The sequence below is a fragment of the Silene latifolia genome, unplaced genomic scaffold (assembly GCF_048544455.1).
Source record: "Silene latifolia isolate original U9 population unplaced genomic scaffold, ASM4854445v1 scaffold_73, whole genome shotgun sequence".
Taxonomy (NCBI): Eukaryota; Viridiplantae; Streptophyta; class Magnoliopsida; order Caryophyllales; family Caryophyllaceae; genus Silene; species Silene latifolia.
Window position 1 is genome coordinate 4820199 of NW_027413640.1, and position 72089 is coordinate 4892287.

At 39.4% G+C, this 72089-nt stretch overlaps 2 protein-coding genes, 1 long non-coding RNA gene and 1 other non-coding gene across 4 annotated transcripts; 1 reads left to right on the plus strand and 3 right to left on the minus strand.

Moving 5' to 3' along the window:
• Positions 1-15530: 15530 nt before the first annotated feature.
• Positions 15531-15637, minus strand: LOC141640222 (small nucleolar RNA R71). Its single transcript, XR_012542911.1, has one exon. It is a non-coding gene; the product is annotated as a small nucleolar RNA R71 (small nucleolar RNA).
• A 9299-nt stretch (positions 15638-24936) lies between these two features.
• Positions 24937-25943, plus strand: LOC141640132 (uncharacterized). Its single transcript, XR_012542872.1, has 3 exons — positions 24937-25103; positions 25424-25489; positions 25577-25943. It is a non-coding gene; the product is annotated as an uncharacterized LOC141640132 (long non-coding RNA).
• Positions 25944-36579: 10636 nt separating this feature from the next.
• LOC141640158 (protein Iojap, chloroplastic-like) lies at positions 36580-46751 on the minus strand. Its single transcript, XM_074449044.1, has 5 exons — positions 46456-46751; positions 45519-45645; positions 41318-41456; positions 41118-41206; positions 36580-37095 (listed from the first exon to the last, which is right to left on the minus strand). The coding sequence occupies exons 1-5, from the start codon at positions 46642-46644 to the stop codon at positions 36974-36976; spliced, it is 666 nt and encodes a 221-aa protein (XP_074305145.1). The 5' UTR covers positions 46645-46751; the 3' UTR covers positions 36580-36973.
• A 3126-nt stretch (positions 46752-49877) lies between these two features.
• LOC141640145 (uncharacterized) lies at positions 49878-50370 on the minus strand. Its single transcript, XM_074449036.1, has 2 exons — positions 50212-50370; positions 49878-50117 (listed from the first exon to the last, which is right to left on the minus strand). Exons 1-2 carry the CDS (start codon positions 50368-50370, stop codon positions 49878-49880), a joined length of 399 nt encoding a protein of 132 aa, XP_074305137.1.
• Positions 50371-72089: the final 21719 nt, after the last annotated feature.

A 72089-nucleotide genomic window follows, 5' to 3' on the forward strand; every position in this document is an offset into this window, starting at 1 on the left:
TAAATATTAATTTGATCATACAACAATTATGTGACAAATTAATAAACATATATTCACTCAACTTATTGAGTAATATTTTATCATTATATCAATATATAATGGGTCCCATAATAGCTAGTTAGTTAAATTTACAACCTCTTGTAAATGTAAATAACTAATTACCTCTACCTCGAAATATTTGTAAAACCTCAACATAATTTAGTGAATTAACATATTAATCCACTAAATCGAATCTTATTTCATCACATTACAATAAGATACATATTTTCTATCATAAATATAAATTGTTCTTATTTAAGGAATTAATTAACTTGTATCAATATACAAATAATTAACTTTACTGATAAGGGCATCATCCTTTAGGTGTGACCTTAAGAGATCAACTGATCACCACCATCAACACGACAGTAACGTCAAACTCTATCACGCCAATCGTTACCGATTAATGTTGATCAGTTGACTATTTAATTTATCATCCCTTTCGTATTCTTAATATGAGATTTAATTATGATTTTAAATCATGTGATCGCACTATTGCTGAGGACACATACTCCAACAATATCATCAAATAAATTGAATTGCATTTCGTTAGGAGTACGTTAAGCACACGCTTATTTTTTTTCTAAGTTTATTACAAGCTCTTGCTTCAAACATTTATTCTTTTACATTTTTTCGAACTACGTATAAGGTTTGATTTCTATTTTTCTAATGAATACTTAGGCAATCCTTTACAGGATACAACCTATCATTTCAAGATATAAACAGAAGGACATTTGTATGTTGCATTCGAAATTCGACAAGAATAAATAAATAAAATTTATAAAAGTTTCTTAACTAATAAATCATTTATTCATTAATCCTTAAATAATAGTAATACTTCAAATACATATAAATTAAAAATGCTGAAATTTAAAATGCTAGGCTAGGATTCTAAAACCCCGCCATTTATTACAACTCAAATAATAAATAATACTACTATTAAAAATGACTAAGGCTACTCTTCCATTTTCCCCTTGCCTTTGTCGCCTTTGTCACATTTCTTGTCTCGACAACGAGCGGGACGCTCTTGCGTTATTTCCGACCTAATCACTAACGGTCGTTCTCGTGGTCTAGCTTTCCCATTTCGATCCACCACCATCTTCTCGGCAGGAGCATTCTTTGGTTTCTTCGACGGACGGACGACCCGATATCCGGCCTCTTCTTCCTCCTCAGTTAAGTACTTTTGGTTCTTTTTCGCCACTTCGCGGATCTTATAGTCTACGGGCTCGTGCTTCCTTAGATTTTCACGCTCCTCGGGAGTGCTAGCTTTCCTCCACTGCAGATATGAGTCAGATACCCATAACGAGCCAACCGGAACAGATATGAACCACATATTCCTTTGGGCCCATCGAATTGCCCACTCTCGACAAGACTCTGAAGTATGCGCCAAGGCAGTTTGAGGGACGGTGTCTAGCTTCGGGATTTTTTGTCTTAGGCCCACTTGCCTCATCAATCTCTCCAGAAAAGTATAGACCATGAATTCCAAGCCGGGAACGCGAATTGACCGTGTCGGATCCAAAGACGATACTCCAGTCACCGATCTAAGATGCCACCATAGCACGATCCACCTAATCAAGGGCCCCACCTTTACTCTTCAATTTATTTTCCCAATAATTGCATACTCGAGTGAAGTCCACCATGTATAGCCTCGTTCTCATCATAATTGATCGGGAGCGATATCCTGTCACGTCAACTGAGGGCTCGATCAACCGCAGCCTTTCCATTAGCCAGATCTGCAAAAAAGGGGACGGGAGTTAGTATCCAAAACCGGCCGAGGAAAAAAAAAAGAAAGAAAACGGTCGAATAGGACAGAAAACGGGTTCTTACCTGTAAAATAATAGGACTCCCAAGATAAGGATACTCGCGGTTCGCCTTCCTATTGTCCAATCCTAGAATGGTCTCCCCTAGAACTAAGCATGCTGGGCTCCTGCGCAGTTCCATTTGCTTCACTATGCCTAAAAGTCGAGGGTCGCCCCTCATCTCTTTGTCCACATGCCCTCGCAGGACATAGCAATGAAGAAGGCAAAATCCATAAGCTTTGTGCCTCGTCGCATAAGAGATAGTAGGGTCCTCCCTATTTATAAATCATACGGACACCTTTTGAGGTCACAAGACGGTCTACCTCAGCCTTGGTCAATCCAAGCAAATCCCTAAATATATTTTTATAGCCTTGACAGCTAGGGGGTATAGCCGGAACACTTTCTGCATCCCATCCTCCAATCGCAGCAATTTCTTCAGGAAAGGGACAAATTTCGCCTCCCGGAAAGGCAAATACATGAAAATTCGGGTCCCAATATTCAAGACAAGCATCCAAAAAGGACCTAATTACTTTCACTAGCTTAAAACTTATGATTAATCCTAAGTTAAAAGCACCCATGTCGTGTTTCTCCACATTTGTAAATTCATTCGTCCACTCCTTAATGCGATTTTCAAAGGCATCCATATTTTTTGGGTAAAATTTGAGAAGATATATGAGGTTTTATGTAATAGACGAAGTCAAGGAAGGGAGAATTGTGGGAATAGAAGCTCAACCGAAGCCTCTATTTATACTATTCGACATTTCCTAAATTCTGCCGAGAACCGACAAGCTGGAGAGAAGACACAGCAAAAGTTGCGCTTCTTCGAAGGATCGCAGCTCTTGCTGCGCCTCTTCCCCATGCTCTTTTCCTCGTTTGACAGTCGTGGGATCTTTCCTAATCTGTTTTAGTTAAAGTTTCCTATTCCTATAGGGACTTAATTCGGTAATTTCGATTAATTACCAAATTTATATTTCCTAATCTTTTACGGGTTCGCTTTTCGAGGCAAAATCGGCATTTTCGCCAAATACGCACACTTACTCGTTCTTATTTTTTCTTTTTTTTTTCGGGGAATCATTTCACTCCCTCTTTTGAAAAATGTTTATGACAGACTTAGACGTTTCTTTTAAATTCTTTTTTTAGGGGGTAGCCCTCCCTACCGTCCGGTCGCGTCATTTTGTCCATTTTCGGGCACTTTTCTTTTTTTTTTTCTTCGCACTAAATTTTTTTTTTCGCGCTAATTTAGGCCATCTTAATTCTTTTTGCTATATGTTTTGCTTATGATTTCCTACGTGAATTTCGGCAGCATGACGGCGCAAACCGTCACATGCCAAACCTATTTTTCAAAGCTAACCTGAAGATACAAAAAACACCCAGCAGCATAGGCACGCAGGCCGTCATATATACAACCAAAATGCAAAAATAAACATCAAAATACAGGCTCCTGCCCAAAATGACATCCAAAATGTACAAATGTACAAACATAAGTCAGCACAAACTAGTCCTGACGACCCCTCAGCTCAGCCACTGTCGCCTCAAGGGCAGCGCTCTCAGCATCTCTGGCCTCGAGCTCTCTCAGCAAATGGGCCGTCTCCTCCTGGGACTACGCCAGCTCACGCTCCAGGTCACGCTCCCTCTACACAGAAAATGGAGTGATACTTCACTTCACAAAATTGGAGGTAATAAAAATAAAGACGGGTATAAAAAGTTCATACCCGCCGCCCCGAACCATCGGAAAGGGCCTCAATGGTTGTAGCTCGCAGCCGGTTGGCCATCCTTCACGGCTCCACATGCCTGGACGGTGCCACCGTCATTCAAATACGGAGAAGGTTCAAGCAAATGCAATTCTATGTAATAAAGCATAAAATACTAAGGACAACCAAAGCTGGGGGCTTACCATCCTCACAATGTGCTGCCACTCATCCAAGCCAGCATCAGTCACCGCCTCGCTAAAAGACTGGATCTCCGAGATCACCGTCATGCCCGCCGAGTCAATGTACTCCAACGTCTCTGGAAAAGCTGGGGGCTCGACCCTGCCACCTCGATCTCCTACAAAACTCAAGTGGATCATTGTTCGCTAATCATTAATCATTTATCAGATCTATCAAAGACAAGTAACGGTAAATATGCTTACCACGATCGGCTAGTACGCTAGCCTCCGGTGAACAAACTCAGCGTACTCCTCACCAGGGAGAAAGGGGCATCACCACTCGCGTCAGCCAGGTCAGCTGCCCTCTCAGCCTCTAAAGGCTCCCTAAACATCATCCGTGGAGGGTCGATGGGAACCGTAACAGTGTCACAAGAGCACTGCCGAGTCAAACGCTCGCCCAAGTACCACACAGGCCCAATGGGTGTCATCAACAGCAACCTACTCGAACTCCGGGGACGGAGAACCTCAGCCACAAAGGCTGGAGCCCTAGAGTAGCTCTCCCAGGGCCTGATCACCCACTAAACCAAGAAAATGAGGGGTCATTCCATGATCATCTCTAAATAAACGAAAAATAAAATGAAGATCAAAGACACTTACGCTGTCTAACTTCAGGGCATTCACGCCCCTCCGAAAAACATCATAAGAAGATCGCTGGCTCTTCTGACGACACACTACCCCGTCCATCACGACGGGTTATGCTCTTGGTACGTCCTCCGCCCTCGTGGGTGCAAACCAAGGGAAGTAAGAGTACACCCACACCTGCAGGCAAAATAATAATCATTACAAATCGTTTTCTACAAAAATGATCTTTCATATTTTCAAGAAAGGTTCATACCTCCAAGAGGAGTCCAGGACCGAGTGGCAGGAGAAGTCCGCTTCTCCATCAGCTTCCGACGGGCCATGGTCCTCATATAGCGCGTAAGGATCGCAAAACTAGGAGTAACCCAATCCCAGGGACCTAGGCTACTCAAGTTAGAAAGAAACGGAAGAAGCTTCGTCGATAGCCTCTCCCCCTTATCTCCAAATTAAATCAAAGACAAGAACCGCCAGAACCACAAACAGGCCCGCTGCTCAGCAATACAAGGTGGTGGAGGCACCATGCGTCCATCCATCTTCACTCTCGTCGGAACCCTACCACCGAATAAGTCTTTGACGTAGGTACTCGGCACCAAACCAGGAACCTGGGGCGCACCCGCAGCCAGGTTCCTGCTAACCAGACTCCTCGCCTCGGCCGAGTCTACTCTCATGGCCGCCGACGGCCACACCATTGGCTCCTCTCCACACGGCAGACCCGAGATCATGCCGTAGTTCTCCAAGGTGACCCCGATCTCTCCAAAAGACATATGGAAAGTCGAGGTCATGTCCCAGAATCAATCAAGAAAGGCTCGAATCAGGCTGAGGTTAGCCCGAATCTTCCTCTCCTTGATCTTCCGCCGGCCTCGTACGAAGGCACCAAAGGCTCCCCGCTCGATGATAGCCTTGTCCTCCTCCGACAGCTTCCCGAAGGCATCTATCATCATCGTATAACCAGAGAAGGACCTCACATTCCCAGACTCCTGCGTCAATTCAAAAGAAAGCTTTCTTTAGCATAAAATGTGTAACAAATAAATAAATCATAAAATGTGTAAGAAATAAACAAATAAGGGAATGACAAGCTGAAGGCTTACCATGACACTCGCCGTCCTATATGACAGGTGGCTCTCCGCTGCCCAAATGAGATGTATACCATCCCATTTCTCGGCCCACATTCGCTCATGCGAGCTGACGGCCGCCTTGTCCTACATTGGCCCTCCGCGGGACCTCCTCCTCTATAGCCTCCTCCATCTCCTGGGTCGCTCCCGTATGCACTATGAGAACGGTAGAAAGGTCAAAGTCAGTGTCCATGGAGCCTCTCCCCGACGTAGAAAGAATATCCTCTGCAAAATCGAAATAAACAAAGCGATGTTAAACACATTTTCAAGCATTTTCAAGCGTTTCAAGCATTTAAAAACGGCCCTTTCTAGCCATCTTTGGCCATATTTTCCAAGCCCGACCACACATGTGGTAGGTTAAGTCAAGACGAGTCTAAATTCAAGCCTAGTTGTGGGTTTAACTCGAAAATTCGGCAGCATTTCGCTACAATAGCAATTATGCCATACAAAAGTATCCCGGAGAAACTGTCACAAATTCAAAATTTGGCGTAACATCAAGTTTACCTATTACTCAAGGGTTCCAAAACGTCAAGCTTCATCAAAAATGGACTAGATTAGGGCCATTTTCGAAGGGTTTCACGGTTTAGCAAGAAATCGTCACATTTCGCGCTCAAATCCTTAATACTTGAGGAAACTTTGAAAGAGATACATGGTTATGTTACTAACATGATCAATTACTCATTTCTAATATCAATTTCATGAGACAAATTCATTTGGGACGAAAGCCCCAAATTTTCGAACGAAAATGGGTATATACACTCTAATTTTTCGACCCAAATCAAAGCTCAAATGCAAAATAAAGCAAGTACAAACAGATACCTCGATTAGTCATGATTTATGGCAAGTTTTAATCAAGTTTTGACGGAATTTGGTTGGGATTTAGTTGAGTTTTGTAAAGAAAACAAAATAGGTTTGTGTTTTTGAAATAAAAACAAACACGGCATAAGTCGAGTTTTACCCACTAGTAGAAAAAACCCCTATCACGACGCGGTTATCGTGGCGGTTTTATTAAAAACGACGTGAAAAGCCCAATAAATTGGTGGGAACCCAATTTTTATACATATAGGAGATCTATTGTGGCGGTTTATGTAAGAACCGACGTGATAACTGAGACTTTTTATGGCGGTTCCAAATATAAAACGCTACCATAAGTCAATTTTGGCGGTTATATTAACGACCGACGTTAAAAATGACGCTAAAAGTTAATCCTATGTTACAATTTTTTGGGCTAAAAAACCGTCATAATATGTTTTTGTGTCGGTTTTTAATTAAAGCCGACTTTAATAGAGAAAAAAAACCCTCGAAAATTAAAAACCCAAAAGTTCTACTCGTATAATGTTCCTTCGTCTTCTTCGACCTTCTTCATTTTCACACAGCCAAAATTAATCCTCACAATCCCCTTAATTAAGCATCAACTCCAACCGTCATCTTCCTTTTCTCACGCCGCCATCGACAACCGTCAATCTCCTTGTTGTTTCCGGCTACACCGCACCTTTTTCTACTCAATTTAATCATCAATTCCGATTTCAACTTAGGTAACTCAATTTTTCAAACTCCTCTTTATACTACTGGTTGTTTCTGACTACACCGCACAAATAACAATACAAAGCCACCATTTTCGTTTTATTGTATTATTTATTATTCAATCATCACTTCCGATTTCAATTCAGGTAACCCCATTTTTCAACTCATCAAATTGATTGTTATTGTATTATTGAATTATACAAAGTAGCATCTGTATTAGTATAAATATCCTATTGTAAGTCACTACACTGTATGAATCTTTTAATCGTAATTTTAAATTTTGTGTTAAATTTATAAGTTTAATTAGGTTAGGGTTCCTTCTTTGGAGTACCGTCGCTAACGTCATGTACGCCTACCATCTCCATTTTTGCTGCTTCTATTGATGCTCCTGCCCTCGGTGCTTTGGCCATGGCTTCCACTTCGCCCAAATATATCGCTGGTATAACTCAAAACTGTAATTTATAACCCCCAAATTGAAAAACCCTAATTAATCTTGTTTTAATCTAATTCGATATTTTTCAGACAGTAGTTTGTTTATAGTGTTGCTCGAGTCTAAATCTTACTCCTAGTCACCAATTTTATCAGTTGTTCGATTAAACTTTGTTATTTGCAGGTGTTGATTTTAATCTAAATTCGGGTATGTTAAATTGTTAATTTTTTTTTAGTATTCTATTAATTTTTGTAATTTGCAGGTAATGTCATTTGTGAACTTGATTCCGTTGTTTTATTAGGTGAATTAAGCGGTGATTATTGTGATGGGTTATAACATTTATGGTTAATTCTAATGTGAGCTCCTTTGACTCTATATAATCATTATCATCAGCTCTTCGAGGAGCGGATGTCAATTATTTCTCCTAAAATACAACACCAATGCTTCTTTTTGTAATTTAATTTTGTTTTTTCATTTGATTTACAATGCTGGTGTGTTTGTTTTTGATTAACTTGTATTGATTATGTTGAGATTGTTATGGTACCTTTGTAGATTAGTGCTATAACTTGGTGAACTGGTTTACCATTTTAGTGAAAATTTATGTGTTACTCCATATTATGCTTTGGTATATGTGTAGGCTCCCTTTTCTGCAATTCATTTTACCTGTGGCATATTATGCGCTTGTACAACTTGTTGATTGTCCTCGTTCGTCTTACTTGAACACAAAACAAAATAGTTACAGCCTTAATTTTTCATAGCATGGCTTCTAATATTTTTCCTGTTTTACATATCATATGAATGGCCAAAAACACCCTTGAACGTTCCTTGTTCAAAATAGACTGATACATTTTACTCAGCAGCACTTCCAGTTTCCGTGTCAACTTGCAGCCCTCATAACTCTATGCTCCCTTGGAACTAGCATGCCCAAACTATGCCATTTTGTAGCTACAAGATTTAGCTACCATCTCCAAAAATAATTACTCCAAGATGTTGCCTAGTTTGAGAGATATGATCGCTTTAGTTATGACAGGTCAAGCTGAACCTCTGCTGTACAGTTCAGCATTCAGACCCGTTTTGCAGATCTTATAAATATTGCTTTAAGATGAGTTAGAATTTCCCATAGGTACCAAATAAAAGCTAAAAGAGTTAGCTTTCATTTTCAATTGGAATCACACGAAATAGGCTCCTGGATTGAGAGATATAGGACAAAGAGTAAGTTCAGGTCAGAACTGAATATTCAGCAGCATGCTATGTTTTAGCAGGGACTTTGAGGCTTCATATCTCTTTGCTCATGTTGAACCAATGTGAAAACCATACATGAAATAAAAGCTAATTGAGCTAGCTTTCATTTACAATTTGAATCACACGCAAACGATTCCTGGATTATGAGATATTGCCACTTCTTTAATGATAGGTCAAAACTAGCCTGCAGGGCATTCCTCATGCGCAGCCTATTTGTTTGGCTATAACTCAAGACACATAACTGATATGGGCATGATTCCAACTTTCAGTATTTCTTTGCGTGTTCTGTTCTTTACCTTTATATCTGAGTTTCTTTGAGTGTTCTGTTCTTTATAGGATTGAGTAAGATTTTGCATGATTGGATATGTTGGTTTGATTGTTATCATGGATTATTCACTTGCACAAAAAAATTTCTAAAAACCCTAAATGCATCGGCACCCACCTTTCGCCTTCAGGTTGCCTCTTGACGTTCTTCCTCAAGCCGCAATCGTTCAGGGACACCTTCTGCAGTTTATTACGAGACTCATTTCATGGTACATCTCCCTTCATCTTTCTTCTTATAACCATCCACTGATAGATCTTCAATATTGACTCTAAATCTGGATATATTGGACAAAAGTGTGTAATGACTTTTCCCATTTTTCGCTATTTGGGTGTCCATGTATTGATCTTTGATGAATTCAAAGTTATATTGTGTTAAAAAAAAACTATTTTATCAATAGTAGGACTACCTTCTCCTTTTTGTTGGTCATTCTAATTTTTGCATCTCTAAAAGGGAAATATAGTGAATACAAGTGAACCGAGTGACTAAATGAACTTCTCCTTTATTTGAAACTTAATTAGCCATTCTACTTTTCGTGAAGCTTTCAAGTTTCATCGGTTGATTTTGAAATTTTCAGATTGTAAGGGTGGAGAAGGAAAGGTACCTAAATGACATCAATGTGAGTTCATTACCTGCTCTTTTAAATCTAGCATTAGTTTCGTTCTCATTTTTTCGGGACTATGAGTCTATGACTATGTTATCAAGTAACATTCAATTGATGCAATTTTGGACGTCGTATTATTACGTGTCATCCAAAAGTTAAAGATAGTAAATGACCCAATTATGCACTAAAAAGAATAGGAACGAGGCTAATTCGGGGACTAAATATGCTTACATATGAGTCACATCACTCTTGCAACACTTGCTGCGCCTCTTCCAAGGGTCGCAGTTTTTGCTGCACCTCTTCCTCTGCGAGTTTCCAGCCGAGATTCGTTAAAATTCGTTATAAGTTCGTTATTTATGGGCTCGGGCTTCATGCGCCTCTTCCCCGACATCTTATTTTCAACATATGGCTCCTTTTTCGGCGTTCTCTTCGTCCGAATCGGTATTTTCTCTTCAACAGACTACAGACAACCATGACATTTTGTTCCCCAGCGAGAATTCATGATCACTAGATACAGTTCATGGGCTTCTCCTCTTTATCGGAATTTCGCTTGCGACGAACCGAGCGGATTTTCTCCTCAGCGGTGCCAAGGACGCGTCGTTGTCGATCAAACACCTTTATTTTCCTCAGCGATGCCAAGGATGCATCATTGTCGATCTATTATTTTCTCCTCAGCGGTGCCAAGGACGCGCCGTTGTCGACTCAACATATGATTCTTTCCCACGGAGTTTAAGATAAAATTCTCCGAAGAGTATTTGTACCTTCGAATCCTTCACCCAGGGGTGTCTCGGGTATGGTTTATTCTTATGGCTGGCGAGCTTCCTTACGTAGTCTAATGGACTTTAAACGACCCTCCCCGATAGTCGACAGACTTTAAAATGTTCCCGACGACAGGTCCTTGGTTCAGACCCCTTGAGCCGCCTTCTGTCACCATAGTCGTCAGGTTGTAATCTTCGATTGACCTTATGGCTCTACTTTGACTTTCGCCTTGTCCAAACCTCAGTCAAAGTGGAGGCTCTGTAGATACCTCATTTCTACACCTCCCGCCAACCACCCAGTGATGATTGGACCGCATGTTTGATACGCGGAACGATTGATGACAGTCCGTAAGTTCATCATCAAGTGATAGCTCAAACACTCGAGTCAACCCCTGGGTCATCATCTACGCACCGATACAGTCGTTTTGATAGTAATTAGAGTCCATTTGGAGTCCGGGTCAAAACCGCTTCATTTTCTAAAAAACCGTTTAAATGCCGAATCGGAATATTCCGGAATGTTCTAGAATTCTCTAGATATTTATTCCTAATTAAAATTAATATTTTAAGTAAATATCTACCGTAATATTGTGTTTCATGGAATAAGGAAGTGTAAATCTACCGAAATTCTATAATAAAACGCGAAAATCTTTCTTGCCGAGGAGGAAACCGCTGGAGAAAAGACGCAGCAAATGTTGCGCCTCTTCGAAGAAACGCGGTAGTTGCTGCGCCTCTTCTCCAGTCCTCTTTTCGCATTTTCCAGAATATTATCGAGATTTGTTTCTAAATCCGTGTCATTCCAAAACTCTTCCATATGTTTAGTATAAATAGAGGCCTTCGGCCTCCATATTTGGCACACAAGTGTCCCCCCCCCCCCCTCTCTCTCTCTCTCTCTCTCTCTCTCTCTCTCTCTCTCTCTCTCTCTCTCTATCTATCTCTCTCTCTCTCTCTTTGCATTCTAGACTATGCTATTGCCTTTCGACGCCTACATGCTTGATCAATTGGCCACGTAAGCTCAGATCATTCTGAGTCCCAGTCACGTTGCATAGACCGACCAACTTGACCAACTCCACCTTTAATCAACATAATCAATCTACTAAATCCTCTAACGAGGGAACTTTCCACACATATTCGAGTCGAGCAATCACTAAATGATAACTTTAGTCAATCTCGTTTTGTCAAACATGTAAGTCTGAGGGTGTAAATCCCATTTTATTATTGTACTTTTATTTTGTATCAATTAATGTAAATCTATATCAAGAGCACATTCGAAAACTGATTTAAAATCCACCTTATAAAGCCGTTTTTACGAAACAGCAGAGGTCAGACGTTGAGAAGAAATGCAGCTGTCGAGAAGAAATGCAGCAGCAGCTGCACCTTCAGGAAGGATCGCAGCAGCAGCTGCGCCTCTTCCAAAGGCTGCATGCTGCTCCTGCTCTTCTTCTTCCTCGACTTCCTGCAAATTTCCTCCTTTTCTTATTCTTTCATTTTCCTTCATTCTCTTTGTTATTTCAGTATATAAATCATATTTTAAAAACTCCCTTTTAATTACAATGTTTATTTCGTCCTTAATCCCGAGTAATTCAATACTTGCGGGTTTTCGCCGTTTTAATTCAAATCGATTCTTCGGGGTTTCGACTTGTTCATGTCGAGGTTCTGGAGTCCCAATTTGATACATAAGTTTTCTTCCGAATCTTATTTGTCCAGTTTCGTCTTAATCTAACCTCAAGTTTCGCCTTTTTTTATTTCCGACACGAATTCATCATATAATCATAATCATGTAAACCGCTGTAATTTCTCGTTTTAATTCGTTTTATGACTTGTCCAGATACATATGATCGGTTAAAACACTTCAATTCGAGTCTAATATCTATAATTCATCTTAAATCTACCAACGAACAATAACAGTGTTGCGATTCTGACTTTACAGCCAGAACCCTGCTCGAGAACAGACGCATGAAGTGTTGCGCCTCTTCCAGAGGACGCAACAGATGCTGCGCCTGTTCTGGGTTGGTTTCTACCTCTGAACTCTTTCTCGCTTTGACGTAGCTCCTAATTAAGGTTTAAATCAACTATTATTCATATTATCACCACTAATCTGACATATTTTCATATTTTAATTCTAATTTTATTTTCCTTTTATTTTCTTCTTCGAATTTCCGTCTTTGAGCGTGCTTTTGATGTAGATCAAATAAAGCTTGTAATTTTTGTAATTTTAATTATTGTAATTCATTTATCATAATTATTATTATATATGATTTAATTGTATGGCATTCACATGTATTGAATCCAACATTTACTTCGACCAAATTGTTTGCTAAAATACGTATTAACCGACATAGTCTAATTTCACAAGCTAAGATTAATCCATATTTGTTGCATTCCATGCATTACATCGACGACATATCAAATATGAACGACTTCCCTAATCATTAGTAGAGGCCGCTATCGAGGCGGGCGGGATTAGGTGTTCAAATCAAAGAACTTCCTGATACGTACCCTCACCCCTTCTCTGGACATCCGTATCCATTGGTATCTTGAGAGTCATTCTAGACATAGAATGCTAAGGGTAACGAGTCATTCTAAACACAATGTAAGATCCACAAACACAGATGAAAACATGATTGTTACATTCTACCCCCGTAAAAACAAGGTTACGTCCTCGTAACCGAACTCATATCTGAGCAACTAAACCCATCATACCACCACAAGGAAAACGTTGCAAGAGTGATGTGACTCATATTTAAGCATATTTAGTCCCCGAATTAGCCTCATTCCTATGCTTTTTAGTGCATAATTGGGTCATTTACTATCTTTAGTTTTCCGTTTTGCATATTCTTTGAGGTTTTGTTCCCTTGGTAGGAAAGGAGTGCAAACCTTGCATTTTCATGGCAAAATGGAGCTAAATTGATCAAATTCAATGACCAAGCATCAAAGGGAAGACGATACTAGAAGGCCTATGTAGATAATAAAGTAGATTGGGCAATGATGAAAGGATCCTTGCATCCCCAACAAGATCCCCGAGGATTGTTGAGGAAAGAAGAAAAGAAAAGTGCTGACCCAGGATCCGAGCGTCTCCCTGCCCAGGACAAGCGTCTCCCTGCCCACCAATCCGAGCGTCCCGATGCCAAGACGCTCGTCTTGAGGCCAACATATCCGATTGTCTCTCCCCTGATCCGCTCGGATTCCCTTGCAGAACTCACCGTGCTTACTGCCTAGACGCTCGGGACGAGCAGATTTCCTGGAGACCACCAAAACGGAAATGAGCATCTCCTTGGAGAGGAGCACTTCCTCAACTTTTCTTAAGGGTCTTAATAGTCATTTAAGCCCTTAGTAACCCTAATCCTTGTACCTAATCTCTAGTATAAATACCCCATTGTACTACCTAGATTAGCATGTCATCCTAGTAGGATCTTAATCTTATCTTAATCAAGTCTTAATACTCTCTTAATCTTGTAATCAACTCTTAATTTAGCATTAATACAAATCTCATTTCTTAATCTTTCCTTAATTTCTCTATTGTTCATCATTTATTTTGGGTAATTAGAAGATTATTTGGGTTTATTTGGAGGATTGACAACCTTCCATCAATCATCAAGTACTTCTATTATTCTTTGCTTTATTATTTGGAATCATCTTTATAGGTATAATTCTCTCTTAATCCCTTTTTAAATATTGTTAATCATCTTCATTTGTTAATCATGTTTTGCCTTGCTAGTATGATTGACAACCTTGTTAGCATGTTAAACTTGGTAATGAGTGAGTAGTTTCCTTAACTAGGGTTAATGGGGAATTAGGGGAAACCAACATGGGGATTGATTCATGCTTAATCTAATATGTTTTCATAATTAATTTGCTTGCTTGTTGTGATTCCAACTTATGCACATGTTATGTTTGATGAAATGCGAGCCTATGAATCCTTGCATTTATTACCCATCACTTACCTTTTCAATGAGACTTGTAAGACATAAACTAACTCGAGTCTCATTAGACCATGCATATAGTTGGATAGGGCGGATTAAGTCGACTTGTAGGTGTTGTACAATCTAATCGATTCGGCTCCGGGACCCAAACCTTCTTAGGGATTGTAAGACATAAACCAACTCGATCCCATCACAACAATAAGTGCTTCCATCTAGTAGAGAACATGTTTGTATGATCAAATCTCATGAATCCCCTATGAACCCATGACACCCTAGTGCTTTTAATCAATTGTTTACAACTCATTTTAATCATCTTGCTTGTTTTCATTACTTTATTTACATTGTTGATTAGTTTAGTTGATCTCCTACCTCAAACCAAATTGTGACACTCTTAGACACAACCATTTGCAATCGAAAATCCTACATCAATACCCGTCCCTTGGGATCCGACCTTTACTTACCTCTTTACTAAGAGTAGAGTAGTTTGTGAAGTTATAAATATTGTTTTGGTCTAGGTAACTTTTGACGACGAGTAACAAAACTGACGACACGACAAAAAAGGGCGCCGTTGCCGGGGACGGTGTTAACTTGATTTTATTTTCTTTGATTGTTTTTAGTTGTGTCTTTCTTTACCTTGGGGAAGTCAAACTCCTCAAGGTTTGTTCTAATTGTTTTCGAGTTGTTTGATATTTTGCATATCTAGGAGATCACAAGGTAACTTGTTACCCATTGATCTTAAAATTGAAAGAACTTTGACCAACAATAGAAGACTTGCTAGAAATACTTTGAGAGGTATTTGTGAGATTGTGGACATTCAACCAAATAATATTGAGTTTATCAACCCTTTTGCAAGAGAAGGAGAGGATAACCCAACACATAACCAACCACAAAATCAACCCACAATGCCTAAATTTTCATCACATTCCGTACCAACCGAGGATAACCTACCAAATGGTACTCCTACACCACAACATTTAACCGGTAATTTCATTGCAAAATCCGCATTTATACAATTGGTTGAGAGAAGTCAATTTGGGGGCATGCCTAGTGATGACCCTCATTCTCATATGGAGACTTTTTGTGACTATTGTGATGCGATTTCTCAAACCGGAGTTACTCAAGACCAAATTCGATGGGTCTTATTTCCTTTCTCTTTGATTGGTTCCGCGAAATAATGGTTGAAGAGCCTAAACAAGGCTACTCTTGGTATTGACTCTTGGAAGAAATTGGCACTTGCTTTCTACAAAAAAATTTATCCTCCGGAAAAGACTAACATGTTGAGAGCCCAAATCACCGGGCTCAAACAAAGGGATGAGAAATCTTTGTATGAAGCATCAGAGAGATTCAAGAATAATTGTCAATCTTGCCCACATCATGGACTTAGCGAGTGGTTCCTTGTACAACAATTTTGGAATGGTCTATATGAAGACTCCCGAAACATTCTCAATATGGGATCAAATGGTATGTTTACCGAAGTTGATGATAATCAAACATGGAACAAGATTGAGGAAATGGCGGTCCATAACTCATAATATAGTAGACCTCGGAAGGCTACTAGAGGAGGAAAGCATAAAGTGGACTCTATTACTCAATTGGGTGCTCAACTTAGTGCTCATATTGACACCATTAATTTGAAGTTTGAGAAGGCTATGGCTAAACTTGAAGAGGCCTCCAAATCACCTAAGCAACATGTTAATGTCATGGTGGCATCTTCATCAATTCCAAGTGGAGTATGTGAGAGTTGTGGAACTTTAGGACATGACCAAAGTTAATGTACGGGAACAAGTGAACAAGTGAATGCTTTCCAAGCATACAAGAGTTGTACCTTTTATTCCAACTATTACAATGAAAACACCAAATTCCATCCCAACCTCTCATACAAAAGCCAAAATGTTCAAAACCCTCAAACAACATACACCCCACCTCCAATGAGAAACCAAGCTCAAAGACCCTTTTACAATCAAAACCAAAGTTACCAAAATCAACCTCCATACAATCCAACGACTGACCAAGGTTTTGATGTTCAAAAAGCGGTCCTCCAAATGCAAAAGAACCAACAAGAATTTTTCACTCAAATGCAAAAGGATAGCCAAGCAAAAGACATCACCATTAACAACATACTAGCTCACACAAAGATGTTGGAGACCCAAATGTCTCAATTAGCATCTTCAAGTTCACAAAGACAAAAGGGGCAATTGCCACCTCAAGGTAATCCCCAAAGACAAGAGTCGGTGAGTGCCGTCCATTTAAGGAGTGGTACAAGGTATGAAGGGCCGAAGAGGCCCATTAATGAAGATGTTGTGAATGCTAGTGACAAGGAAAGAGTTGAAGACTCTAAGAAAGAAGAAGAACCCACCACCATTCAAGACATTTCAAAGGAGAATGAAGAGAAGGCTAAGGAGAAGGAGCCTATTCGGCTTCCATTTCCAAGTCGTCAAGCTAAGCCTAAGTTTGATGAACAACTTGGGATGTTTATGGAGATTGTGAAGAACTTGGAAGTCTCAATTTCATTTACGGAATTAATCAATCATGTTCCGGCCTATGCGAAATACATGAAAGATATTCTTACAAAGAAGAAATCCATCCGGAAACTTGAGACTATTGCTTACACTAAGGTGAGTAGTGCCATCCTACAAGGAAGTTCACCTCCAAAACTAAAGGATCCGGGAAGCTTCTCTATTCCATGAACCATTGGCGATACCACAATCAACAAAGCTCTATGTGACCTTGGGGCAAGTGTGAGTGTCATGCCATATTCGGTGTGCAAGAGGCTAGGAATGGGAGAGCTTAAGTGCACTAATATCACGCTTCAAATGGCGGATCGATCAACGAAGACACCTTTAGGGGTATGGGAAGATGTTCCGGTAAGAATTGGCAAATTCTTCATCCCGGTGGACATTTTCATTGTTGACATGGAAGAAGATTCCAACATTCCTATCATTTTAGGAAGACCTTTATTACACACTGCGGGAGCGATGATTGACGTGAAACATGGAGAGCTCACCCTTGAAGTGGGGGATGAAACAATCACTTTTAATCTTGATAAGACAATGAGAGCTCCCCGACTACATGAGCCATGTTTCATGATTGATCATTATAGCCGAGAAAGTGATAGGAAGAAGTTGGCATCTCAATGCAAAGAACAAGCTATGGGTAAAGAATCACCACCCATATAGGAGAAGAAAATGGGTAATCTCCAAGATGCTCCATACAAAGAGCAAGAACATTTCAACAAGAATGAGAGATTGAATAGCTCATCACCACTCATGACAAGAGAAGAAGAAGGCCTCATTGGCCATAATGACAAGAAGAAAGAGGAGTTGTTCTCATCAACTCATGATACTATTGGGGAACAAGTAGATGAAGTTTGCGGTCTTTGAAATGATGAGTTTGAAGGGTTATTCAATCCTTATTTTGGTAATGCTATGACCCAAGACCACAATGAAGAACAACATGTGTAAAGGTCTATTGAGGATCTTTATCATAACAATGAACAAGCATTCGACTACTTCTTCAAGGTGTTGAGCAACATCAACAACACCTTGGCTATGCCCCCTTGACATCTCATACATAGATGAGAGTTTGGTGGTGTCCTCCCTAAACCACCATTTGTATATATTATAACCCCTTAACTTGCATTTTACTTATTGTATTGCATTTTTGTCAATTTTGGGTTTGTATTTTTATGCCTTGATCAAGATTTTCATTTCGAGAGAAAGTGAGGGAGGGACTTATATGTTTATTGATGTGTAGTGTTTTGACATAGTGTGGGGATAGCAATTACCTAGGCTATCCAAGCCTTCGTAGTGCCCCCACAATGAAGACCAAAGGCATGAAGAGTAAATGACACGGGTTATGAAATACCCACGGATGGAACTGAATTCGTGAGGTAGAGGGACAATCCGAGTGGCCCGACAAGAATTCGCTCATCCTGACAGACAATCCGAGCGTCCTGGGAAGAAGACGCTCGTCTTGAGAGAGCTGGAAAGAAAAAATTTGGTCTGACTGAAGATCTGAGCGTCTCCATGTAGAATCCGCTCGTCTCAGTCAAGACGCTCGTCTAGACAAGGATCCGCTCGTCTTACTGCTGGTAAAATTTGGGATTTCCTCCTGACAAGGAATCTGAGCATCCTCAAGTAAATCCACTCGTCTCCTCATAAATACGCTCGTCTTCCTCAGAAGACGCTCATCTCGGCACGGTCTTATTTTCTGAAGCAAACTGAAGCAGAATCCGAGCATCCCGACCCAGAATCCGCTCGTCTCCCCCTGTGTAATTCAAATCCAACGGCATTAAAACCCCACCTTTCCCATTTCATTTTACTCATTCAAAACACAACCACCTCTCCAAAACCCTCAATCCCTCCATCCACAAAAATCAAATTTCTCAACCAAATTCACCCAAATTAATTCCAAACTCCCTCAAAACTTAAACAAATCACTCCTTTGTCAACAACAAGCAATTAAAACACCAAAATCTTCAAAGTTTGAATCGATTTTTAGGATACAAGGCAAAATTCAACTATCCTAAATCTATTTGGGTCTTATTGAAACTTGAAGAAATCAAGCATACCTTTGGTGTTACTACATACAAGGAGAAGATGGCTAGGACAAAAGGTGGAAACAAGACACCTCCAAAGAATAATCTCTCAAAAAGGCAACAAGCTCTACAAGATTTAAAGGCTTTGGTGGTTCAAAGTGCAAGTATGGAGATTCAAGAGACTACTCCTCCTATGGTGGAAACTACTACTTCTACTCCGGTTGTTGAACAACTACATAATTATCCGGAGGTAATGTTCACATCCGATGCCCATAGGAAGAAATTTTTATCTCTTGCTAAGAAATCTATTTTACCCACCAAGTTCATATGCCAAGAGACTTTGACCAAATTGGGTGTCTTAGAACAAACAAAGAATTTCTTCGAGTCCATGGGATTGCTTACTTTGTTTAATATGAAAGAGTTGACCTACTCATCCCTCACCTTTGAGTTTTTAAGCTCATTGCAAGTTACCAAGGTGGAGACTCGAACAAACATTGAATTCCGCCTTGAGAATGTTGATAGGAAAATGTCTTATGCCGAGTTTGGTAAAGCTTTTGGCCTTAGCAATGACTCGACCTATGTGAAGAATCCCCCAACAAAATATGATCCTGCTCCCTTATGGAAGGCTATTACCAGGAGAAATTTCACATCTTACCATGATTGTCGTGCCCTTTATGTCCATCATCTGGGCATAAGGGTGTGGCACAAGGTTGTTGGGCATACTTTGATTGTTAGAAAGGGAACAAACCACTTCACTGAGCTTGATTTTATTTATCTCGAGTCAACCTTGAATGTTGGTAGAGCGTTCACCAAGAGGTACAATATTCTTCGACTTTTGATCGAGAGGTGGCTCAATATCGACCAAGGAAAGGAAGGCACGACCTTTATTGTTAATGGGGGATTGGTAACTTATTTGGCAAAATACTTCAACCAGGACTTCAAAAAAGATGGAACTTATAAACCGGTTAAGGGAGGCCATATCATTGATCTAGCCACCATAGTTCAAAAATTCAAATGGGTCAAGAATGATACTCTTGACGACAAATTTGGGTGGTTAACAAAAGATGTCAAATCCTTCACTTTACCGAACAAAATTTGCCGATTAAATGTTCATAGGCCACACTACCTTCTCCCACTCTCCGAGGAAGCCGATTAAATTATACAACATCAAAGGGAGGACATTGCTGAGCCCTCCTCCTCTATTATCACTCTACCCTACCCATTCACCTACCATGAGTTTCAACCAGAAAATGTTACGGCGGGGAATGACTACTTGACTCTTTTGATGCAACAAATGCACAAGCAAGCCCATGAGGATAGAGTCGATGCTTATAGAGCACAATATCCGCCCCTCCTACATCTAGCTAGGCAAGGACTTCTTGACCCATCTTGTCCTTTGCCTAGTTAGGCAGATAGCGAAGTCTTCTTTCCTAGTGCTTCTAGGGATGCTAGCTTGGGTGAAGAGGAGGTTGTTGTTGTTGAGAGTGGTGAAAAAGAAGGCGAAGAAAATGAAGAAGAAAATGAAGAAGGTGAAGAAAAAGAGGGTAGTGAGGAAGAAGAAGGAAGTTCAAGTGCAAGTGATGATAACTCCGGATCTATGGAGGTTGATTCTAGTGAAGAGGTTGATGATGATGGAGATGATAGTGATGACGCCATGGGCGACGATTGAGGATTAGCAAGCTCTTGGGAGGATGCCACATTACTTTGTGAGTTTCCTACACCTCCTTTAAGTTTTTGTTTATTTCTCTTGTTTTTCATATAATTTTTATCTTGATCATGATTTTTGAGTCCTAGCATCATCTAGAGGACTCACACCTCGGTCCCATTGAGGTGTTTCTTTTATTGTTCCCACATTCAAAATCCAAAATGACAATTGTAGTTTAATGCATATCATCCTGATGCATGAACTCCCTCAATTTTTGACATTAGAAATAATGTCTATTTTGGTTTGGGGAAGTTTATGCATATGCATTGGGGGCTAATCTAAATTATGCTCTCCAACCAAAACAAAAAAATCATGTATCATATAGCATAGCTTAGTTTACATTCACTCTTGTTTATATGTCATATAGTTCGCATTTAGTTTAGAAATCATGCATTTTCATATAAATTGCATAATTTCCTATCGTATTGGCCATTGAGGACAATGCCCATACTAGTGCGGGGATGGGAAATTCTAACATGACTTTTTAAAACAAAAATGATAAAAATTGAAAATTTTGAAAAATACAAAAACATGTCTTTTCATTTCATAAATCATAAAAACCATAAAAATTTGAAAAATTCAAAAACCCAAAAACATGTTCATTTCCTTTGTAGTGTAATCTTGTATATATTGTATATATTGTGTTTGTTCATCCTTTTTCACATTTATCGACTACGCCACATCCGAGACATGAGGATATTGAAGACCGCATGATATGATCTTTCCAATCTCCTTTTTCCTCTCTATGTTAATGACTATGTGGCTTTATTTTGATTGATGCGGTATAAACAATGTGATTATAGTATTTCATTTAGCTTATATGGCATACTAGTTGGTAGAATCATATGCACTAGGTTGTATATATGTTAGTTGCATCATGGCATATAGTTGCATGTTAGGAAAAATTTTGTGAAACCATCTATTTGGGAAGCTTGACAAGTGTATATAAGGTCCTTGTAGATACATTTTCTTCTTAAGACTTTGCTTGTTAGGATACTTGTAAAACACCCTAGGATGTGTCATGCTAGTATCCTTTGACCCATGGATTAAGGCCTAGTCAAGAGTACCTTGTGGTGTGATAACTCCTTGGCTACCGTTTATTCCAAGGTGACCCTTGAAACCATGCAACCATCATCCATGTTCTACCACATTTTGTCATCAAAAAAAGGGAATGGGCACAAAAATTGTTCAAAATTTGAGTTCAAGAAATGAAATGAAAAATCAAAAAGTTTGTAATTGCATCAAAAGGAAAGAGGAGTAACAAAAATGAAAACTCCTATGCTTCAAAAATAAGCACCCTCACTACAAATGGTGTAGCTTTGAAAATGTTCAAAAGAAAATGCAAAAAGTTGAAAGTTGTCAAGTATTGAAAACGCCAAACATCAAAAGAAATGGCAAAAGAAATGTTCTCAAAATGTTAATGCCACAAGAAATTGGGGGGGAAACAACAACAAAGCAAATTCCCATATGAAACTCAAGTTCTATTAATCCCTTTTCCATCGTATCTACTTTTGTGCATGGTAGAGAGAGGACGACCCTTCTTCTTGTCTAGGCAAGAAGGGGAATTCCACGATCCTCCAGTGTTTCTAACACCATAGGGAGTCTACTCTTGACGAAAGCATTTAACGATTGAGGACAAAGGTACCCTAGCTTGACACAACTTGGAGGTGATTTATTGGTATCCTTCTAGGCTTAGTAGTTTGAAGAAATTGCATCTATGAAGGAGTGTGTACCCTTGAATTGCTTCCCCTTTAGATAATTTCCGCCACTTAGATGAGGAAAGTGGCTATTCATTTTTATAGATGCATCCATTTACTTGTTTTGTGTGCTTTAATGTTTGGATGTGTCGCCATTTTGGCAAGCCCCATCTTGCCTTGCAAGAAGGCATCCTACCTCATGGTTGTCTTGTTGTGAGTTGAAGGGGAGGAGTGAGACCCGCTAATTGTCTCACATCGGCTATATTAGTAGGTTAGTTTGAATAAGGGTCCTAGTTTTTGTCACCTCTTTAGTCGGGACGAGCAAAGGTTCGGTTTGGGGATATTTGATGTGACTCATATTTAAGCATATTTAGTCCCCGAATTAGCCTCGTTCCTATGCTTTTTAGTGCATAATTGGGTCATTTACTATCTTTAGTTTCCCGTTTTGCATATTCTTTGAGGTTTTGATCCCTTGGTAGGAAAGGAGTGCAAACCTTACATTTTCATGGCAAAATGGAGCTAAATTGATCAAATTCAATGACCAAGCATCAAAGGGAAGACGAAACTAGAAGGCCTAAGTAGACAATAAAGTAGATTGGGCAATGATGAAAAGATCCTTGCATCCCCAACAAGATCCCCAAGGATTGTTGAGGAAAGAAGAAAAGAAAAGTGCTGACCCAGGATCCGAGCGTCTCCCTGCCCAGGACGAGCGTCTCCCTGCCCACCAATCCGAGCGTCCCGATGCCAAGACGCTCGTCTTGAGGCCAACAGATCCGAGCGTCTCTCCCCTGAACAGCTCGAATTCCCTTGCAGAACCCACCGTGCTTACTGCCTAGACGCTCGGGACGAGCAGATTTCCTGGAGACCACCAAAATGGCACTAGTAGAAATAAGGCAATTGGCATCGGCACAGTGGCATCGGTTCTACTAATAACCGATGCCAAATGTACTTTAAGGGAATAGTGGCATCGGTTATTACTAAACAACCGATGGTATGATCATTTCTTAGGCACTGGCATCGGTTACTTAAACAACCGATGTCAATTTAGTTAGGGTTATATACATTACTCCGTATCATTTCGTCCCCTTCCCCTTATTTCTACACAGTCCTTCCTTACCCACTCCCCTTACAATTAACCACCACCACAACCGCCACCACGCACATCTCCCTTCTCTTTCTCTCATCTTCTCCCTTTCATCGAGACCATGCGGCTGCTTGGATCTCGCTTTGAACCTATCCATAGTCGGCGCCGCTTCTCCCTTTCAATCTCCCTATTTCTCAGGTATTTTTTCCTCTCCTTTATTTGTTTCATGTTTATTTAGGGGTGAATTTAGGATTTAGGGTTGATTCGAATTTGATTTTGGCAGAATTTTTATGGTTTGTTTCTATCTTTTCCTCCTCCTCTTTTCCTATTCTAGGTATTATATCTCACTTGAATAATTTCAGTTTAAATGACTAGGGTTTTAAGGAAAAAATTGTTCAATTCTAAATTAATTTGTACACTACTAAATTAGTTGATATAGGCTGACCTTTGTGTTTCATTTCCAGTTACTTGTATACAATTCAAACACAAAAATGAAGCTGACCTTTGTGTTTGATTTCCAGTTACTTGTATACAATTCAATCCTGTAAATGACGATTATTTCATCAGCGGCTCACTTGATGCTAAGGTCATGGTTTGGAACGTGTCTGGAAGACGGGTTGTTGATTGGACTGACCTCCATGAAATGGTTACTGCTGCTTGTTATACTCCAGATGGCCAGGTTCAGTCACTTCTTACTTCTCTTTTCTGACACATGTTAGCAATTCAGAAGAATGATTGTCTGCCATATCCGTCCTGTGGTTTCTGAAAAGATTTCCTGAATGATGGAATTTTCTATTCTGGAGCTGATTGAAATGTAAATAAACCAATAGTCCATTTATATGTTCAACACTAGACATTTGGACACATTTAGTATTTTGATACTTGATTAAAATTGAAGGATTTTTTATAAGATAGCTGATAAGACAGTAAGACATTAACTTAAGTCGAATACCCGTAACTAAAAACAAAGTTGTTTCTAGGCAGCAAACAATCTCTTTATTTTATACGGCTATTTGTCTCTTATATATGTTTCTTGTTATGATGCAATGATGCTTATGTTCGTCTATTGCATTTCAGGTACTTCTTCTACTGCATGAATGCATACTTGAAGAGGATAGGCAAACAAGAATCAACATGACTAATAGTGTTGTCTGAAACTGGGGGTATAGTTTTTGATCTCATTGCTCTTGAGTTTTATATTATGTGGATAGGCTAAAGAAGGTCTTGTATAATGATATACAATTTCAAACCTTCAAAGGACTATTGTTCTTGTCTGGCCGACAAGGTTTATTTTGTTGTTCTTATGAAAAAAAAGACCCCTCGAATAATAAGATATTTAAAAAAATAAGAATCGTACCACAACCGCCTGGTGTTAGAGTTCGTTGCCATTATGCTTGGTAGAAGAATTGAGGTCAGTGTAGAACATCAATTTCTTCAACGATGATGTAAGAATGTAGTTTTTGTTGTTCAATTTAGTTGAGTATTTGGTTGTCATCCACAAAATCCTTATCATTAATCATGATAGTATGCCATTGGTGTTGCGTATAGGTTTTTAAGAAATGTAATATTAGCAACCTCCAAAATTTTTATGTTTCCTTATATTGCTCAATTGTCTGGCCTTTTAGAACGTGCAACAATTACGAAGAATTGGTAGTATAAGCGAGACTCTCCTGCTATGGCCTTCTCTCAGACATTTTCACGAACTACAACAAAAGTGGAAGAATAGGTTCGTTTAAGAGGAGAATGATGCTACAATTGTGGAAGAAGAGGTTCGTTTAAGAGGAGAATGATGAATTAGAGTGGATAACTGTGTGAGCCTATGAGGTAATATAAGCGAGACTCTCCTGTTAATTCTAAACCTAAGTTGCTGCAACTTAAATAATTTCTATTCTTTTTATTGGAGTAGATTTATGAAGAAAATCTTCATGTGTTATACTGGTGTCAATGCTCCCTGCTATGGTACTTATGGTTCTTGTTGTCTCAAAACTGATTTTATACTGATGATGTTGATGTTCTCTTCGTGCGATTTGGTTAGATTGGTGGAATGATGATTCAATTTTTACCTTTTATGGTCTGCATTCTTTGTATGTAAACTGTCAAGATACTTTGCCAAGTCCTGACTCTCTTTTAACTTGAGCATGCAGATACTTTACTGTAATATTGGAAATCCTCAATCTCTTGGCCAGCATCCCGTTACTTTCTTCCGTGAGGTTAGTATTGTTTATCAAGTGGTCATCAATTGTACGTTATTGTCAGTAGAAATTGTTAATGATAATAATTTAACTGGACGCTGTCAGGTCCTTGCTCTATGTGATCATCCATATCTTCTGAAGAGGATTGAAACACGAGGACTATTCAGGTAACCGTGGTATAACCTAATTTTCTTCCTTTTTTTCTTGTGGCTTTCTAGTAGTGAGTCAGCCCGACCGTCTTATAGTTGAAGCCATTTGCTTAGGTAGGATACAACTCTTGACGTGTTATATGCCTAGGAAACTGTTTAAGTAGGCAGTTTAAGTTTGCTGTTCTCTTCGTGCGAATTGGTTAGAAATCTGAGTGAGTGTGGCCTAGACTTTGGATGTGAGGCCAGCAAAAGCTCATTTGTTTGTGCGTATCCTTTGAGTAGTGTCCTTTGAGTTGTATTTAATCTATAAATTGTTTCAAGTAGTTTATTTCTCTTTCTAAGTTGTAGTTTAGTTAATCATTATGTTGTTCTTGTTTACGGTGTGCAGGTTCAGCAATTACACCCGAAGAGATGAACGAGGTTCGGGAGCTTTGGGCTCTATTTTGTAACAAAAATATACAATGTAGTGAACGGTTGATTTTGATACTTGAATAGTTATGGGTTTTTTTGTATGTGATTTTGTTGCCGGATACAATTTCTTGAATGGCTGTAATTTATTTGGATTTCTTGGTATTGAACTTATGAAATTTGGATTGCTCAATTTATAAATTGTCGAATTTTCTATAGCGTTTAAAAAATAAAATAATGCAGGTATGATTGTCGAAATAGCCAATAACTTATTTATTGGCTAGGCACAAATTTTTTTTATTGTTGTAATTGATGATTGACATCGGTTCTTAAGTTACAACCGATGCCAATAATGCAAAAATTGGCATCGGTTTTTATGGTATAACCGATGCTAATATGTGTAAATTGCCATCGGTTAGAACCGATGCCAATTGAATAACAACCGATGCCAATATGTGTAAATTGGCATCGGTTTATGAACCGATGCCAATTCAAAAAAATGTCATTGGCATCGCCCGCATTGGCATCGGTTGGGAACCGATGCCAATCACTGTTTATAACCGATGCCAATTGCATTAATTGTACTAGTGGGATATGGGCATCTCCTTGGAGAGGAGCACTTCCTCAACTTTTCTTAAGGGTCTTAATAGTCATTTAAGCTCTTAGTAACCCTAATCCTTGTACCTAATCTCTAGTATAAATACCCCATTGTACTACCTAGATTAGCATGTCATCCTAATAGGATCTTAATCTTATCTTAATCAAGTCTTAATACTCTCTTAATCTTGTAATCAACTCTTAATTTAGCATTAATACAAATCTCATTTCTTAATCTTTCCTTAATTTCTCTATTGTTCATCATTTATTTTGGGTAATTAGAAGATTATTTGGGTTTATTTGGAGGATTGACAACCTTCCATCAATCATCAAGTACTTCTATTATTCTTTGCTTTATTATTTGGAATTATATTTATAGGTATAATTCTCTCTTAATCCCTTTTTAATTATTGTTAATCATCTTCATTTGTTCATCATGTTTTGCCTTGCTAGTATGATTGACAACCTTGTTAGCATGTTAGACTTGGTAATGAGTGAGTAGTTTCTTTAACTAGGGTTAATGGGGAATTAGGGGAAACCAACATGGGGATTGATTCATGCTTAATCTAATATGTTTTCATAATTAATTTGCTTGCTTGTTGTGATTCCAACTTATGCACATGTTATGTTTGATGAAATGCGAGCCTATGAATCCTTGTATTTTTACCCATCACTTACCTTTTCAATGAGACTTGTAAGACATAAACCAACTCGAGTCTCATTAGACCATGCATATAGTTGGATAGGGAGGAAAAAGTCGACTTGTAGGTGTTGTACAATCTAATCGATTCAGCTCCGGGACCCAAACCTTCTTAGGGATTGTAAGACATAAACCAACTCGATCCCATACAATAAGTGCTTGCATCTAGTAGAGAACATGTTTGTATGATCAAATCCCATGAATCCCCTATGAACCCATGACACCCTAGTGCTTTTAATCAATTGTTTACAACTCATTTTAATCATCTTGCTTGTTTTCATTACTTTATTTCCATTGTTGATTAGTTTAGTTGATCTCATACCTCAACTCAAATTGTGACACCCTTAGACACAACCATTTGCAATCGAAAATTCTACATCAATACCCATCCCTTGGGATCCGACCTTTACTTACCTCTTTACTAAGAGTAAAGTAGTTTTTGAAGTTATAAATATTGTTTTGGTCTAGGTAACTTTTGACGACGAGTAACAAAACCGACGACACGACCAAAGAGCCACGTTAAGAACCAACGAAAGCAAAGAACATCACAAAGAAAGATACCAATTAAGTACAAACTAAGCAAGATTACTCCCAAACAGTCATACCACTAGAACCTTTACCACACCACAAGTCAAAGTTACTCCAGTATAGCCACTATCTTCGTAACTACAAATTAGAACTTTTAATCTGAGAATAGAACTTAAACAAATGCACCACACCTTAAACAAAGGTATAAAAGTAAACAAGATCAAACCATGTAGTATATCAACATCCAAACACGATGAATAGATATCACGTCAACAATTCACTAAGAAAATATTAATTTTCTATAAAAGATATTAAGTCATTTGTTAACGAACGAAATTGTAAAAGAACCAAAATCGCACACTCTACTCCCTTAAAACAAACTTCATCCCGAAATTTTCTAAGGAATACTTAACCATTCATACTAACACATAAACTAATCACTGCGTCATTAACCACAATTTACTCATACCATTTACTTAGCTTAAGATAGAATTTACATACAATAGCATATCACCTCCTCTTAAGCATATCCATACCTTATTCATTCAGTTCCATCAATTCACATAACGATGTTACTACTAACTCGAATAAACCATACATATTGGACTCGTTATGCAGCAAACCTACGTTTAACACAGTTACTATCTCATGAATAAAACTGAAATAATTAAGGGTAAAACCAATACATTTCTACATGACATACTTCATCTTAAATCCAATGCTACACAGGGTAAGCCATTTTATCTTGCTACTACGTTCACTGCTTCATGTTACTACCACGAATTTTATCAAATGCACGTAACCACTTACACATGTATGATGTATCACGTCATAGTCATTCAGTCCCACCATTCTCATGTCAATACCATTGTTAATTCACTATATCACATATCCACGGTAACCTCTACAACACCCAAACTTACCATTGTTGGCCTTTATATACGTTCTTACATCAGCATAAATTATACTTAACATAATATAAACAAATAATATCATCCATAAAATAACTTCATTCATATCAATACACATGAGTTGCAAATTATAGGTAAATCTCATACTTCACAAATAACTTATCAAATCCGTTTCAAACACAAGCGCTATTCTCGCCACAATTATCATCACGCCCAATCAATTTACAAAAAAGAAACCATTCAACATGTTGCTAGGTATGCCGTTCTAATCATGTAATTTATAAATCACATTATGCATATACCGTCTAAGAATATCGAGTTCACCAATATTACCCATATAGGTGCTTGAAACTGAACGTAAATTATCCATAGAAGCATGTACTGCACTCATTGATAAGGCTAAACATTACTCATATACCAAACGTATAGCATAGAAGCCAATTGCTTACAACACCTTAATACATTTTAGCACAATTGTCATTTGCATCATAATTACTAACATGTTCGGTATTAATTCATACAAATTAACATTTTCACTTATATGCATGAATTTTCACCTATTGGTGTACACGTTTCATTCACATCTGGTCTTCCCATTAGAAACACGAATATAGTTGCTATAAATTAACCGTTAGCTACGCATGTCGTCATGTAGGCTACTAATTCATGATATTATTCAAGTGTATCCATACCTCGAGACATGCCATACTGAATTCATAAAATCACATAATTATTCCATGTCAACTTATTCCTAACATATGGTACAATTACACTAATTCACATATCAACAATGTCATTAACTCGTTATGCAGAATACTTGAAACACACGTACATATTTTCTTATGATACAACATCTCATACTTACGCAAATCACTTTCCTAACAATTAGCATTATGTTCAGTAAACCAACATTATAACCATGCCTCAACATTATTAAATCGTCACCCATGCTCCTACTATTCTCATTTAACATTACCGCATCTTCCTTTTCCGATCACAATTACTTCATACCTCACGCCAATCGCCTAACGATCTCCATATTTCTAACCATATTATAACATACTTGGCATGTTAAATCATGCAATATTTCATACCCCCTCAACCATCTCCTTGTAGAGTAAGGCTTTGAGATTTCGGGATGCAAAGCTTACTTGTCATAAAACACATAAAAGCACACATCCGCAAATACTATAAAACATGTGGCCACTTCGAAAAAACACAAGCAAGTAATCACTTAACCACGTTCTGAGCTATTATACCTTTTAGGAAATATAGAGAGTCATTGAAGTGGGAGAATTGGAATTAAGTTCAAAATGCAAACAATCAATTGTACGAGGTCACAATCTAATTTGTCTAAACAGAATTTTATTAGCATTTTGTCTCAATCCAAGGTCAACTTGCAAAAATCATAATCAACTTGACCACAAACAAACATTACTACATTACCCAATCTTACGTCAAATTCTCAACTTCCTCCTTGACTCAATAAACTCCTCAACTTCACTTCCTCTTCACACTACCCATCACCATCACATATAACCATACGCCTTTGTCACAAGACCGTACCAATTATAAGGTGGTACCCTCCACATCATAAGATCCGTCTAATTCATGCACATCGACCAATACATATGTAAAACAATGCATTAAGATGCAAAAGAACACCTCTGAAACCAATATGACATGCCAAGGGGTCAAAAGGTAAGAATCCGGCCATAATAGGGGTACTAGGTCGAGTGCCCACTCTACTCGACCGAGTAGGGGGAGATCAGAAGCTCGTAAAGCAGGTATTCAGGCTGCTCGTCCGAGTGAAAAGGTGTACTCGGTCAAGTACAAGGTGTACTAAGTCGAGTACAATGTGTACACGGTCGAGTACCCTACGCAGTTCTCAGCAACGTCCAGTTTTCGTAAAACAGCCATATCTTACTCGTTTCTTGGTCATTTGGGAATCGTAAGAGAACAAACTATCACCTCCAATTGGAATCACATCAATATCTTTTCCGGAACTATACTTATGACAGTTTTAAGACAACCCTTCCACATTCGGTCTTCATACAAATCAAATTTTCTTAAGCAAACAACTTAAGCATCAATAAGGCAAATAATAGCAACGAACTCAATACTTCTAAAATAAACCGGTATATAGGTGAGCTTTTATCAAACCAACATGTAAATTAAACATAACATACATATACTACACATGCTAGAAGTCACGATCATCTTTTCTTACCACTTTCATTCTCACAATTTTCCAACCGAATAATACGCATCACAACTCGTCAAAAATGAAATTGAAACCAATCATATCACAATTCGGTACTATTCACATAGTTCCTCTACTTACTCATGTCAATCATATTACTCATGAAAATCACCACATTACTCCACATACCCATATTAATGCACATAAACTACCACATTATACAACTTTCACATCACTTCCAACCAATCCACGTCACAACACTTCCAATCCAAGATACACATACACCACTCTATTCATGCACATATAAACACACACACGAAACGATCCCCTCGACACACCCCATAGTGACCGGCTCGAAGTTGTAAGGGTCGTATTGCGGTCTTAGGACGTCTCCCAAACCTTTGTGGTAGCTCAAAACAACTCCTACCCAGGTTCATTTTATTTAGACACCCTGCGTTCATTACTTCATTGGTTTAGTTTCCAAAATCGTCGCTCTGATAACACTTTGTAACACCCCCATTTACCATAGAGCCTTACCAAGGCCTATCTTAGCAATGGAAGCATTACCATCTCGGTTACCTGAGGTAAAGTATATCAAATAGAGTATAATGAAACATTTAAATAGATAAAAAGATTAATCTGATTACAAGTCTCCGAAAACCAAAACGATTACAAACTAATCTAAAAGTAAAACTGTCTAAACTCAACGGAAGCTATGAAAATGATGAATCATCGGTTCCCCATCCAAACCCGCATGCTAGCTCAAATATCCACACCTGTCAAACTCACTGCTCACCATTTGCCGGCAATATCAAATGGGTCACAACATAGCACATAAGAAAACACCACACAACCAAACATACATCAGCAGATATTCCAATATCAAAATCCTATGCCAAAGTAACCATACATACAATCAAGCATCTATCTCCAACTCTAAGAACAAGTAACCGACTACACACCAAGGTGAGTAGCCCTGCCAGGTTACTCATCGCAACAGGTAACCCACACCGCCAGTGGGGACCGCAGTCGTGTTGCCTAAGCGTTGCTCATCGCAACGAGCGAACCCAAGTCCATTAATGCGCACATCCCTCTTGCGTCGAGAGACACAAGAGGCGGACAATAGGGGTGAGACCATCTCTCGATATGACTCACAATCAAATCACAATATCACAATCCAATCACCATATCACCATCACACTATCACAATCATATTCCACAATAATTACAATCATAATAATAATCACACAATATCATACTGAGTAGGGAAACCCTACCTTTTCGCAATCCAACCACACACACAAGTAATTGCAATAGCAATCCTCCATGAAACCGTCACCTACAAATAATTATCACATAATGATTACTAACTACCTTCATTAATCGACCAGTATACACCCATTATTAAATCCCCCAACTCGCCCAAATTAGGGTTTGTACAAACAGAAACAATAAACTGATTAAAGACTAGAGACTTACTAACATGATTGGTATGGAAACGAGAGATCCGGAACCCACAATAGCTTAATCCTTGATTAGGAATTGATGAAGATGATTAGAGAGAGTTTAGGGAGTGTGTAGGTTTTTATAAAATGAATCAGAAAATGACGAAATGTTTTAAATACCTCTTCAATCATTTTAATCAGAACCACGCAATTAATCTGTTTCAGAGCGGGCACTCGGCCGAGTACCAGAGGCACTCAACCGAGTGTGCCCTAAACTCGGCCGATTACCCCCAAGGCAGTAGCCTGCTTAAAATGTACAAGACACTTTCTCAGTCCAGTACAACCCACTCGACCGAGTACGCAAGGACCAAAAAAGTGTAGTATTACATTATGTGGAACATTGATTCGAAATTGACTTACGAAGCTCAAAATTAGACATAGGCCTCTTTTGGTTACCTTGGTAATTCATGGGAATTTCATAATCCCATGAATTGTGTTTTTTAAAGCTTGTTTGGTTGCCCATTTTCTTGTAAAATGGAGAAGTTTACAACTCCCTTGGAGTTTTCAATTCCCTTGGAGATTACAACTCCTACATAATGGCGGAGTTTAATTACCTACTCCCTACTTGGTAATTGGAAACTCCTACATCATTTGCTACTAAAATTTACTCATTTGCCCTTTTAAAAAGAGAAATTATGTGTCACTAATATTACGAAGGGGTATATTGGTTTAGAGATTAAAATCAGGTGAATTGACACACTTCAACCAAATAATATAGGGGAGTTTAATTCATGGGAAAAACAAACTCACTCAAGGTAACCAAACATGTTTTTGTCAATTCATGTGAATTTTATACAGGAGTTGGATTCCAGTGAGTTACAAATTAACACAGAAATTCAACACCTGCATGAACCAAACGAGGCATATTATCAGATATGCTATAGTACATTTCTTGCATCCTAACACCAATCTAATTAAACTCCAATTTTTTCATCTCCCTTCCATTTCCAAAACAATATAAAAATCACCCATAAACTAATAAAATTTGTGAGGCTTCTCCATTACGGGTCGACTAGTGGGTGACGTACCGACATTTGTGGTTGGTCGAGGTGGTTGCGGAGCTGGTCGGTGATTCGTGTAACACCCAAAGAGATTGAGAGTAAATTTGTCTCACATCAGGGGAGTAAGACGCTTGTAATATATTTATGAGATATTCTACCTATTATTTAGTATCAAGATGTTGTACTTTTGAGCTTAAGTGAGGACAACGGTTCAAAGATGAACATCCCATCTTTAAATGGGTGTGTGGCGACGGTGATGGGACAGGTTGTTGTAATTCACGAGTATTCGAGTTTTGTTTGGGTCTAATAAATGAAAGGGGTAAAATCTAAAAAAGTCAAAAAATTTGTATAGGATCCGATAATGTGCAGGTAGGAAATATCATATTTACTTTTTAGAACATTTTTGTGTATTTTATACAAGCATACTAAAGCTAAGTACTGCCTAATCAGAAGGCCATGTTCTTAGGGATCAAAATAGAACGACAAACATATTCGATCCTATATTTTTCATAAAATCAAGTATAACAACCCGACCCACCACGGTCGTAACACAACCCCAATAAGATGGGATGTGTACCTTTGGGCCCATTACTTGTCCTCACTTAAGCCCAAAAGCACAAGGCCTTGGTACTTAGTGGTGGATGAGATTCTTTATAAACATATCCCGAGCCTCATATTTTTCCGATGTGGGACAACTTCCTCTCAATCTCTTGGGATGTTACAAACTCCCCCACTTAAATAACACAACGTCCCCGTTGTGCCCGGAGGCTGACCGCAGCCAAGCCCAGAATCCTCCTCTGCTAGGTGTGTGACCCGGGTACTCCCGACCAAGGGCTCACCACACGGTCACAGGGTTGCTCTGATACCATTTATAACAACCCGACCGACCACGATCGTAACACAACCCCAATAAGATGGAATATGTACCTTTGGGCCCATTACTTGTCCTCACTTAAGCCCTAAAGCACAAGGCCTTGTTACTTAGTGGTGGATGAGATTCTTTATAAACATATCCCAAGCCTCATATTTTTCCGATGTGGGACAACTTTCTCTCAATCTCTTGGGGTGTTACAAACTCCTCCACTTAAATAACACAACGTCCCCGTTGTGCCCGGAGGCTGACCGCAGCCAAGCCCAGAATCCTCCCCCGCTAGGTGTGTGACCCGGGTACTCCCGACCAAGGGCTCACCACACGGTCGCAGGGTTGCTCCGATACCATTTATAACAACCCGACCCACCACGGTCGTAACACAACCCCAATAAGATGGGATGTGTACCTTTGGGCCCATTACTTGTCCTCACTTAAGCCCAAAAGCACAAGGCCTTGTTACTTAGTGGTGGATGAGATTCTTTATAAACATATCCCAAGCCTCATATTTTTCCGATGTGGGACAACTTCCTCTCAATCTCTTGAGGTGTTACAGCAAGAACCTAAAACACAAACTCCTTTGCACCATCGCCACTGACATCCTCCCATCCTCCACCCCCCATTTTCTCGCAATCATCGCCGGAGATGAGGCTTTGATTATGCTCATCTCCGGCGAACCATCAATTCATAATCGATTAATTCATCTAATACCAATCTTTCTCTTCTTTTTAAGGGACTGTGATTTCATCTTCCCTCCTATTTTCAAGAATCTGCTGCTGCATGTCGTCTTCACTACTGGTTGTCATCTGTCGCTACCATTCCCGGTGTTTTGCTTTCGGTCCGGCTTTTCGGGTCCATGTTGTCTTGAGTCGTCAATCGTGTTGGTAGGTTTGTGTCTCTTTGATGGTGGTCTGTTTGGGTTTGCATGTACTTGTTTAGGTGCCCCCCCCCCCCCCCTCCTCCATCTCCTTGTCCTGTCACTGTCTTTTTGGTTTTCATCCCAGGGGTGATCCCCCCATTCCCCCCACCTCTGGGTTGGTTTCCTTGTCGTTGTTGTTTTATCTGTGTTGATGAGTATAGATCATCCGTCTGTCTCATTGTTGTTCTATGAGGTCGTGTTGTGGGCTCGATATGGTGATCCCCCTATTCCTCCCACCTATTGGTCTGATTTCCTTTGTTTGGTGTAGTTGTATGTTTTGCGGTGGTCCTGGGAGGAGTCGGTTGGTGAATCAGGTGGCTTTAGTGTGTTTTACACCTTTGAGGTTTTGCATGTCCCTTTGTGTCGTACTTTCTCTGTCTGTTTCGATTTTCCTACTTGGTTTTGATTGACTGTTTCGGTTTTGGTGGACTGTTTTTGCATCGGTCTTAGCATCGGTCTTGGTCTTGACGGATGGTCTTTGCTTCTGTTTTCTTGATCTTAGACATGGTCACATGGTTTTGCAGATGGGTAAAGATTCTTGTCTATAGTTGGTTTGGAAGGTGTTGTTTGTCCCTTCTTTGTATTTAATTTTTTTGGTATTGTTGTATTAAGCATTATGGAAGAGGTGGGTTTGATTATGTGGAGATGGGTGGTATGTGATGTTGGTTGGATCAGTCGGATGCGGTGGTTCTCTTCAAACATAATGTGGCTTTGTTTCAATTTTCTGTTTTTCCAGTTTCTCCGAATAATCCCGTCATATGGGACTTGTTTTACTTTAGGTATTACTATTCGTAGGTTGTCTGTGGTGGTGGTGGTTGTCTATCTGGGTTTTGTTGTTTCCTCTCGAGAATGTCCTTGGGTGCTCATGGCTAGGGAATTGGTTATGGGGCTCCCTCTTTACTTTTTCATCAGTTGGCTCGCCGTCCGTGATTGTCGGTTCGTTGATTGTTGTGAACATTCACTGTGGTGTAGGAGAGCGATCTCCACCGAAGACGGGATTTCGTGGCTTGTTTTCACCTTCAAATTTCTACGTTCTTGTGGCGTAAGTGCACCTTGTGCTCGTCTCATGATATTTCGATCGGTTCAATGGCCTGTGGGTGATGTTAGTTTTGCTGACGAATTGGCTGAAGAAGCTCAGACTCTTTCTACTGTCCCCCATCATCATGTTCCTGATACCCGATACCGATTTCTCAACGGTCGCAGTTCTTTAGTCGATATCTATAGTCCTATGTTTTATTATGTTTTGTTTTATGTTGTAGTTCATCATGGTTTGGCGAACCATAATACTGGAATGTAAAACATTATTTCACCCTTGTCAAAAAAAAAAAAAAAAAGTTTTATATGTTAGAAGCAAAATTCGAACCAAATTACAGTATCTTATGAAGTAGAGACCCTGTGGCTAATGATCTAATTATTTGAGTTTGATGGCATTGTAAGCTAAGAGACATCACTTCATTACTAGTTTGACCTCCCACAGCCTCCCTTTGGACAATCTATCATACAACACTATTCAAGCCGTCTTCTATCTCCAACAGAACGATCCCGCAGCATGATGAAACCGACCTGAATATTCCACTATAGGAGCTTGCGAACATACATTTCAGCAACTTTCAAAACGGAGGAAGACTTCATTACCATACCACAACGCAGATTGGTGGTCGTCAACCAAGCGTTTCTAACAGGCTTTTTAACTTCATGATGTGAAGGCCGATTTTACCGTCGAAATGGTTTTTCATCTTCAAAAGGTAAGTCAATGAGAGTAGCATTACCATAGAATTCCTCTAGGTTGTAGAAAGCTCTTTGTGGGGGAAGAAATAAGTGGATAACTACATCACCTGTAAAGAGGGAAGTACAAATTAATAGATGCCATTTATATTTCGGGCTAAAAGAAGGAAAAAATAAATTCAAAAGCTTCTTCCAGGAGGAAATAATTAGCACCACACTCGTGATCAAAAAAAGAAGTTCGACAACATTTCAAGTCATAAGTCATCCATGACCAAAAAAAGAACAAACATTGAGAGAACAAACATTGAGATCTGCCAGTGTTATATATGATACCCAAATTTGAAAGCATTTCTGAGACTATGTAAGTTGCCATTGTCATTATCATTAATTCCATCATGTAGTTTTTCATGCAAAACAATGTCAATCCCCAATGTTATTGTGTTAACAACGGTATCTTCCTAATCCTAATAAAAACCTTTTATTCAGCGTGTGCTTGAATACAAATATAGGAGAATAAGGAAGGGAAGGGGGATGGACTCATACTGTCATAGAGGGCAGAGAAACGAAGGAAAGGGAAGGTGAGGGGGAATGGATGTTGTGAGTTCGTCCAAATCATTCCTATGTAAAAGGGAAAGAGAGGAGAGGGGAGTGGAATAAGAACGGAAAGGGAGGCGAGAGGGAATAAAGTACGTCTTTTTCCTCTAAATCTTTTCTATGTTGGGAGACTTGGAGGGATTCTAATTTACCTTAGAGGAGCAATGGATCGCTCTATTTTCCTCTTACCCCATTTGTTAAACAAGAGAAACTGTCATACTCGAATCCTTTTTCCTCCCAACCCCTCCATCAAACAAGCCCTTAATCTGTTGGAGCCTTGGAGGGATGCAATTAGGGAGTTACTTTTTAAAAGCAAACCAACAGGTATTAAAGAAGGAAAATGATATAATGCTTTGCAAGAAGTCTCTCTAGACCCAACACCCGTTAAATTCAATCAACAGAACATCACCCGTTCTAGCTACCTGCCTCCCCATCTTTTGCCTAATAGCATCAGCCATACACCTCTATCCTTCACTATGATTTGACCAAGTTTCTGCATATATTCCATCTCACTATCATAGAATCCCTCATCTCTAGTTCCATTTCTAGTCAAGCCAAAAATTCAGTGTCTTTTGCCTTTCATGTCTCACTAGCAACTAGACTATGTCCAACTCACTTCTTTCATTATTGTGAAGAAATCCGTAGGAGTTGGTCGTGCAATTTTCATTATGCGTCCATTCGGTCCCTCATATAGCCTTCTCCTGCATAACCCCCAAATTGCCTTCTTCTGTGTCTTCATTACGTATTCAGTTTCATCTCCATCTGCACTCTCAAAACTTCGTTTCTTCTGTAGCAACTAATATTGTATAGTTGCTTTCTTCAGCAGATAAAAGAATATAGTATATCTCATATTAAGGCTAAACATTAGTTTTTTTTCCCCCAAGGAGTAAAAATAAGGCAACAATAATAGACCAGTGCAGATCTTGATGAGCATTGGCAGGTTTAGAAGGTCCACACGTATGGAACCACACTTAAGCTAACTATGACTAGTGACTACTACACAGTCCAATCAAATATCCGGAATCCTAGAACTAGATACTCTTTAAGTCCTTGCACCAAGGTTCAAAGTAGACAAGTGAGATGTTGATACAAATATAAAATAATTAACAAAAAGAAAAGAACAAGGATTTTATTCCTATGTCAGTTAACCACTCCATATTAGTTATCGCATGATATAATCAGATGTCTACCAACAGAAGGATAATTGTGTACTAAATTTTCTCGTAAAATAATCACAATATAACTGCAATACTAGCTGCTCAATTATAACTTAATTATGGTCTACCCAACATAAACAAAACATTAAACTATTTGCTATTCACATGTGTGTTTAAACATATACGAAGTAACATTATTGTACAAGTACTCAACTTCCCCATCTTTTTTCCCTGTCAGAATTAGCCATACCTCTTTCCTTATACAAATGAATGGTAATAAGACAATGTGTCTCTAATTGTACAACAACAACAACAACATCAGAGCCTTAATCCCAAAATGATTTGGGGTTGGCTGACATGAATCATCCTTTCGAACCGTCCATGGGTGTCTCTAATTGTACATCATGAAAAATTATGAACATTGGTAAAATTGTTTTTCTGAATGTGTAATTTTTAGTAAAACCCGTTTTAGAAAAAAAAAAAAAAAAAAAAAAACAAATGACAAATGACAAAGATTTCTCTCCGTTTTTAAGTTGATCTCCCACTCGCAATAAACAATTGCCACATGGCCAAGGGGGGCAAGGGCTTCTTTTCATTACAAGAGTTCCTGGTAGGAACTTTAGGAACCCTTTAACTAACCAAGTGGTTTGGCTTTCTATTTTTATTTCCTTTTTTTTTCCATTTCTTTGTCCTTATTTAAGTCTTAGCCCTAGTTAGACGGTTAGACCTACCAATAAACATAGTGAAATTAGTGATCACCATGATCCCGCCGGTAAAATCAACCATCTCTAGTTCTCTACCACCAACCAGCATCGGCATTTCTTAGTCCTTGAAACTTTGTAAGTAACAATTTAACACCATATCTGCATTATCCACCATGTTTTGACTCTAGTATAAATATATCCATCTTTATAACTGATTTAGGTCCTTGGTAGCAAGATTCAACCTTTCTTTCTCTCAAACCACCATATCATCCACACCACCATGGCAAAACCCCTACTCTCTAACCTCCTCCATACAAGTTCCCTGAGCTAGAAAAATGATGAAGACTGACAAATTCGTCAGTCCTCCTAGAATGGCTATTGAAGTAGCTTATAACAATTGGGAAGAACATCAATACAATTAAGTAGAAAACTACAGCTCATGTTAAAGATGAAGTCATTGGAACTACTAGAGATTTCGCTGATCAATAGGGAATGAGAGATATGCACAAGGCAAAGAATGATACAAGAGACGGTTGAGGGTTAACATGAAGGGAAAACATGACATAAGAAATTGGATGAGGCTAAAAAAACAAAAGGCAGGAGAGCATATGAAGGAGAATTAATGAAAGAAAATGACTGAGATGTTGTCACTGTGGAGAGAATCTATTTGGGAGTAATGGAACAAGTTATCTTGTAAACAAGTTTGTAACTTCAAGGTTACATTAGATTACTAGATAAGATAAGGGTTATTTTGAGCATGTTGGTGTATAAGGTAGTGAAGGGGAGAAATAGAGTAGAGAAAGTTGATTTATTTGATTAGTTGAAATGTAAATTGTTGATTGTTTGTTGAGTATATCACTTATATCCTATAATTAGGTTTTGACAGCAATGTGAGATCATTTTAACTTATGACAAGACGGAATCTTGTTCCCTTTTAAAGCAATAATAATAAGACAACAATTGGCGGATTTAGCAGGTCAATATGTAAGTAACCTTACCTCAAACTAACCAAAGTTAATGGAGATAATTAATCAATCACATACTCTATACAAGTAGGAAATACTCTCAATAGGCACACACGAAAGTCCAAAGCAAATAAGAGACATGTGGTTACTTGATCCAATAACTATATTATGCTATCATAATCACATCATATCAAAGTTTTCATAGCACTGATAGATCGTGGGCTTAGATACCGCTCCCCTTTATCGTACTATCCATGTGGCTCCTTGACAATTAAACAAAAACATGTCACATCATAATATTATACTCCCTCCTATTCATTATTTTCTTCCTTATTTCCTTATTCGGATTATTCGGGTTTTCTTCCCTATTTCCTTTTTGGGGTTGATTTGTGTGGTCCAAATTCAATTGCATGTGGGTAGTGTGTTTTGTGTGTTCCAAATTCACTTTCTTATTTCTTGTGCAAAAAGGAAAGGGGAAGAAAATAGTGAATAGTGATAGATGAACCATCTCAACCAAAACCTTAAGGTGATGGTTGAGATCCAACAATTATATTTATTTCCTATTAAATAGGAGGGGGTATAAGCTATGACATCCCAGCAAAAAATATCACTATCATAAAAGAGCCAACTCCAGTTCAAGGTGATGAAGTGTATACGTATCACTAGGCAATTCCTGGAGAAAATCCATAAGTGGAATAGTTGGTTAACTTACCGAAATCTAGTAGTGTCCAGGAGTTCGGTTTTGAGTTGCCATTTGGAACTTTGCCAAACTTCTCTTCAGCAAGGTCTGCCATCTTCGTCCTGCAATAAGGAGGAAATACCTATAACGGAGGCTAGAACATTTTGAATCATAGTGATCTGGTATATCATGGAACACGGTTTGGATGAAGCAGCCTAAAGGATATTGAATACCTTATTGCATCAAGCTGCGGACGAGAAAATGCAGTTGCAATGATGAAAAATCTAGTCCAGTAAACTAGAGGCTTCACAAACAGAACTTTTATATCCTCAGCCTTGACATCATTTGCAACCTTAGCCATCGCCACAGCAACTGCACTGGTTAACAAGCAGTTAGTGCATACAAGTGCACTGGAGTTACTGGACTCGGCACTATAATAAAGTAACTAATTACATTGGTAAGAGAAAAAAATACGTAGCAGATAAAGCATCAATAAAATCAGAAAAGGGTAAAAAAAAAGTTGATGGCCTAACTATTTGCTGAAGTGTATAGGGCATAAGAGATTCTTTTTTAAGAAATAGTGGAAAGTCAAGGAGTCAAGGTACGCTTTAAGTACACAGTTCGCTGACATATACCCTCATCAAACGAGAAGCTAATAAAATTGAGAGAATCATTAAAATACGATTAAGCATCGAACGATTGCCTTCTTATTTTTTACGTTTTGAGAGTTGAAGATTCTATATTCCTTTTCTTTGCAGGGGTGGGTGGCTTTGCTTGTATTTTTTTTAAAAAGAAAATTAACAATGTCATGCCAAGATGTTGAAACAAAATGTTGTATTTTTAAAAAACATTAACAATGACATGCCAAGATGTTGTAACAAAATGTGCGAAGCATGAATGTAGCTTTGAAAATAGATGGCAACCTCGGCCATGATGAAACAGGCTTATTAAACGGAAAGAAGATCAGGTTCAGTTAGAGCCACTCTTACTAACAAGCGCGTATAAAAAAAAGAAGGCACAAAGCTTTACCAGGTTTACAGCAACAGACCATCTAATAGCTTTCTCGATGAAATTGATTGGAAATCTAAGCAATCCTCAAGATTCAAAGGGTCAAATCCTAACTCAAACAAGCTAGGTTAATAGTGTTCTTTGGAAGAATTAGGTCTTGACTTTGATTATAATCAGAGTAGATTGCAAATTATGACAACTGTTTCACGACCAGACACCAATTTCTTTCTTTATTTTTTTCTTGAACGAAGTCCGGCCATTGTGTTTGTCCATAAACGGCAAAAATATCTACATATACAGCTTTCCTACTTCTAAAAGATAAATATCACACGTATGTAATTCTGTATCCCTAATTTGCTAAAAGATTGGAAGCACAACTCTCACACAGGCTAGCAAAACATTTGTACATCTACAGACATTAGGAAGTTGATGTGTATGAGAATAGCCTGTTCATCCCTCATTCTACATTGAAAAATTCTCAGATTCCTCTTGTACCATAATTCCCAAAGGGTTTCCATTACACTGATATGGAGCTTTTCCAAAATGAACATTCCACGTATATTCTTCATAAAAATTAACCGCAAAAACAGGTGCATTATAAAAGTCAGACAAACAGTAAAAGTAAGGAAATAAAAATAGAATCATATGCTCAGGGTGACGACATAAACCATGACTGCTATTATGTATATGGCAGGAACTTAGAACTTAGCTGAACCATGACTGTTCCTTATATTGGTGTTATCCATGAATCATGAGAGCTGGACCATTTGCTCCTTCGAGAACATGGTCCACTTAAGAAAGAATCATTATAGGCCTAGTTATTAATCAGGAACTCATCAAACTCATGAACAGTTTACCTTAGAATCACTATATGACAAACTGATTCAACAGCAGGTGAACAACAAGGGAGGTTCATTTATACAACAAAAAAAAAGAAACAAAAGAAAAAGGACGAAGGGGAAGGAGTGAAAATCTTCCAGCAGAAGTACAAGCTTAGAGAGGGGAAATAAGGGATAAAACATCATGGGCTCATGGCAAATGTTAAAAATAGTTTTAAAAGGAGCAAGACGCACTCAGGTGATGAGGACCTGTGGTCATGAGGCGCATGGCGCGCTCATAGAAACGAGGTGCATGATTAAGCAAGCAAATTTGTGTTTCTGAAACTAGCTGGAAATGCGCGTGCGCAGCACGCGATATCTCACAAATGATCTGAAATGCTCTTTCAAAGTACATAGAAAACACACACGGGATATATTATACGATATTATACGATAGTTGTATTCTTTATGTACTATTAACATTATTATTTTGATACCATCATGTTCGTAGTTGTTCAGTCGTCATCTGAAATTGAACTATCAGGTGCTATTTCATGTCTGGTGGTTGTGTAGCATTCAGTCTTTAGTGTATTGTAGTTATGACACACAAAATATTACCTACTCCAACGACTAAAGAGCTCTTGTAAATAGCATGGTAAAGGAAGTCGAGTGTTCGCAACTTTACCCATTTACCTCTTTATACTAACAAACCCATTAAGCGTTGCAGCAAACAAGTGTTGCTTCAAAATTTAAATAATATGCAGTAGCGAACTATTTTGCTATTCTCCACCATAACAATATAGATGGTCGGATAAATTGCCAAAGCATCAGATGGTGGCATGAACACATAGAAAAAGGGACAAACTTTTTTGAGAGTATTCTATGCACAAAATCGTCCAGTTTCATGTTATATTCTCTTTTAACATTGAAGTTAGTTTCACACCTTCTTATACATATTACGGTCTCGCTAAGGACGTACTCAAATAGAAGAAAAAAAATACTTAGGCCACGATACGTTAGAAAAATAGTAAATCTTTTGTCGGGGCAATTCCTCAATCACTTAGTGATCATTCGTAACAACAATTTTGCTTACCGACTATCTCTACACAAGTTTCAAAACCCATAACCATGGGTAGTTTGTAGGATACAATACGAAAGGAAAGCAGTGCTCTTTTAGTTGGGGCAATTCCTCAAACGCTTGGTGGCTGTAATCATTGGAACAATTTTGCTTACTAATTGAATTCGCCATAATTCCAAAAACAATTAATAATTTGTCGGATTGTTAGAATAGGATCTTTCCCACAATTAGATCATCTGAATACTCAAACAAATAGAACCAAATCATGACGACAATAAACTCATCTTAATATGCATGAGATAATATGAGTTACCCTGTTAATATCGTTACCAATTTCCAGTAAACTTTAAAAGAGGAAATAGAATTCGAAAGTGAGAGTAATGGTCGCACAAATTACAGTAATAATGAGAATTGGATGGTAAAGCGGTTTCTACTACGAAGTTGCGTCGCCGCAAGGTAGCACTTCAGAGACAAAAGCTTGAATAATGAAGTAGAATATTACTTCAGTGCCGAGCATGAGATAGAAAAATGGTAACAGTAGTGAAATGAAGATAGCAAAGGGAATTGATAGTGAGAAAGCGAAAAGCATAGGCAAAGAAGAAACGAGATATGAGAACGGAGTCACAACACCGTAATTTATGACGTATTATAGGGTACAAGTTGTTTCAAATCGATGCGGATTGAAAAATACGGTTGTAAATCAATGTGAGATGATCAAAAGAGACGGGCATGAAACGGAATAAGAGAAGCAAAGGTTGGAGAAAGAGTAGGAAAAAAAAGTGTTTGGTGGCATTTTTGTAAATAGTGATGTCAGCCAAGGGTAGAAGCATGGTAAAAGTAGTGTCACACCCCAATCCTCTTTTTTTATAAGATAAGATATTTTGTGCAAAAATGCCCTTTTGGATTTTAAAGATATCTACCATGTAAATGAGTAAAGAGCAAGGATATACTGGGGCAAAGAGAAGGGCACCACAGAACTTTTAAGGAAAAAAATGTGGAAATTGCTAAGTAGTGTGTTGCTAAATGCTAGATGCAACTTGTCTTGAAGGCGCACCAAGGTGGTTTGGCTAGTGCCCCACCTAGCTCTGGGCATAAGCACTCCCACGGCATGCTACTAAGGTGTTAAGGCACTTTCGAGAGCACAATCATAGAGATACATCCCAACTAGGAGACATCTTTAAGATACAGACCAATATCACGCGACAACATTGAATGTAGCCAATGGAGGTAGAAACTAAATGCACTGAAGAGATGGCTTGCCTTCCCTAAACTTGATACTCGAGAACCTATCTCTCTTACTCTCCTCTATAATTAAAATTCTGATTTCAGAGGAGGCATATACGAAACGATCTAGGTTGCTCACTGGAAAGAATCTGATTCTGCTTTTAGTATTACTGTCTCAGTGTCTCTTTATTGGATAACGCACCGATAATGGGGAGATGTAAATAGCTAATTTTTTTCATCAGCAACCATAAGAAAGAGACCCAATCAACAAAACAAATAGATCTAATGGATAGTACTTCTACTTACATGATAAGCTCTCGGCATCATCATCAACTTCAGAAGTCGTAGACTTTTGATCCGTTCTGGTAAATACCACTTTTCCATACTTTTCAAACATGTCATCAAACATGTCATCAGTGTCCTCACTAACATCCTGCAGAGCACAACCCGATTTTTCATTCTGCCACTAATGCACAAAACCAAAACTCTAGCAGTTTCTCAAGCCAAAATTGCAAAGAGATAAGAGAGTATCGTAGACTCATAGTCTAAGCTTTATCAACAGTCACCACCTTTAGCAACTAATGTCAATATTCAGCTGTATGCCTGTATCACACCCATTAACACAAGCAATGCGTAAAAGACCCGGCTACACCAGTGTTAATAACCAGTGGTGCGGTGAAGGGAAGGTAGGGCCACCTCGCCCAGCAATGAAAATATGAATTTCTTTTGGTTTAAGTTTTCAATTGTTTGTTAATTTACCTATATTGCATTGCTAACTCGGCTTCCTGAAATTAGCAATGTACTCCCTCCGTCCCGGTCATTTGTTTACCTTTTCCATTTTGGGTGATTGTTTATCTTTCTATTTTAGGAATGACTTTGATGGGCAATTTAATGCACACTCAATTTGGTCCACTTGTCAACTAATAATTGGCCTCCTTCTCTTTCCGTGGTCTTTGTGTCAAAACCAAAGGTAAACAAATGACGGGACGGAAGGAGTATGTTTAAGAGTTAGCAGGAGCTCAAATCCCAACGCCAGCTAATCCTAAAATACTCTGAAACTATTTGCAAATTAAATTACAAAAAACAAAAGAAAAAGAAACATTTACACTATACATATCCAACACTCAAACACTTCATTTTCGACCAAAGAGTTGGAAACTAAGCAGAAAATAACCATATCCGACACTCCGATACCGTGTCATATAATGAAAAAAGAAAAACAGAAAAAGAGGAGTAATCTTACGGAACCAAGTGCAGTGCTACAAAACATGGAGGAATGGTCCGTAGAAGGAGAAAGAGGAAGCTTCAACTCCTGAGATGTTTTAGAATAAGGAAATCTTCGGAAACCCAGCTGCCGAAAATCATAACGCATATGAATTGCTGCAACAAATCGTGGGTTAATTGTAGAAATTGAAACAAAGTTGAGCGCCATTTTATCAACAAGGTTAGCTTCCTTGATGTTGGTTTCCTTCGGGAGTAAAAAGAGACCTATTATCTACTCCCTTTTTCCTTTTTTTTTTCTTCTTCGCCCTTCCTTTTTGGTCAAGAAGTGACAAGGGCATTTATGAATGGAAATTATTTCGATTTCAATAATTTGTTTATTTTAATTAAATTATTGGGATATTCTCGCGTGTACCCCCTGAACTTTTTCGTTTCCTAAGGTGTATCCCTCGTTTTTCACAAAAAACTTTGACCGACAATAATTCTCTGTTACCAGTTCAGAAAGCGATAATTTTTTATTTTCAAACCAATTATCTCGTCAAAGCCTTCAATTTGAAAAAAAAAATCACCGCTTTTTGAACTCGTAGCCGGTAGTTATGGTTGGTCGAACATTTTTTAACGAATAAACTTTGACCGACCATAACTCCTGACTACAAGTTGAGACGTCCGTGAATTCCTTTTCAAACCGAAGACCTCTTAAAGACGGTCAATTTGGGAAAAAAGTTTATCGTATTCTGAACTTATAGCCAAGAGTTATTGAAGTCAAAGTTTTTTTTTGCATGAAAAGAGGAGTATATCATAGAAAATGAAAAAGTTGAGGGGTACACGAGAGAATATCCCTAAATTATTCTTTGCAAAAATTTAAAGAAGTAAATAAATAATTGAGACAGAAAAAATTATACTGTAGACATAAAGTTGGGGTTAAATCTCCATTCTCCCTATATTCTATTTTTTAACGTAATTGGTTATTCATGGACGGATTTTACCCTATCATTGACTTTTTTTCATTATTTTCCATAGTATCCTTTGCAAAAAAAAAATTCTCTTCAAAAAAAAATTCTCTCTAATTCTTTCCCTCACAAAATTAATCAAATTTACAAAATTAATCAAATCCGTCAAATTACAAAATTATGAATACTAATTCTCGTATCAATCAAGTAACAATTCTAATTCTTAATTTTATTAATTATATTATATCAAATTAAGGAATTGATTTACACTAATTAAATTAGGATTTGTTTAAACCATCGTCGGCGTTGGGGTGATGGACGGCGACCGTCGCCGACGCTGGAGTAAGGGACGATGTGTGGCCTGCCGGCAGTGGTGTCGGTATTGCTGCCTGCTGGTGGTACATGGTAGGGGTGTTAATTCATGGCAAAACGGAACTAATTAATCTAACCAACCCCCAACCCTAGGTCACGGCTTATCCACGAATGGCAAGACGGTATTGAATGATTATAAACATATTACTAGATTAGGATTGGTGTAGATTAACTTACGAATTTAAGGGAATGAAAACAATGATCAAATCTCGAAAATCCGTCTTGGGATTTTCCCATTTATACCCCCGTGATTTTCACTTTTCCCAACTGTACCCCCGCGTATCAGAGATTACTAATTGTACCCCTAAGCTTACCTAATGTTTCCCAACCGTGGCTAATCTTCAATTTTCCGTCAAATGTTGTCGTTAATTGCCAACATGGCACGCTTAATGCGCCAACAAGGCATGACTTGGCTGCCAACATGGCATTACTAAAACCCCTTCTACCATTCACTAGTCATACCCTTAATTTCATTATATTGACGGTTTTTCTTATTTATCGTCTCACTCACGCTTTATCGACTTTTAATTATTTGTAATGTCCCGCCTTATTCACACTCACCAACCTCTTCACTCTATCATATTCCTCAACCCAAACCGCCTCCTACTCTTGCTCACGCTTCACCTCTGTCGGCCTCCGTGGGTGATCGTAGGTGAGGTCCACGATGGGTCGGAGGTGGTCATTGTGGGTGGTTGAAAGATGGGTGCATGAGATGGTTGTTGTTTGTATTGTTTACGGACGGGGTGGAAGAAGGGTTCGTGGTGGTCATACGATGGTCCATGGTGGTCGTGGATAGTTGGGATGTGATGTTGGAAGTGGAGGGTGGTGAGTGGTGGTGGTCGCCACGGTGGCCGGAGGTGGTAGTAAAAGCTCAAAAAAGACCGTCTCAAATTAGCAAACTACTCCTTTACTTAGTTTATTTTTCCATGATTTGGCCTATTTTCACCTCCGCCATTTCTTCTCATAATCCCGTCTTGCTCTTCCGCCTCACTTTTCCGTCTTGCCAGCACATTAAATTAATATAATAATAATAATACTAATATTATACATAAATACAATTAATTATTAATTATAAACTACTACGACTAATTATTTTAAATTAGTAATTAAATGAGCTTATTAGACAACTAAGCATACAAAATGAGTCGGAATAAGGTAATAGGACGGGCGAAATTTTCTGGATTTAATTCGATCGATTTTGATTCGGAATCTGAAAATAATAAGGGTAGTTTGGTAATTGCAAATAATTAAAAGTCGATAAAACGTAAGTGAGACAATAAATTAGAAAAACCGTCGATATAATGCCATGTAAGCAGCCATGTTGGCATAAGGCGTGCCATGGTAGCACTTAACGGCCAAAACAAACGGAGTAGCAAAGTTTAGTCACGGATGGGAGTCATTAATTAAGTTTAAGGGCACAATTAGTAATCTCTGATACGCGAGGGTACGGTTGGGAAAAGTGAAAACCACGGGGGTACAGATGGGAAAAACCCATCCGTCTTCCTTTTGCTTCTCTTCTCTCACAACAGACAATAGGGTAGGATGTGTGTTGTTGTTTTGTATTTTGTAAAAGTGTTTAGGGTTTGATTAAGGTAAGTATTTATAATTTTCGGTAAAATAGAATAAGATTTGGAAATAATTAAAAGCATGTATGAACCCGGTTGCCCAGTGTCGATCGACGTATAAGGCTTGTCAATCGACATGCTTCACTAGATATGTCGATCGTTCCACAAGTCTCCTTATTTCCAACACTATCACTTTTTTTCAATAGGCAGTCACCCTTGTCGATAGAGAGTTAGTAGAAATTTGATAAACAAGGCCATTAAACACAACTCCTTAACCATTAGACAATATCGTACAACTTGTACAAGTTAACACATCATCCACTATTATAAATTACGCATTCATTCTTATAAAATTACGGGTTATTATAGTCTTCCCCCCTTAAAAAGAATTTCGTCCCAAAGTTCACGCCCATAACCATATAACCTCGGCACGTTAACACAAAATAATTCATAACCACAATATATAACCCATAAATTCTACGTCATAACTCATATAAAATGCATAGTTGCTATATTCTACCCCCGTAAAAAGAAAGTTACGTCCGTGTAACCAAACATCATACCTGATCAAACAAACGCGGATATTTTTCATTCATTGAATCCTCAGCTTCCCACGTTGCTTCTTCAACATTATGGTTAGACCATAGGACCTTTACTAGCACAATCTCTCCATTTCTCGTTTTGTGCACTTTCATATTCAAGATTTCTTTTGCAACCTCCATATAAGTTTGTAACTCATCCATCTCAACTGTTTCTGGCTCAAGTATGTGAGAAGGATCGCTTACATACTTCCTCAGCTGTGACACATAAAACACGTTATGAACTCTATATAGAGCTGGAGGTAACGCCAAACGATAAGCTACTTCTCCAACTCTATCTAGAATCTCATACGGTCCTATATATTTCTGGCTCAGCTTGCCTCTCTTTCCAAATCGCATAACAACTCTCATTAGCGACACTTTCAGCAAAACTTTGTCCCCAACTATAAACTCTATACCACTCCTTTTCCAAATCAGCATAACTTTTATGATGGTCTTGTGCAGCTCTCATTTTCTGACGGATAATATGTACTTGCTGTAATACCCGCCCTTTTAGAGACCTGTTGACCAGCTTTGACCGACCTTGGGAGCAGTAATAGTCCTTAGAAGTGCCTACCAAAGTTATCCTGTGTTTTGAGTTGTGGGTGGTACTCGATAGAGTAGAGGCTACTCGATCGAGTAGCTTGGATACTCGATCGAGTAGGGGCCACTCGATCGAGTAGGTGGGGCCACTCGATCGAGTAGGTGGGCCACTCGATCGAGTAGCGTCTTTTCAGCGAGGGTTTATAATCGCGTTTTGTTAAAACCGCAAATCATTTCCGCCTCATTTCTTCAGATCTTTAGGTCGCCTCCTTCCCTTCCCTTCACCATATACCTTCCATGGGAGCCTTTGAAGGTCCTTGTGCCTTAGGAGTGTATAGCTTGAGACGGGTAGCGGTCCTTTGCGAGGTTTCCTCATGTAGGTATGTCGTCATCATCATCCGTATCTTTGTCTTTTCAGTTAGGGTTAGTTTGGTAGTGATAGATGATTGTGTTGTGTATATAGGTGTTGCTTGATTGCTGGGTATTGCGTGTATGGGCATGGAATCGTTGCAGCCGCTTAAAGGTAGGTTCGCCTACTCAGTCTCTTTGGATGGTCTAATGTGTCGGTTCTTGTGTCGTGGTTGTTGTGTTGTGGTTGTTGTGTTGTTGTCGTGTTTGTGTGACAGAGTATATGTGGTAATCGGTTGGTGTACATAGTTTGTTGGTTGTTGTTGTGTTGCAGCTGTCTGTGATTGATTGTCTCTGGTTCTCGAGGTGCGTCCTCGGCTAAGTGGAGTCACTTGCGGGAGTGGCTTCACGTCCTAGTTTCTCCCTCTGTGGAACCCGCCACGGGAGGGGATGTGCACATTAATGGGACAGGGTTATCGCTCGGTATGATGAGCGGGGCTTAGGTGGGAATGGCTGCGGTCCCCCACTCGCGGCGGGCTGGTCCAAAGGGATGGGCCTGGTCGATCGAGATTGATTGGAGTGAGTGTGATTGTGTGTGACTGGTTGTGTTTATATTGCGTTGACGATCGTTGTTGGTTTGTGTTGTGTTTTGCCTCAGTTGCTGACCTTGTGTGGTTGTCTTGTTTGTTTATGTGTCTGCCGTGATCCCTTATGGTGAGCAGTCAGTCTTAGCAGGTGCTGATATGGTTGAAAGCTGGAGTCCTGGCAGGGATGAGTCGTCATGAGTTCTGATAGAGACAGTGCGTAGCTGACGAGTTGTATCTTTATTTTGTTAGTTGGTTGTAACACTTGTAAATTTAACTATAACTATTCTTTTATCGACTTTTGATGATTATTTACCTCGGACAACCGAGATGGTAATGTCCTTATATGCTAAGGAAGGTCTGGTTAAGGCTCCTCGGCATATGGGGGTGTTACAAAGTGGTATCAGAGCGACGATTTTGGAACCTGTAACCAATGAACCTAATGAACGTAGTGAGTCTAATAAAATGAACCTGGTGTATGTATAATGGGAGCCCCAGCTGATGCTAGATTTTGGGTGAGTAGGCGCCCTCATTTCAAAATCTTGGCCCCATTGTGCTTAAGCCAGTCACTGGGTATGGGAATGTGGAGTCCGTAAATATGTGCTTAATGTGTACGTTGATTATGTTGGAACTGTCTGTGGTTGAGTCTTTGTTGAAGCTAATGTAGGCACAGTAATTGTGCCAGGGTCATGAATGGTGAAGTTTCGGGGTGTCAGTGTGTGCATGTGGTGATAATGAGGAACGTGAAAGGTTTTATATAATAGAAGTGCGTGAAAAGTGTAGAAGTGTATGCTGTAGTATGAAAAGTGGTCATGTTGGTGTTTGTTTCAGGTTGTTAGTGATGGTGATCCTATACGAGTTTATAAGTATTACCGTAGCTATAATAATGATAGCTAAAGAAGTGTTGAGATATAGTATGAGAAACATCAAGATAGTAGTGGGTATATGTAATGTTTAATGATTGAAAGTTTCCGCTGTGTAGTGATTAAATTGTGTAGAATAATTTGTTTATGTTGAAGCTTGAACATGATAGTAATGCACTTGGATAACGTATAGAGAATTTATCGTTAATTATGTGTTTTGATTAACGTAAGTATAAGTTGCTAGCAATGTGGTAAGACGAGTTTAGACATGATACAATGACATAATTGCATATACGGATGACTCGGTAGCAGGTAAACCATGTTGTGTGAAGTTTGTTGTAGCGTAACGTGATATGAATCTTATCTGATGAGACGGTATGATATATTTGAGTAGTAATGGTGATATATGAGAGAGTATTTATAACCAAAGACGATCTCCGAACTTGGTTTGAAATCGACACGTGATATTGTTTTGCAGGAATCTTCAGTTAGTTTTGTAATTATGACCGAGTACTCAACCTTACTTGACCGAGTGCGAGTGCTTACTAGACCGAGTAGACCTCACTCGATCTAGTTAGGAAGCTATGACGTCGAGATGTGGGAATTTTCTGCGGATACTCGACGAAATAGCATCTACTCGATCGAGTAGAGGGCACTCGATCGAGTACCCTAGGCACTCGATCGAGTAGGCTACAGTACAGTGGCTTTTACGGGTTTCATAAAACCCTTGTTTTTCCTCATTCTTCTTATTCTTTCCTCTTCTTTTGAAACCCTAACCTCCTAAACCTCTCAAAACTCTTATAATTTGTGTTTGTGGTGATTAATTCGGGTAGTTTTCTTTGCTTTGATTCATTCTTTCACTTCCTATTTGATAAAGGTATGAATTTCTTTCCTAACTTCATGTTTTCATCACTTAGGATCTATTGGAATGATAGAATAATCTGAAATTTTGATATATATGGATGTAAAGTTGCTTGTAATTGTTGTAATATGATCCACACGCTTCCCTTTCATGATTGTTGATGTTTATTGTGCTAAAAATAGATTAGAAATTGCAAATTTGGGGGACGAATTTTCTAGGGTTTGTGAATCAAATTGATTTTTTTTGGGCATTCTTTACATGTTGGATGGTAAAATTGAGTAGTATATGTTGCATATATCATGTTGGAAGTTGGATTTTGTGATTTCCACCTTAAAATTTGCCTTAAAACTCCGTCTTAAAAGTGGCCCAAATTGAAATTCGTTTTCTATAATTGAGATTTTGTGTTGAATATGAATGAATGTGTAAGAGTTAAACCTTTGATATGGTAGTAGTGATGATTAATTCTTGTCAAATATGCCAAATTGTTATAGCTGTAGAGACTGTCTGACTATTTGACTTGAGGAGTTGCTCATAATGTTGAATGTCAGTGATGGCGTGTACTTAGTTGCCTTTCTATGAGCATACATGAATGTTTCACCTGTTTTCAAGTATATATGGAGTAGTATTTGAGCCATGTCTTGACAGTTGAAGTAGTCGAATAAATCATGTCTATCCATGCTAAAATTTTTCACAGCTATAGAGATCGTCTGAAATGCTATGAACTGAATTTATATAAATAATTTGGGAATTGGTTGGTGAAATTGTGTACATAGATGATTATTCAATGTTGAATGTGTGTAAATTACATGTTTTAAGTGCCTATGCAAGTATGTGTAAATTGTATGCTGAAACAGATGCCGAGACTGAACCTGGGGACCCGTCAAAGTAAGAGGGGGAGGGCTTCTCAGCCCGAAATTGGGGAGGGTAGCTGACCGGTCGTACCGTCTATACCCGAGTATCCTTCGGTAGTCTTTGTGGACTTCAAACAGATAGAGAGATTTGTAGCGTTACAGAAACGCAAAATGAGACCCACCCGTTGTGTGGATACCACACTTCTTGATGACCTGGGGATTGAGACGGATGTCCGTCATATCTTTGAGACCTTGGGGTTCACGGGGTTGTATCATTTGAGAAAGCATACCTATCCTTTTCTGACCTTGGAATTCATGAGCTCGTTTAAATACGAGCCAGCTGCACAGTCTGTTGAGTTCCGTCTTATGAACACAAGTTTTGTGTTGACCATGGACCTCTTTGCTTCTCACCTTGGTTTGGCTAAGCCTCTCAAGGATTCCATCAGCGAGATTCCATCTGAGTGTAGGGTTTGCCGCCTTATGCCTTGTTTGTCTGGGAAGTCAGCTCTCACCTCCAGTAACATGTTGAATAACGATGTTCAACATGTCACTTTCAGGATCTTCCTTCGTTCTATATCGAATCTTCTTTATGAGAGGCCGGATATGAGTAAGATGAACAATCACGAGTTGTTGCTTTTGATGTCTTATCTTAACCTGGAGCGGACTGAGAGGGTGGTCTTCAATGCTTCTGCCATGGTCTGTGCTAGCCTTGCTTTGATGGCTACTTCTACCACTCGGTACTTGAGTTGTGGTGCTCTTGCCACCCGGTTAGCTGAAAAGCTAGCCTCCTTTGAGGCTTCTTCTGAGTACGTTCCCCTATCCACACCGGTGCCTACCATGGACAGAGACTAGTACCTCGACCTGAAATGGTTGAGAACCTTGGAGGATGGTAGCCTAGCGTGGAGGGTGTGGGGTATGAGCTGGATGAGGATCCCGGCTCCTGAGCACCTTCCACCGACTGAGCCCTTGGATGCGGTTGATTCTGATGAGGAGGATGAGGATGCACCTCGATAGTTACAGGCATACCTCATTGACGACACAATCCTTCCGGTGATGCCTGAGCCGAAGAAGGGGGAGAACGTGAGAGCGGCGGAGGATAGGCCCAGGTTGGGGAGAGGACCTCGTCGTGTGAGGGAGAGGACAGCTGAGACCAGACCATAGCAGCACCCTTTTCCTTGTTACCCCTACCTCGATACCCCAGAGACGCGTTCGAGCTACTTGGCAGAGAGAGTGTCATCTACTTTGACACTCCGGAACATGCATTAGATGGCGTATGCTCAGGGTATTAGGACTGAGGGACCACATCCAGTGTGGTGGAGCGGAGTTGGGGACTATAGTGAGGTTTTCCACTCCTATGGAGTGGACATGGCGGCATGGGGGACACCTCAGTCCTTTGCCTGGTTTGACCCCATGGTATGAGAGTCCAGGTGCTGGAGCAGGGATCGATGCGGGTCTTGGGTCATCAGGAGCAGGCACCTCGGGAGGGGATAGTGGTGGAGATGAGATAATGGATGAGCAGCAGCAGCAGGAGTGATACTCCTTTTTCTTTCTCTTGTTTTTGGTTTGGTTGTGTTGGATGATAGTAGTCGTTCGTTGTTAGTTAGTACTTTTACTTTGGTTTGTATGGATGGCCATAAGGCCGAATTTGCTTGGTTAGACTTGTTTGCAGGATTTTGAGGAGTCGGGTTGTCATTCCGACTCGCGTTTATCGGACATCTTAAATATATATATTGTTATAACGGGAAAATCTCGAAGGTTTTGACTTGTGGGCACTCGACAGAGTGCCCCTCACTCGGTCGAGTAGCTGCAGGTGTGTCGAGGAGGGAGTATTCTGATCTCGGGCTACTCGATCGAGTAGCCAAGACACTCGATCGAGTAGCGGGCACTCGATTGAGTACCCTATATACTCGATCGAGTAGCACTGTTACAGGAACTTTTCATTAATTAAAATTGTTTTAACGGTTATATCATTACATGTTTTGAGGTTTAATATGGTTGTTTATGATTAGTAACATGTTTGAACCGTTACTTAGATATATTGGGAGTCGTGTTTGTGTTTTGGATGCGTATTTATAACGAACAGTGCAAGTAGTAGTTGGTTCTTATTGCATTCATTTTACATTCGTAATGTCTACTAATTATATTTCACCGGAGTTGTGCCTTTTCATATACATATACAAACGATATATACATGCATTCGTGACTGTGGTTAGCTATTCGAATAAAGTTGCATATGCTTTTATGAATTAATGGTTGTATGAGTAATACGTAATGTCAATAACGAATCATATGAGTTGGGTACAGGTCAAGAGGTAAGTTTCAGTAATATGTGTAGTAATTCGGTGGTGAACTTCGGGGACGAAGTTCCTTTTTAGAGGGGAAGAGTAATGTCGCAAAATAAAAAGGCCGGTATTGCAATCTTTTGTTGTTTGTTTATGATGTTTTCTATCGTTGCGGTTACACTTCTTGTACGAAACTATAATTGTTTTCACTTGTTCGTTGAGTAATTTGTATGTTTAAGTAAAGGTAGAATAGTGTGTTATGAAGAGACGGTCATAGAAAGATAGTTATGATGTCATGTGTTGGAAATAGAACTGTATCGTTGGATAACATAGTTGTGTTAATGTGACATGTTTCGTGTTAATGGTTGTGATTAGTGGACGTGTAGTCGTTGGTTGTGTTGGTCCATGTGGTGAGGTTAGTATTTCAAGTAGTAGCTTGTAGAAGTTTATCCATATGGAGTGTTAGACAGTTGATGATGATGACATGGGGGATAGTATTCCCGGGGAGTAGTGATCTATGTCGGAAGAGTAGTGATGTCGTTTTGCTTCCGTACCTTGTGCTTTGGGATAGGTGAGTTGAACTTCGGGGACGAAATTCTTTTTAAGGGGGGAAGACTGTAATACCCGCCCTTTTAGAGACCCGTTGACCAGCTTTGACCGACCTTGGGAGCAGTAATAGTCCTTAGAAGTGCGTACCAAAGTTATCCTGTGTTTTGAGTTGTGGGTGGTACTCGATAGAGTAGAGGCTACTCGATCGAGTAGCTTGGATACTCGATCGAGTAGGGGCCACTCGATCGAGTAGGTGGGCCACTCGATCGAGTAGCGTCTTTTCAGCGAGGGTTTATAATCGCGTTTTGTTAAAACCGCAAATCATTTCCGCCTCATTTCTTCATATCTTTAGGTCGCCTCCTTCCCTTCCCTTCACCATATACCTTCCATGGGAGCCTTTGAAGGTCCTTGTGCCTTAGGAGTGCATAGCTTGAGACGGGTAGCGGTCCTTTGCGAGGTTTCCTCATGTAGGTATGTCGTCGTCATCATCCGTATCTTTGTTTTTTCAGTTAGGGTTAGTTTGGTAGTGATAGATGATTGTGTTGTGTATATAGGTGTTGCTTGATTGCTGGGTATTGCGTGTATGGGCATGGAATCGTTGCAGCCGCTTAAAGGTAGGTTTGCCTACTCAGTCTCTGTGGATGGTCTAGTGTGTCGGTTCTTGTGTCGTGGTTGTTGTGTTGTGGTTGTTGTGTTGTTGTCGTGTTTGTGTGGCAGAGTATATGTGGTAATCGGTTGGTGTACATAGTTTGTTGGTTGTTGTTGTGTTGCAGCTGTCTGTGATTGATTGTCTCTGGTTCTCGAGGTGCGTCCTCGGCTGAGTGGAGTCACTTGCGGGAGTGGCTTCACGCCCTAGTTTCGCCCTCTGTGGAACCCGCCACGGGAGGGGATGTGCACATTAATGGGACAGGGTTATCTCTCGGTATGATGAGCGGGGCTTAGGTGGGAACTGCTGCGGTCCTCCACTGGCAGGGCTGGTCCAGTGGACAGTCGGTGACGGAGATTGATTGGAGTGAGTGTGATTGTGTGTGACTGGTTGTGTTTATATTGCGTTGACGATCGTTGTTGGTTTGTGTTGTGTTTTGCCTCAGTTGCTGACCTTGTGTGGTTGTCTTGTTTGTTTATGTGTCTGCCGTGATCCCTTATGGTGAGCAAATACCTTAGCAGTGTTGATGTGGTTGAAAGTGAGTCCTGGCGAGGATGAGTCGTCATGAGTTCGATAGAGACAAAGGCGTAGTCGACGAGTTGTATCTTTATTTTGTTAGTTGGTTGTAACACTTGTAAATTTAACTATAACTGTTCTTTTATCGACTTTTGATGATTATTTACCTCGGGCAACCGAGATGGTAATGTCCTTATATGCTAAGGAAGGTCTGGTTAAGGCTCCTCGGCATATGGGGGTGTTACACTTGCTCCACCATTTCCCGAATCATCAGTGGTCCCAAAACTACCGAATCCGTCACATCATCCCAGCATACAGAACTCCTACATTTGTTCCCATACAAAGCCTCAAACAGTGTCATCCCAATACTAGCATGATAACTATTGTTGTATGAAAACTCTATCAAATCCAGTCTCTCCTCCGAATACCCACCAAATTCTAGTACACAAGCCCTTAACATATCTTCTAGAGTCTGAATTTTTCTCTCAATCTGCTCATTAATAGCTGGATGAAAGGCACTACTCATTTTCAGCGTAGTACCTATAGAATTCTACAACTCCTGCCAAAACTTCGAGATAAACCTCGAATCTCTATCAGACTCGATATCTTTAGGCACACCGTGTAGCTTCACCACATAGCTGAAATAAATTTTAGCTAACTCCGCCTTACTAAATGTATCTTTCATCGGAATAAAATGAGCAGTCTTAGTAAGACGGTATAGTGTCACCCAAATCATGTTATTCCCTTTCCGAGTCCTAGGTAAACCCACAATAAAATCCATGGAGATACTCTTCCACTTCCATTCTCGTACATCTAAAGTTTGTACCTTACCTCGTGGTCTTTTATGCTCACCTTTTACTTTTTGACAAACCAAGCATCGAGCCACAACCTCAACTACTTCTTTGTTCATTCCTGACCACCATAAGGTTTTATTTAGATCTCTATGTAGTTTATCTCCTCCTGAGTACGAGGTATTGTGTGCTTCAGTTAAAATATCTCGCTTCAGCTTCTCATCATCTGGCAACCACCACCTCTCATCAAATCTCAAACTCCCATCGGTATGAATTGCAAACTGAGAAGGCTTGCCCTCCTCTACATTGGCGCGCCATGCGGCTAGTCTGGAATCCAATCCTTGCTTTTCTCAAATTTCAGCATATATTTTAGATTCAATTGTCATGTCACTAACAGCATCTCATTTCCTGATCATAAATATACACATCTTCTCAACCTCATCTCTCAGTCTCACTCGTGACATAGCCATACACAAAGCATGGAATGATTTCCTGCTCAGTGCATCAGCTACCACGTTTGCCTTACCCTCATGGTAAATGATTTCCATGTCATAATCCCCGATCAGCTCAATCCACATTCTCTGTCTCATATTCAACTCTTTCTGTGTATAAATATACTTTAAGCTTTTATGGTCAGAAAATACCTTGAATGTAGCTCAGCATAGGTAATGTCTCCATAGCTTTAGTGCGAAAACATCAGCTTCTAGCTCCAAGTGATGAGTTGGTTAATTATCTTCATAAGGTTTCAGTTGTCGCGATGCGTACACGATCACCATGCCATTCTACATAAGTACACACCCCAATCCTATTTTAGATGAATCAGTATACACCTCAAAATTCTCTCGTTCCCTTCAGGTAATGCTACAATAGGAGCCATGGTCAGGCGATATTTCAATGTTAGGAAGGTCGTTTCAAAGCTCTCATCCAATTTGAATCTGTTTTCTTTCCTCAACAACGCTGTTAGTGTCTTAGCTATTTTGGAGAAGTCTTTCATAAACCTCCTTTTATTGCTAACCCAACCCAGAAAGCTCATTACCTCAGCAATATTCTTCGGTGGCTCCCATTTAGACACTGCTTTAATTTTTCTAGGATCAACCGACACTCCCTTATTTGATATCACATACCCCAGAAATGCCACCTTTTCTAACCAGAATTCACACCTTCTCAACTTAGCATATAACTGATTATCTCTCAATGTCTGCAGTACAATCCTCAGATGCTCTTCATGCCTATCTTTGTTCATAGAATACACCATGATATCATCGATGAAGACAACTACGAATCAGTACAAATAGGGACTAAATACCCGGTTCATAAGGTCCATAAACATTGTCGGTGCATTAGTCAGCCCAAATGGCATAACCACGAACTCGTAGTGTCTGCGTGTCCTGAATGCAGTCTTTGGTATATCCTCATTGACAAGGCTAAAGTCGTATCACCTATATCAAAATAAACCTAACTCAATACTAACTAATAGCTAGCGGTAAGACAGGTATCGAATTCACAGGGAGACATTAATAATTCATTTGCTAAAGTAATAAATCGTCTTAAGGTAACAGTTTTCTTGAAGGTTGGTTTGCTTAGCTATAACTAAATGCAAATAATAAAGGGTGAATTCAATAAGATTAAAAAGTCTAGGGATGGGGTTCACTAGGTCAGTTATCCGGGGACATGAATCGGTTAGTGTCATCCATTTGAGGAGTGGTACAAGGTATGAAGGGCCGAAGAAGCCAATTGATGAAGATATTGTGGATGCTAGTGACAAGCAAAGAGTTGTGGAGAACTCATAGGAAAAAGAACCCACCACCCAAGAAGTTTCAAAGAAAAAGAATGAAGAGAAGGCTAAAGAGAAAGAGCCTATTGTGATTAGACTTCCATTCCCAAGTCGTCAAGCTAAGCCTAAGTTTGATGAACAACTCGCAAATTTCATGGAGATTGTGAAGAACTTATAAGTCTCAATCATATTCGCGGAATTAATCAATCATGTTCCGGCCTATGCAAAATACATGACAGACATTCTTACCAAGAAGAAATCCATCCGGAAGCTAGAGACTATTGCCTTTACTAAAGTGAGTAGTGCTATTCTTCAAGGAAGTTCCCCTCCAAAACTCAAAGATCCGGGAAGTTTCTCTATTCCATGCACCATTGGCGACACTACAATCAACAAAGCATTATACGACCTTGGAGCAAGTGTAAGTGTCATGCCATACTCGGTATGCAAGAGGCTAGGAATGGGAGAGCTCAAGTGCACTAACATTACTCTTCAAATGGCGGATCGATCAACAGAGATACCATTAGGGGTATGGGAGGATGTGCCCGTGAGAATTGGCAAGTTCTTCATCCCGGTAGACTTTGTTATTGTATACATGGAGGAGGACTCCAACATTCCTATCATTTTAGGAAGACCTTTCTTGCATACCACGGGAGCGGTAATTGATGTGAAACATGGAGAGCTCACACTTGAAGTAGGGGATGAGACAATCACTTTCAACCTTGACAAAACAATGAGAGCTCCCCGACTACATGAGCCATGTTTCATGATCGATCATTATAGCCGAGAAAGTGATAGGACGAAGTTGGCATCTTAAAGCAAAGAACAAGCTATGGGTAAAGAATCACCACCCATATAGAAGAAGAAATTGGATAATCTTCAAAATGCTCTATCCGGTGAACAAGGAAATTTCCTCAACAATGAGAGCTTAAATAGCTCAACCATGACAAGAAAAGAAGAAGGCCTCATTGGCCATGACAACAAGAAAGAAGAGTTGCTCTTGTCAACTCATGATACCATTGGGAAGCAAGCTAGTGAAGTTTGTGGTCTATGGGATGACGAATTCGATGGATTATTCAATCCCTACATCGGCAATGTTATAGACCAAGGCTTTGGTGACCATCTTGACTCGAGTCACCACCATGAAGAACACAATGTGGAAAGGTGTATGCGAGATCTTTACAATGAAAATGAACAAGCCTTTGACTACTTCTACAAGGTGTTGAGCAACATCAACAACACCTTGGCTATGCCTCCTTGACATCTCATTCAAGAGTGAGAGTTTGGTGGAGTCCTCCCTAAACCACCATTTGTAAATATTCTAACCCTTAACTTGCATTTTACTTCTTGTATTGCATTTTTGTCATTCCCTTGGATTTACATTCTTTTTATACTTTGATCAAGATTTTCATTATGAGAGAAAGTGAGGGAGGTATTTTAATGTGTTTTGATGTGTAGTGTTTGATCTAGTGTGGGGATAGCAATTGCCTAGGCTAACCGAGCCTTCATAGTGCACCCACAACAATGGACAAAGGAATGAAGAAAGAATGATATGAGAAATGAAGATCCCCACAGGTGGAACTGAACTCGTGGGTGCAGGAGAAGATTTGAGCGTCCCAGGGGAAATCCGCTCGAGCTGGCCATAATCCGAGCGTCCTGGCTCTAGGACGTGGGTCTTGGGAGTGCTGAAATTGAAAAAATTGGGTCTGTTGCAAAATCTGAGCAGATTACATAGAAGACGCCCGTCCTTGTCCCTGAGCCACTCGTCTTGGGAGCAATCTGCGCGTCCTGGCTGCTTCAAAAATTTAAGTTTCACACTGACTATGAATCCGAGCGTCCCCAGGAGAAGACGAGCGTCCTCAGCAAAATTCGCTCGTCTCCTGCAGAATTCGCGCGTCCCAGCACGGGTTGAAAATTCCTGAGCTCACTGACGGAGGATTTGAGCGTCCCCACTCCAAGACGCTCGTCTCCTGCTGCTATTTGGCTATAATACGGGATTCAAATCCTTCTTCCCCAATTCATTTCTATCTAATACAAACACAAACACACACCCTTTCTCCCTCAAAACCCTCAATCCCCTCATCAACAAAACACAAATTCCTCAACTAAATTCATCAAAATCAAAACAAAACTTCCTCAAATCACAATAAACTACTCCTTTATCAACAAGAAGCCATCCAAACACCAAATTCCTCACACATTGAGTCGATTTTCTAGGGTTTGAGCACAATTTCGAAAATCCTAAAATCGATTGAGAATTGATTGAAGCTTGAGGAAACAAGGAGCATTCAAGCTTATTATTGGTTTGTTGATACAATTTTGACAAGGAGAACAACTTGGCAAGAACAAAAGCTGGAAACAAGGCACCCGCAACCTCAAATTTTTCCAAAAGGTAACAAGCTCTTCTAGCTTCAAAGGCTATGGTAGTGCATGAACCAAGGGTGGAGATTCAAGAAGTTGTTACTCCTATAGTGGAAGCTACACCTACTCCGGTCATTGAACAATTGCAAGATTATCCGGAGGTAACTTTCATAAACGATTCTCATAGGAAAGCATTTGTTTCCCTTACTAGAAAGACTATTTTGCCTACCAAATTCATATGTCAAGATGCCTTAGATAAGTTGGGTGTGCTTGAAAGAACTAGGAATTTCTTCGAGTCCATGAAATTGCTTACCCTCTTTGAAATGCAAGAATTAACCTACCCTTCATTGACCATGGAGTTTGTAAACTTCTTGAAGGTGACTAAGGTAGAGGGTAGGAAAAATGTTGAATTCCGCCTTCAGAACAAGGATAGGCGAATTTCTATGAAAGAATTTGGCAAAGTATTCGGTCTTGAAGAACACTATCATTATGAGAAAAAGCCTTCACAATATGATGCCGCACCCCTTTAGAAAGCGATCACCGGGAGAAAATTTGAGTCTTTCCATGAGTGCCATGTTCTATATGTCCACCATCCGGGTATAAGGGTATGGCATAAGTTTGTAGGCAACACTTTAATTGCAAGAAAAGGCACCAATCACTTTACCGAGCTCGACTTTATCTACCTTGAATCCACCATGAACATCAACAAAAAGTTCACCAAGGAATACAACATACTTCAACTCCTAATTGACCGGTGGCTTGAAATTGACCATGGGAAAGATGGAGCGGCTTTTATTATGAATGGAGGCTTAGTGACAAGGTTAGCCAAACACTTTAACTCGGATTTCAACAAAGACAAGACATATAAACCGGTTAAAGGAGGCAACCTTCTTGATTTGGCCACTATGATCAACATGTTCCATTGGGTCAAGAATGATAATCTTGACAACAAGTATGAGTGGCTCACTAAAGAAGCTAAGTCCTTCATCTTGCCTAACAAGATATGCCGCATCAATGTCCGAAGTCCAAGCTACCTACTACCCGTCTCCAATGAAGCCGAGATGATTATGAAGCAACATAGGGAATCACATGCCAAGCCCTCCTCCTCCTCTATTGTGACTCCACCATATCCATTCGCCTGCCATGAATTCACACCAATTGGCACTAATGTCATGGTAGGCAACGATTACTTGGCTCAACTATTGCAACACATGCATAAGGAAGCTCATGAGGATCGGGTCAATGCTTATCGAGCTCAATATTTGCCCCTCCTTCATTTAGCTAGGCAAGGACTACTTGATCCTACATGTGCTTTGCCTAGTTAGGCGAATATGGAAGTATTCTTTCCAAATGCTTCTAGAGATGCCACCATGGATAGTGAAGTTGCTAAGGGGAAAGAGATTGTTGTTGAGAGCGGGGAAGGTAGTGACTCTTGCCATGAGGAAGAAGAGGAAGAAGTGCAAAGTTCAGGTGATGATGAAGATCGTGAAGCCTCCGGGTCCATGGAGGTAGATGATGATGATAATGAGGAAGTTGATGAGGAAGATGATGATAGTGATAAGGATGTCGCAATGAGCAACAATTGAGGATTGACAAGCTTTTGGAGGACGCCACAAACCATTGTGAGTTTCCTACACCTCCTTTTAGCTTTGTCTCTATATCATTTTAATTTTATCTTGATCATTGGTTTTGAGTCCTAGCAACACTTAGAGGACTCCCACCTAGGTCTCATTGAGGTGTCTCATATTGTTCCCACTTGTGAAAATCCAAAATGACAAATTAGTTTCATACATTGCATACTTGTGCATGAAGTCCCCCATCTTTACACTAGAAATAGTGTCTTACTTGGTTTGGGGAAGTTCAAGCACAAGCATTGGGAGTTAATCTAAATTAGCTCTCCAACCAATAAATTCATGCATCATATAGTGTAGCTTAGAATGCATCACTTATATATATGACATGTAGTTTGCATAGTAGTGTAGAAATCATGCATTCTCATTTTAGCTTGCATAATTTCCTATCGTATTGGCCATTGAGGACAATGCCCATACTAGTGTGGGGATGGAAAATTCTAACTTGACTTGACTTTTAAAACAAAAATGATAAAAATTGAAAATTTTTGAAAAATACAAAAATATGTCCTTTATTTTCATAAACACAAAACCATAAAAATTGAAAAATTGAAAAACCAAAAACATGTTCATTCCTTATTAATGTAATTTTGTATATTTTGTATATACTTGTTTGTTTGTTTGTCCTTCTATCACATTAATCGACTACGCCACATCCGAGGCATGAGGATTATGAAGACCGCATGGTATGATCTTTCCAATCTCCTTTTTCCTCTCTATGTTAATGACTATGTGGCTTTATTTTGATTGATGCGGTATACACCAATGTGATTTTAGGAGTTGCATTTAGCTTATGTGGCATACTAGTTGGTAGAAGTATATGCATTAGGTTGTATAAATGTTAGTTGTATTATGGCATATAGTTGCATTTTAGGAAATTTTTTTGTGAAAACATCATTTTGGGAAGCTTGACAAGTGTATATAAGGCCCTTGTAGATACTTTTCTTCTTAAGACTTTGCTCATTAGAATGCTTCTAAAACACCCTAGGATGTGTCATGCTAGTATCATTTGACCCATGGATTAAGGCCTAGTCAAGAGTACCTTGTGGTGTGATAACTCCTTGGCTACCGTTTATTCTAAGGTGACCCGTGAAACCATGCAACCATCCTCCACCTCTATCACATTTTGTCAACAAAAGGGAATGGGAAAAAAAATTATCAAAATTTGAGTTCAAGAATTGAAATGAAAAACAAGAAGTTTGCAATTTGCATCAAAGAAAAGAGGAGTACAAAAATAAGAACTCCTATGCTTCAAATATAAGCACCCTCGCTACAAATGGGGTGGCTTTGAAAATGTTCAAAAGAAAAATGCAAAAAGTTGAAAATTGTCAAGTATTGAAATGCCAAATATCAAAGAAATAGCAAAAAGAAAGTGTTCTCAAATGTCAAATGCCACAAGAAATTGGGGGGGAAAACAACAAAAAAAGCAAACTCCCATATGAAACTCAAAACACATTGATCCCTTTATCCATCGAATCCACTTTTATGCATGGTAGAGAGGGGACGACCCTTCTTCTTGTCTAGGCAAGAAGGGGAATTCCGCGATCCTCCAGTGTTTCTAACACCATAGGGAGTCTACTGTTGACGAAAGCTTTTAACGATTGAGGACAAAGGTACCCTAGCTTGACACAACTTGGAGGTGATTTATTGGTATCCTTCTAGGCTTTGTAGTTTGAAGAAACCATAACTAAGATGGAATGTGTACCCTTAGATTGCTTCCTCTTTAGATAATTTCCGCCACTCAGATGAGGAAAGTGGCTATTCATTTTTGTAGATGCATCCATTACTTGCTTTTGTGTGCTTAAATGCTTGGATGTATCGCCCTTTTGGCAAGCCCCAGCTTGCCTTGCAAGAAGGCATCTTACCTCATGGTTGTCTTGTTGTGAGTTGAAGGGGCGGAGTGAGACCCGCTAATTGTCTCATATCGGCTATATTAGTAGGTTAGTTTAAATAAAGGTCCTAGTTGTAGTCACCTCTTTACTCGGGGCGAACAAAGGTTCGGTTTGGGGATGTTTGATGTGACTCATATTTGAGCACATTTAGTCCCCGAATTAACCTCGTTCTTATGCTTTATAGCACTTATTTGGGTCATTTACTATCTTTAGTTTTCCATTTTGCATATTCTTTGAGGTTTTGTCTCCTTAGTAGGAAAGGATTGCTAACCTTGCATTTATGAGGCGAAATAGAGCTAAATTGATCGCATCTAATGACTAATCATCAAAGAGAAGACCAACACTAGAGGCCTAAGTAGTTAATAAAGTGAAATGGGCAATGATGAAAGGATCCTTGCATCCCCGACATGATCCTTGAGGATTATTAAGGAGCAAAAGAAGAAAAGTAGTATGTCCAGGAATCCGAGCGGATCGAGCACGATCCGGGCGTCTCAAAGCACCAAGATCCGGGCGTCTTGTGCCCAAGACGAGCGGCTTGCAGCACCATGATCCGAGCGTCTTCACCAGGATCCGAGCGGATAACAAGTCAGAAGAGCCTGTGCCTTACCACGGGACGAGCGGATCGAAGCAGGACTAGCAAGAGGATCCGCTCATTTCCCTCGGGAATAGCATTTCCTCAACTTTTCTTAGGGTCTTAATATTCATTTAAGCCCTTAGTGTGGACGCGGGCCCACGGGGGCGAAAAGCGAGCAAGCTTTTCTTGTGCATTTGTGGAGCCGCCACCAATTTTTTGTGGAAAATTGGAAACCGTTCGAATACCTCGTGCCATGTCAAGACACAAAATAGTGACATGAACACCAAGAACTCGTTACCCTTAGCATTCTATGTCTAGAATGACTCTCGTGGATGCCAATGAACACGGATGTTCACAGAGATCTGGAGTAAGCGGTGAGGGTACATATTAGGAAGCTCTTTTGATCGAACACCTAATCCCGCCCACCTCGATAGCGGCCTCTACTAATGATTAGGGAAATTGTCTATACTCGATATGTTGTCGATTTATATGCATGCAATGCAACATTCATTAGATTAATCCTAGCATGTGAGAATTAATACTAAGTCGGTAAACATGTAGTTTATCATACAATTAGGTCAAATCGGGATTTAGATTGATTACATGTGAACATACAAACAATATGATAATAGAGAATAAAATACAATAATTACAATAATTACATTGGGTTTATTGATTTACGTCGAAAATACATTCAAAACGGATAATTTGGGAAAAGAAAGAATAAATAAATAAACAAAAAGATTAGGTGATAATACGATTAATAGTAAATTAAATACGTAATTAATAAACTAGGTCAAAGCGAAACGGAATTGGGGACAAATCAATCCGAACAAGCGCAAGAGAGCCGCGTCCTTGAAGAGGTGCAGGCAGATTGTTGTTGCGTCTTCTGGGTTGAGTTCTGACTGTGAAGCCGGAACTGCATCTCGTTAATATTCGTAGGTAAATTTAATGCTTGATTATGAATAATTGACTCGGATAGAAGTGATTAACAGATTATTTACATGTGATTGAGTCATAAAAACGATAAAACACGGATAAAATTAATTAGAACGAATATATACAAGATTAATTAGGCCAACAATGGATTAAAACGAACTAAGACAAATTAATTAGGTTAAACAGGTTATTAAGAGGCAATGATAAACAGATGAAAATATATCAATGGTTAATTCCAGAGACTCAATATTAATGAATCGAACCTCTAAAAACCCGAATTGATTTTAATGACGAAAACCCGCAAATATGAATTATAAGGGATTTAAGTCGGGAATTTAAAAGATGAATTAAATAATAAAGATTTACATGTTAGAATTATCATATTATAATTATCGTGTTAATGAACAATGAACAAACAAAGAAAATGAAACAAACAGACGAACAAAAGACGAAGGAAGAAGAAAGGAAGCAGGAACTGCGGCAGCCTCAGGAAGAGGCGCAGCAGGTGCTGCGTCCCTTCGAAGAGGCGCAATAGTTGCTGCGTCCATTCTCGACGTTTGTCTCCTGTAAATCCGTAAAAAGGGTTTAAAACAATGTTTTATAAATCGGTTTTGAATGTGTTTTCGACGTAAATCTTACATTAATGATTACAAAAATAAAGTACAATAATAAAATATGGGATTTACACCCTCAGACTTACATGTTTGACGAAACGAGATTAACTAAGTTAACGTTTAGTGATGCTCGACTCGAATGTACGACGAAAGTGCCCTCTAAGAGGAAATTAAACAAAGTTGATTAAGTTGATTGATGTGGAATTGGTCAAATTGGTCGGTCATGCAAAATGAGGCTGGTACTCAGAAGGATCCGAGCTTACGTGGTCGAAAGTTCAAGCACGTAGACGCCAAAAAGTAAGAACGTGGTCTAGAATGCAAAGGGAGAAGAGAAGGGCGGACACTCACGTGAGAAATATAAGGAACGAAGGTCCCTATTTATACTAATCACGGAATTAGGGTTTAGGAAAGGAGAGAAAGATCCGGGAACAACCGACTTAGGTTAAACACGGAAACTTGGACAAAAATAAAACCTTGAGGAAAAGGCGCAGCACTTGCTGCGTCCTTTCCTCAGCGGGTTCCTCCTGAGCAAGAAGCGCGTTTGACAGCCTGTCGTATTTTAGGCATAACTTTCTCTAAAAGACTCGGAATAAGGTTATTTTGGTGGCGTTGGAAAGCTAAGAAAGAGATCTAGAATTTCTGTGAAATAGGCCTGACCCAAAAAAGTCGTTATCACCTCGTAAAACGGGCCTAACGTTCGGGTTGTCATTTTAGATAAATGAAATGCACACTTTGTAATGTAAACTTTAAGTTTAGCCCAAAAAGTGACATGGGACTCAAAATGAGATATAATCATAACATTTACGACATCCTAACCTTAGGTAGACAAGCACATTGCTTTGACTCGGGATTTGACGGTTTTAGGAAATGAAGACGGTTTTTGACCCGCACTCCAAATCAACTCTAATTACTGCCAAAACGACCGTAATGACACCTAGATTACGACCATAAGGTAGACACAAGTATTTGAGCTATCACTTGACGATAAACTTACGAATTGTCATAAATCATTCCGTGTACCAAACATGCGGCCCAATCATCACCGGGTGGCTTGCGGGAGGTGCAGAAATGAGGTATCTACACTTAGAAATCCTAATCTTTGTACCTAATCCTTAGTATAAATACCCCTTTGTACTACCTAGATTGGCATGAAGTCTTAATCCATCCTCAATCAAGTTGTAATCCTCTCTTAATCTCATCCTAATACTCTCAAATTAGTCTTAATTTAGTTGTAACACGATTTCTCAATATTAATCACATCTTAATCTTTCCTTAATTTCTCTATTGTTCTTCCTTTATTTTGGGTAATTAGAAGATTATTTGGGTTTATTTGGAGGATTGACAACCTTCCATCAATCAAGTACTTCTATTATTCTTTGCTTTATTATTTGGAATCATCTTCATAGGTATAATTCTCTCTTAATCTTGTTTAATTATTGTTAATCACTTTCATTTATTCATTATAATTTGCTTTGTTAGTATGATTGACAACCTTATTAATATGCTAAACTTGATAATGAGTGAGTATTTTCCTTAGCTAGGGTTAATGGGGAATTAGGGGAAACAAACATGGGGATTGATTCATGCTTAATTTAATATGTCTTCATAATTAATTTGCTTGCTTGTTGTGATTTCAACTTATGCACATGTTATGTTTGATGAAATGCGAGCCTATGAATCCTTGCATTTTTTGATCCATCACCTATATTTTCAATGAGGCTTGTAAGCTTATACACCGACTCGAGCCTCATTAGACCATGCATATAGTTGGATAGGAAGGATTAAGTCGACTTATAGGTGTTGTACAATCTAATCGATTCGGCTCCGGGACCCAAACCTTCTTAGGGATTGTAAGATATACACTAACTCGATCCCATCACAACAATAAGTGCTTGCATCTGGTTGAGAACATGTTTGTATGATCAATTCCCATGAATCCCGTATGAACCCATGACACCCTACTGCCTTTAATCAATTGTTTACATCCCCTTTTAATTACCTTGCTTGTTTTCATTGCTTTACTTTTATCTTGTTAATTAGTTTAGACAATTTCATCTCAACCCTAATTGTGACACCCTAAGACACAACAATTTGCAATTGAGAATCCTACATCAATACCCGTCCCTTGGGATCCGACCTTTACTTACCTCTTTACTAAGAGTAGTTTGTGAAGTTATAAATATTGTTTTGGTTGGTGGCTTTTGACGACGAGTTTGAACCGGACCACGTTGTCGGCATACTGCCTGGCAAATTCAACGGCGACTTCGTCCCAAGTAGTAAGGTTCTTTGGGTCGAGGGAATAGTACCACTGGTGGGGAATCGGTTCCAGGGATGATGGAAAGATCCGGGTGAAGAGCTCCTGTTTGACCCCCTTGATGGACATGTAATCTTTGAAGGCCCAAATGTGATTGAGTGGGTCCTCCATTCCCTTGAACTTGGGTACATCAGTCAAGGTAAAGTTATCGGGTAGTTGATCCCCAAGGGGTTCGAATCTTCGATTGTTCTCAAGGTGGATGTTGTTACCACGGGCTAGGAGTTGTTCTTCCAAAAGCTTGAGCCTTTTCTCGGTTTCAGTCAAAGGCGGAGTGTTATGTTCTCTGGTTTCCTTGTTTTCCAGAGTGTCGATACGGGTCTCGACACGGTCCAGGGTGACCTTAAGAGCAGTGAGTAGGCTGGCTAGCTGAGCAGTTGTAACATCTCTGTTGTCATTGTTGTTGTTGGATGAAGCTGAAGACGGGGCCATGGTTCTGAGGTAGAAAAACGGCTCACATTACATCTCAATCCGATACGGTTTAATGACTAAACGCGGACAACACAAAGGACGAAAAAAAGAGATCAGACTCAACAAGACGAGGGCGACCATGTGTGGTGCCTCGGTGCTCCCTCGACTTATGACGTGACAGTGTTGACCGGACTTTGACTCGCGTCCAATGTAGTGGCATGACGCCTTTGAACGAGTCTCGAGGTGAGATGACTCATAAGTAAAGACCCATATGAGGGTTAATATCCGTATACTACCCTTTAATTGCAGGACTATAACGTAAATTTGAACATGCAATTTATAGTCATAAAACGATAAACACAATGAAATGATTAATGTATAGAAATAACCTCAGGTCCTTTAAATTGCGGCGTAAAGAACAGAAATCAAAGCAGATTTCCTCCTAATCGTTGCACCCAAGACCTTGTCCGAGATATGCCCTTGTGCTAGAAGATGTTCTCCGATTGCCTTGCAATATAGGGAGAACTGATGTGAGTTTTGTCGAGATGAGAGATCTCAGGTTTTTCAGAGAATAATACTCTTCAAAACCCTAGTTTTTCTGTAAATGAAATTGTCTAGGTCAAAAGGAGAGGGAGTCTCTCCTTTTGTTTGGTTCGGCCGGACCGAGTGCATGCATGGGGAAGTGGGCTTCCACTTCCTCTTAATTTTAGCTCGAGGTCCAGTTCGCAAATGCTAAAATGTATATGACGGGTTTATATTATAAATCACATTATCGGTTATCGGAAATTAAGGCATCGCTAATAATACGGGTTAGTCAATTATTAATTCGTGTCCGACAAAGCGATTTGTATA

What these genes read in the sequence shown, in the direction of transcription:
- LOC141640158 (XM_074449044.1), bottom strand. Translation starts at nt 46,644, where the DNA reads ATGGCGCTCAACTTTGTTTCAATTTCTACAATTAACCCACGATTTGTT. An exon ending in CCGCAGCTTGATGCAATAAG is followed by an intron (nt 41,207 to 41,317) that starts GTATTCAATATC and finishes TCCTTATTGCAG; the next exon opens with GACGAAGATGGCAGACCTTG. An exon ending in CTGGACACTACTAGATTTCG is followed by an intron (nt 37,096 to 41,117) that starts GTAAGTTAACCA and finishes CCCTCTTTACAG; the next exon opens with GTGATGTAGTTATCCACTTA.
- LOC141640145 (XM_074449036.1), bottom strand. Translation starts at nt 50,370, where the DNA reads ATGAGAGCTGCACAAGACCATCATAAAAGTTATGCTGATTTGGAAAAG. An exon ending in AGCCAGAAATATATAGGACC is followed by an intron (nt 50,118 to 50,211) that starts GTATGAGATTCT and finishes TATGTGTCACAG; the next exon opens with CTGAGGAAGTATGTAAGCGA.